Below are 72,089 nucleotides of genomic sequence, written 5' to 3'. Positions count from 1 at the left end.
TCTTAAAATTTTGAAAATTTTCTCATCCATTCACCGTTAGCATTTAGCTCCCGACAATTTTGGTCACTAACATAGATCTTTCAGGTCATTATATAAAATTCACGATGTCGCTCGCGCTACGCGCTCGCAGTAACTAATAATTGAAATAAGTAAATTATCTATTTACATGGGTCTTAAAAATCCAATGTCATTAGAGTTTTCATTATTTGTTTTAGCGAGATACATATCCTGCGTGTCCACAATTTTCATAACTGAAATATTTTCAGCGAATTAGATACCCATTCAGTTCATGATGACAAAAAAGGTGCTTAGAACGTCCAGGTATCATCCCTTCGCGCTCACACTATTTATTTGGTGAGATATCATCTTCATGACCCAATTAATGCAAACAGCTAGTCCTTAACAGGTCGCTTTTCAAGTCAGGAGGGACACCATTATTTTTGAAATAAAATTAGCTCGCACTTCTCGCTCGATTTAAAAAAATTGTGTGTCACCCCCCCCCCCCCACCGAGAATGTTATTTTGCCTCCTTATAGGATAAAAACCCTTGTGCCATTATTGTTCCGGACCCCATCCGATAACACTGCCCCAAGCCCCCCAAAAAGTTCTGAAACTGGGAACAAAAAAGAAATGACAAAAGGAAAGAAAGGAAAGGAAGATGAAAGATATATGATGTTCATTTTCTGCACACCATGCATGTCTAAAACAATCTCAAAGTTGCTCGGGGAACAATCCTAAAGTATCCTGTTCATACTATAATAACCTCTCCGTTCTCCCTATTTTTCTTTATATTCCCCCCTCCTTTTCTTTGCTCTCTCTCCGAGTCCCTTTCCCTTCTCTCTCTTCTATTTTTTTATCTTTTAAAGTTTTTATTGTTTTTTCATAATTTTGTATAAAAAATCAAATATAATTAATACAATATAAAAGAGTAGAATAAATGATATCTTCTATTTCATTTTCTCCCTTTTCTTATTGGTTTCTTTTTCTACTCTTCCCATTGCCGGCACTAAGAGATAGGGAGGAAGTCGGGGCAGTAGTTCCCAATGCTCTAAATGGCCCTTTATTCCCTTTAATTTTGTTAATTTGAGCCCCCTTAATGTGCATGCACCGGGTCAAGCAGGTGTTTATCGTGTTACCCGAATCGAGTTCTACAAGTTAGGATAGGTGATTACCCTGGCTAGGCCGTCGGGATATCCCTGGGGGCCCCTTGAAAAAAATACTTTTTTTAAATTAAAAAATGGTCTAAATAGCCCTTTATTCACTTTAATTTTGTTAATTTGAGCCCCCTTAATGTACATGCGCCGGGTCAAGCAGGTGTTTATCGTGTTACCCGAATCGAGTTCTACAAGTTAGGATAGGTGGTTACCCTGGCTAGGCCGTCGGGATATCCCTGGGGGCCCCTTGAAAAAAATACTTTTTTAAATTAAAAAATGGTCTAAATAGCCCTTTATTCCCTTTAATTTTCTTAATTTGAGCCCCCTTAATGTACATGCGCCGGGTCAAGCAGGTGTTTATCTTGTTACCCGAATCGAGTTCTACAAGTTAGGATAGGTGGTTACCCTGGCTAGGCCGTCGGGATGTCCCTGGGGGCCCCTTGAAAATATACTTTTTTTAATTAAAAAATGGTCTAAATAGCCCTTTATTCCCTTTAATTTTGTTAATTTGAGCCCCTTAATGTACATGCGCCGGGTCAAGCAGGTGTTTATCTTGTTACCCGAATCGAGTTCTACAAGTTAGGATAGGTGGTTACCCTGGCTAGGCCGTCGGGATATCCCTGGGGGCCCCTCGAAAAAAAAATTAAATTAGAAATTTCCAACCCTTTTATTCACTGACTTTTGTCCCCTAAAAAATCCTCGTATTAGGGCAAGCCAGCTATTTTATGGTTGCCCGAGACGTGTTCCACCTTTTAAACCCCCTAGCTAGCTTTCAAAACCCCTAATTTTTTAATATCGAATATTGAATATCTGTCCAACTTCACACGCGTTTGAATATCGAACCTGAATATCCAACCAACTTCACAGTTTGAATATCGAATATCCAACCAACTTCACGCCGGTCATCGTAGATTAGACATCATGGGGCCCGTTTCTCAACACCGTTATAAGTCTAACTTCTTGACTGAATCGGAGATAGTGAGCTACTTGTCCGCTGTTTCACGAAGTCCTCTTTACCAAGTTCAGGCCCAACAAACGTAATCAACCAAAGAGGTTGAAATTAAATCCCAAAACAAGTGGGATAATGTAATACAAAATACCGGTAACGATGAAAACCATAGCACATGCTCGATCGCACTCGTCGCATGCATGCATCATACACGTGCGTGGTGGTAGTACGCCCTCTATTGCCCTCTCATTTCCAGTATGTTTGACGTGCTGTACTTTTATTTCTCAGCTCTACAGAATTTCTGTGCTCTCCAGAATTTCTGCAGTCTCTATTTTCGACGAGGTAGCGCTATTTGCGATGGACTATAATTCAGTCGTTTTGTTTAATTTTGCGGTTGTCTGTATTTCTGAGGTTGCCTCTATTTCTGTTGTTGTTTATGTTTCTGAAGTTTTTGTGTTCTGAGGTTGTCTATATTTCTGTTGTTTATGTTTCTGAAGTTTTCTTAAATTCTGAGATTGTCTATATTTATAAGGTTGTCTACAATTCTCTGGCTGTCTATATTTTTGAAAATGTCTTTATTTCTGTGGTCTCTATTATTCCTATAGTTCTCTTCAATTCTGCGGTTGTCTATATTTCTGAAGTTGTATTTAATTCTATGAATGTCTTTACATTTCTCAGTCTTTCTCTATTCCTGCATGAACCTATATTTCTGTGATTGTGTTCAATTTATATATGGTTATCTACGTATTTTTTTATCATTTATTATTCTTTGCGATTGTCTTGTTTTTGTGTTTGTCCTTATTTCTGCACTAATGTTTGATTCTGTGAATTTCTATTTTTTTGTTATCTTAATTATTTTAAAAATTTCTTTATTTTTAGATATATTTCTGCATTTTAGTTTATTTTCAACGGTACATATATATTTCTCAAATCGGTAATTTTGGCACTTATGGCCGCCCATAACTGTCGAGGTAGCGCTGATCAGTCAGACTCAAAGATGGAATCGCGGAAGTGCAAAAAATAATCCTGATTTTGCTTCCTCTTTTCTGTATTGTAGATTAACAATAACCCCTACTGCACGACAGTCTGATATTCAATTAAAATCATTAATCTTTGAAACGTGTCCACTTCCACGACAATTTGTTTCTAGTGAAATAATTTGCGTGTCCATTGTAAGATGCTAAAAATAAACATACCGGTAATCGACGTTTGTTTTGCACAAAGTGGGCGTGGTCAATCAGCTCGCGGATATACATACGGTCCGCCCCTTCCCTTATAAAAATCGCCAATGGTATTTGAATGGTGCCGAATGGTAGTTGAATGGTGATCTGAATGGTAAATGGTACGCGAATGGTATTTAAGTGGTGTTTCAATGGTAAGTTCTTAATGGTAATTGGTAGTTTATTTAATGGTAAATGGTATACCATATACCGAATGGTGTTTTAGTGGTATGTGACTAATGATATGATTGGTATGATGAATGGTATACCATTTACCCAGTGGTGTCTCAGTGGTATTCAATGGTGTCTCAGTGGTATGTGCTTGTAATGGTATGATTGGTATGATGAATAGTATACCATACATCCAATGGTGTCTCAGTGGTATACAATGGTGTCTCAGTGGTATTCAATGGTGTCTCAGTAGTATGTGCCTGTAATAGTATGATTGGTATGATCAATGGTATACCATACACCAATGGTGTCTCAGTGGTATACAATGGTGTCTCACTGGTATTCAATAGTGTCTCAGTAGTATATGCCTCTAATGGTATGACTGGTATAATGAATGGTATTCAATGGTGTCTCAGTAGTATGTGTCTCTAATGGTATGACTGCATGGTATACCATAATATACCCAATGGTGTCTCTGTGGTATACAATGGTGTCTCAGTGGTATTCAATGGTGTCTCAGTGGTATGTGCTTGTAATGGTATGATTGGTATGATGAATAGTATACCATACATCCAATGGTGTCTCAGTGGTATACAATGGTATCTCAGTGGTATTCAATAGTGTCTCAGTATGCCTCTAATGGTATGACTGGTATAATGAATGGTATACCATGCACCAATGGTGTGTTAGTGGTATACAATGGTGTCTCAGTGGTATTCAATGGTGTCTCGGTAGTATGTGTCTCTATGATGGTATGACTGGTATGATGAATTGTATACCTTATACCCAATGGTGTCTCAGTGGTGTCAAATGGTGTCTGAGTAGTATGTGCCTCTAATGGTATGACTGCATGGTATACCATTATATACCCAATGGTGTCTCAGTGGTATACAATGGTGTCTCAGTGGAATTCAATGGTGTCTCAGTAGTATGTGCCTCTATAATGGTATGATTGGTATCAATATGGTGTCTTAGTAGTATGTGCCTAGTGGTATATATAATCATGTTGGATAATTGTAAAGCTATAGTGGCTTAGTGGTGTTTGCCTAATGAATGCCATTTGTGTTAATGGTGAATGATATGCCCAATTGCATCACCCATTAACATAATTCCGAAGATTTAAAGAAAATATATCAAAGATTAAAAGGTATTTAGAGTTAATTAAATATTTGACCTGTGACTTTTATGCGAGCAGCTTCCCCAAATCAAGTGTAATCGCTCATGATTGTAAACATGGTCTCTTTCATTCTTTTAAATTGTCTTTGTCCTTATTAAGTAAAAGGTCTATATGTGTTTAAATATTATTGATCCAGTGGTTATGATACAATATTATAAATTTGTTATATTTTACAATTGTACATATTACCGTCTAAATTTAAATCTGATGCAATGGGTGCAAAAATAAAATCAATCGGTCAATGAAATCTTTTTTGATAAAAAGGGTTTTAATTTTTAATTAATAAGTTTTATTCTATTTTTATAATCATTTTGCTTGTTTATGGCCGCTTTTTGTAAAAAGAACTATATATTGAGTGTTTCAAGAAGATATTTGCAATCAATCCCAATTTGATCAGATGCAAATTTACAGGTGATGATACATTAAGTTTATCTAGAACATATCAATTTGGATTTTTTTATGGATCAGTTGCAAGTTTGCAATGAAAAGTATGACTCTCATGATTTTGGAGTCTGAAATTGATTTGCGTTCGATTGCTTCGATTGCAAGTTTCTTGCAATGCCCCATATTTTGCTCAAAATGAATTCACTGTTGGTTGTCTTGGTCCCCCAACCTCTATCAAATTCCCATCCGCAAACCCTGATTTGGTCTGTCTGCAACGTCAAAAGCCCCATCTGAACCCATTTGTACGCTATTATAGCTGCTTCCAATCATGAATTATTTCACCCTTTTTTACAAATGATATTTTCAAAATTCTATTTTTAGACCCTAAATATTCTTTCCCACTTGTGGACGGCGTTTATAAAGAGGAGAGCTATTCTATAGGCCGGCATTACTTGATTGAAATGATTTATCCACATGGTCTTGCTCCCTCACCCCTATCAAAATTCCCTGCCGCCATACAGGGTATAGTACAATGTAACAGAAAAGAAATCTACTGAATGAAATCTCAATTTCAATCATTACAAAAGCAAATTAAAACTAAGAGGAGTGAGTAAAAAAATATATATATAAAGGGGAAAAAACAAGAAAAGAAAAAAGGCAAAGAAGAAAAGAAAGATTAACAGAAAAAAAAGACAACGAAAATAAAAAAGAAAATAAGAGAACAGGAAAAAAAAGTGAAGGGATCGAAAACTTTTTTCATAGATTCCAAGATCCAAGGAAAACAGTGGCACTCACGCCATCATGGTTTCCAACCCAGAAGCAATCGAGAGGAAAAAGAAGACACCCCTGATTTGGTTTTAATCCACCCCTCCCCCCCATATGCGTTGGCAAGCAGGGCCGGGCCGCTTAATTGGCTGCTTGCTAGCTAGCTCTATTTCACGCGCGCGCACGTGCGTCTAACCGCCAATTACAATATTTGAAAAAGAAAACTCCATCTACCGGGACCGCCGTTTTGCTTTTGATAAGTCCGTCGATAATTCATCAAAAACTAAAGGAACATGGGTCAGATTCGGACAGCGACTTCAAAGTCATTTGTAGAAGTCTAAACAGTAAGTTCTATAACAATTTTCTTTGATTTATTTCTCAAATTGTCTCAAAATGTTAGATGTCGGTGTACTGCCACGACCACTACACTGCCACCGCCATTGCCCCGTTGGCGCTGGCCGCTGCTCTACGCGGCCGGGACGTGGCTATGACGATAGGGAGTGCTTATGCTTTGTGTTGGCTGAGTTTAGCTCGGGGAACATTGAATAGATTAGTAATTCGCTCATATTGCCTGATGTTTATTGTCAATGTTTTACAATAACCGTCTCTGAATACGTTGAATTCATGAATGAATGATTTGTTAATCTAATGTCAAGACTGTCAAAACGTTAATTGTGAAACACGTAGGGCCTATAGGCTATAGCTGCACAACGTTAATTCACTGAAATTGAAAACTTGCCGCGACAAATAATGTTTTGGAATTAGGCCTATAAATTTGTTGTTGATGGATGTTGGTAAATGAGATAAAATGGAGGTGAAACATGGAAGGGGTCCTAAACTTAAAAAAGTTTAAAAATGATAAAGGCTACGCAGCCCCTATAATTAGTATAAAGTTACACTCTACCACTCATGGCACGTATGGTGAAATGTGCACTTTGTGTGTGGAACTGTGACTGGACAGAGTGACAAACGATTCCTATTCAATTTTTCTACAGAGGCTGCAATAATTATGCAGAGAAAAATGGCGCTAATGCAGTTTTGCACCGGCTGATTACCAGCATACCTCGTCACCAAAATTTGTTCCCAAATGTCATGACAGGTCTCTCAGTCACATTTCGATGTTAATACCACCGCTTTTCAAAATATCTGGAACGGCTGTATTTAGTCTTCGATCTCGATGAGTTGATCTAATCCGTAGACATCACTTCGCGGATTGCTTGGATTCGCTGTAATGTTTATTGGGACTGAAGTTAGCGAACAAATCATGCTTACATGTGGCGAACAAACAGCCAACATGCCACATGCGAATCTTTTGGTCGCATAACTTCGGTCCATATCAACATGACGGCAAATCCAAGCAATCCGCAATATTTTGAAAAGTGGTGGGCATATTGTGTATTGACCTCAAAATGTGTGTAGACAATTTCTGGTGGGGAGTTTTGCTCGAAGTTGGCTGGTGTGAAACTTGTGAAGCATTAATGCGGGAGGGTATTATTAGATTTTTTCATGGGGCTAGGCATATCAATTTTTAAAGTAAATTTTATCCTTTTTTTTAAGTTTGTCCTGTGATCACATTTTATCTGTTTTTATTTATTTACTGATCAAAAGTTGCCTAAAACAATGTCTGGAATTCATCCACTGACATATGATTGTCCATCAACGGATCCATGATTTCTCAAAGGGGGTAGTGGGGCAGATTTTCCCAAGGAAACTTTGAATAACAAGCAAACCAAAAAAGAGATCCTCTTGTATGAGACAATATTTTCAATATAAATATTTGCTGTAACTTTCGAAGGGGGGGGGGGAACCCTTGTGTAAGAAAGCCACATTCTTATCTTGCTCTCAAGGTGGGGGCACAGGGGTCCATTGCAGAAAGAGTTGCGTTTAAACGCAGGTAAAAAAATCAATCGCAAGTCCCAAATGCGCGCTGTTGATTGGTTGAAAATCAAGTTGCGCATGATATTTAGAGTTGCGATTTATTGCAACTCTAAATATACAACGGACCCCAGGTCAAATGTGCCCACTTGGATCCGCTTCTGCGATTGTCAATACCAGGGAAATGGAATTTATGTCATCGATTACCCTCCTTTTGAAAATTGCTGCTCTGGAAATTTGATTTCAGATGACATAGCTATTACTAGTATAAATCATGCACAGTTATAATACAGCCTTGTCTGAACTAAGCTGAACAATATCACATTTCCTTATTGTTTTCTTGAATTCTGGGCTGGTAATCAGAGATCCATGAAAAATATCTCTAAAATTAAAGTTCTAAGATCATTCTTTTTCTATTACTATATTAGTATTCTATTTTTGTTTGTATCTGCACATACATGCAGATTTTACAACACTCAAATTGATTTTATTTCATTTTCAAAGTTTGGACGACGGATACACTGGATGATAAGGTTAATGGTCCAGCCTTATCTGGGAATGACACGACGGGTGTTGAACACAGAAAACGTGCCGTGTACAAGAAAAAAATGGAGTTATGAAAGGTATGTGTGTAAGAATTTTCTTCAGTAGGAAAAATTGCAAAGCTTCATGAGATAAAACAGATTGTATTCCTGCAGTGGCATAGCTGAAAAAAAAATCAGTATGTTGGTTGAGGGGGAGGGGTGGACGCTTTGTCCTCAGGTATTCATTTGTTGTGGTATTTGTCATCATTGGGGCCTCCCATTAGATAATAGGTTATTTTCTTCCCATCTATGGTTAAACATAATTTATTTATCATATTTTACAAAATGTTTTGTTGGTATTTGTTAATTGGCACCATTCAATTGAATGGTAGTGTATACTGCAAATTTCTCGATATTTAAAAAAATATATGAACTTCTAAAGAAAGCTTACACACACGACAAGCATTGATGTTTTGAACCCTTAGCTAATATACTGTCCTTTGCATTGTTTTCATCCAATATTTCTTATTACAGCTTCAAGGAATTAATCCTGCCGGGTACCCATTTACTTCACCTGGGTCTAGTGCAGCACAGTGTGGATAAATTTCGGGCTGAAGGAAAACACACCATGGCTAGGACTCAAATTCATGACCCTCTGTTTGTAAGGTGAGAGTCAGAACCACTAGACCATGACGTACCCAAGCTGATGTCATATCCCCACTTGTTCTTTTGTATTTTATTACAAGAAGTCGTGCTTATTTACACTTTGTCCTCCGAGAACTATAAAAAATGGAGTGAAAATTTATTTCAAAGACATGTCCACCCTAACAAAATGTTGATTTGATTAAAAAGAGAAAAATCAAACATAAAAATCGGATGAAAAATAAGAAAGGTATGACATTTTTAAGTTTCACTCAATTTCACTTAATAGTTATATGCATATCCTGGTCGGTATGCAAATGAGGGAACTGATGATATCACTCATTCACTTTTCTTTTGTTTTTTTGAATATGAAATATAATTTTCTCCCCATTGACCTATGAAATAAAGTTTTATTTCTCACTGAACATGTGGAGTTACCATTGCTTAACATTATTTGGTTCAGTCCAGTTGGTCCTTATTGTCAAATCTGTAAAATTTGAAATATTGTAGAATTCAAACAATGAAAAACAAACCAAAAAGTTAGGGACATCATCGATTCTCTCATATGCATGTGGGTAAATTGTGCATATAACTATTTTGTGAAATATAAGCGAAATTTCAAAATGTCATAACTTTCTTTGCATCCGATTTTGATGAAATATTTTGCATGATGCTTGCCTGATTTTTCTCTGTTGATTCAAAACAACCTTTTCTGTGGTGGACTTGACCTTTAATGTGAAGATATTCATTGCTGGAAATAATGATATGATACTTGGGACATATCATACACACATGTATGAAAATATTAAACAATTATGATTTCATTTTATACAATAAGCCTAGCAAATATTCCTGACGATCATGTGTACATTAGGTTATTTTTTTTACCAAAATATTGTTAAAATTTCAAATTCAATAACTTTGTTATTATTAGATGTTAATGAAATTTTCAGCATGATGCTTTTCTGATTCATTCTCTCCCTACCAAAATCTCCCCTTTTCTCATGCTTTCTTTCTATGGTCCCCTTCATTCTCCTTATAACTATTTTATGTGTAAAATGTAACCAGTCGTCCAACCCATTCGATTGAAGGGCTAGAGGTACTCGAGACTGAAAGCTATGTGATACAATTCAAAGTGTACATCAGACAAACAAAAAGCACTTAAAATTTCATCAAAATTTTTTGAGGATTAACGAAGTTATGACGAATTAAAGTTGTTATTTTTTTGTAAAACTGTTCTCTTCAAGTCCTCATGAATATACAAAATCACAATTTATATATTTTTTGTATTATATGAATTCAAATTTTGTCCAAGCTAGGTTGTAAAAAATTACAATTGACTACTGATTCTGTGTAAGACAATAATCATATTATTTCTCACACATACTTGAGTTATTCATCTGATTCAGCACAGCAAAAATAGACAGAAAAGAAATAAGTGGGTATCTTGTATATATTATTTTCTATATATTTTGCAAAAAGAGGTCTCTATTTTTTTATATTTTTTAGTGTTCCAAATTGAATAATTTTCTTTCCCTATTTTCATTATATTTTCTTTCTATGTGTGATATATTATTTATTTCTTAATGTATCTTTATTGTATTTATGATAAACTTTTGGCATGTTTCTACAGTAAATCATTAAAAACAGTTTATCTTTTCCAGACTCGAATAACCTTATCGCTCTTAAACCAAGCTGTTTCTACAGACCAAATAATCTGATTAACTTGCATTTCGCTTCGCAAATACGGCAGAAATCGGAAAATTCAACCTATAACATCAACATTGCATTTTGGTATGTCAAAAATTGCATCTCGTCAGGAAACTTTTCAAAATTCATGGTAGATCTCACTCATTGTAGCAGGTATACATGTTTCGCGATCAGCTGGCGAGATTAAACAGGCCAGAATATATGTATACTGTGAGATCGCACTTCTGGGTTCAAGCACTTAAGCCAGACATGAATGCTATTTTGCCCCATGTTTACAGAAAAGTTAAACGGATTTACATGGCAATAACCACCTCTCAAAGATGGTTATGAGAAACCGTATTTTGCACGATGCAATTTATCAATTAACTGCATCGCGTTTGTTTCTACAGGAAACTTATCCAGGATTCTGGATACTTAGGCGGGAAATACTTTTTAACAATTCTTTGTAGAAACACGCCATTGATATATCTTTTTAGGTGAAAAGAAAAAAGGGAACAATTTGGGGGACGGGGGTACTATTTTCCCCCCTTTTTGGGATATTTCATTTCTTCTAGGTGTGGTACCCTTTATTCATTTGGCCATGTGAAGGCTATCGCACATTTTGAGTTTAATCTTCAAAATTTGGTGTTCATTAGTTTGTTGTCCAAATTCTGTCTTGCATGTAAATTTGTTTATAGGAAGATTAACATAATACCTATGTGGAGTGTAATCATTGATCTCTTGTCGTGTCGCGCAGTCACATGTATTCATAATATGGTGCTTTTATGCCATACCTGTCAATACTCTTTTGTACTTGAACTTATCAGTAAAAAAATGTTTATTAATATTGTTGAAAGCAATTACACACAGATTTAACATCAAGTATCAGGTTTGTACGCAGAACAGTGGTTTTGCCAAGTACTCAATCCATGTAAAAAGCAATAAGAGAGAACAGGTTTATTCTTGGAAATGTTAGTCTTCATTTGTTGTGTTTTTCAATCAAACTCGATCTGTCTTGATACATGTTTATTTTTTTCATAACAAGATTGACAGAGATATCAACGAGTAGCTAAGACTAAGTCATATATATTAATAACTTATGTGCTTTAATTATAAAGTCTATACTTGTGAATACTCTGTGCCATTTATGCTGTACTTAAACTTCTTATAGTAAAAACAATTTAATGACGTTCTTGAAATAACTGCTTTCATTTATTTTTCTTGTGTATACTTATTCCATTATCAAGCCTACCATTAACCCCAGAGATATGCTGTACACCATTGGTCTACCATTCACTGTACTTTATTGGCTTACTATACATTGCACATCTTTGTTCTGTCTACCATTAGTCTACCATTGAATGTACGCTTGTGGTCTATAGTGTATGACCAATGGTGTTATTTGAATGGTTGACTAATAGTATAGAGTGTATGGCATGACAGTATTGTATGGTAAATGGTAGGTCAATGGTAGGTCAATGGTAAGCCAATGGTGTATGGTGTATGGTAAGCCTACGGTGTACGGTGAATAGTAGTTCAATGGTGTATGGTAGGCCAATGGTGTACTGTAAATGGTAGGTCAATGGTGTATGGTAGAATGGTGTAAAGTGAATGGTCAATCAATGGTGAACGGTGTATGGTGGTTGAATGGGAGTGTCGAATGGTACACGAATGGTGTACGTTGAATGGTACGCGAATGGTGTACGGTGAATGGTGTACAGTGAATAGTACGCGAATGGTGTACGATGAATGGTGCGCGGATGGTGGATGGTACATGAATGGTGTATGGTGTATGGTCAATGGTAGGCGAATGGTGTATGGTGAAAGGCAATTGGTAGGCCAATGGTGTCCAGTGAATGGTGGCTGAATGGTAAATGGTAGGCCAGTGAATGGTGGCTGAATGGTGAATGGTGGTCAATGGTAAACCTGTCTATAGTGGCCATATGGTAGATCAATGGTGAATGGTGTTTGATCAATGGTATATGAATGGTAAATGGTGCTCATGAATATGGTAATAGTAACGTCCCAATTATTTAAATTAGTTTGAATGGTATACCATTGAGGCTTCAATGGTATACCATTGGTGTATGGTGGGTGCTGTGCGAATGGTATTCCAATGGTATATCAATGGTGTATGATAAATGGTAGTCAATGGTATACCATTCAATTTTTTTTATAAGGGTTGTCAACAAGGTCTTCGCGCCCCATGAGTATTCACTAGTAATGCTCTAAAACCCATAAATTATCTTACAGATTTGAATTAAATATGCCTAATCTTAATCAACACCACATATGCACCGATATAATATACACCACTACAAAAAAGAAGATAGGCCTATATATTACAATAAGTTTTAAACGTAAAAATAGCCTTCTTATTTGTCAATTTAAAATAACTGAACGATTAACTAAATAATATAGGATTGTTATTTTAATAAAGAGCCGTTCAAGCACTATACTAATTTGAAAAAAAAATTGGCTCATATCCAGAATTGTTCAGCCCATTCTATCATTCCATGCTTGAGAAGCTATTTTATATAGTAGACAAACATAGGCAGATATTCTATCGGGCATACACAAACTTTTGTGATGTTAAAATTTTAAAGTTTTAATAATGTTTTGATCTGATAAAGAAGGATCTCTTAACGGCAGTTTGTACGTTAGCCATGAAGACGTTACGATCAAATAATGCGAGCGCGAAGAGCGAGCTGAAAATTTTGACATTTTTACCTGAAGAGTGGAAAAGGATCAGTGTATAGCTAAATAATTGAAGTGAGCGTTAAGCACGAGCTGAAAAATTCGAGATTTAAATCTAAAAAATGGGACACTCTTTTCATATATCTTTTTAGATCATGAAAAGGCTGAGTAATTGGAAATCTTCCTACATTAACAATGCGAGCGCAAAGCGCGAGCAGAAATTGTTTAAATCTATTTTTAATAATAAATATACGTTTTGATCTGATCGAAAAAAAAAGAATCTGTTAACGGCTGCTTGTCAGCTATGAAGACGCTACTATCAAATAATGCGAGCGAGAAGCGCGAGCTGAAAATTTGTGACATTTCTACCCGAAGAATGGAAATTCTAAGCACTTTTGTGATCGTCAAAAATAAACAATTGATGCGAGTGCGAAGCACGAGCGGAAAAATTCTGGACACTCTATTCACGTTTTGTAAATCATATGAAAAGAATGAGTAATTTAAAATTTTCCTACATTAATAATGCGAGCGATCAGACAATTTGTGTTATATTGTGATCTGAATCTGGATAATGATAGAGATCAAGCTGTGTATCTGAATAAACGCGTGTTTCAGACTCGACCTCGAATTTGGGTATTCTAAATAAATCTTCTTTATCATGAAAATCAATAAAGTGAGCGCAAAGCGCGAGCTAAAAATATATGATATTCCGATCTGAAAAGGGTCAATTTAATCCAACCCAAATAAAAACTTGTTTTTATAAGAAAAAGAAAAATCAGACAAGTTGATAGGTGAAAGTTTGAACAATATTGGACAAACAAAAAGAAAGATATGAATTTTTAAAAGTTGTAAATATTGGTAATCACTATATCCATGGAGATTTCAAATTGGCCACATATGGGATGTCATAGTGATGTAAGGCAAGGACTACTCTTCCATGTACTCCAATACATATTGTGCCTAAAATGTCATTTTCCCAAAAGTTTTATTTCAAATTATATTTTTCTTTCATGAGGACATAGAACAATATACTACATGGGTTATATTTAGATTACTGCCCCAGGGGAATGGGTACTTAGGAGAAAACCACAAATCCCTGATAATAAAGTACATGGCCTATGGGAAAGTTGTCCTTGCCCCTTGTCATAATTTACTTACCAAGTTGCCAATTTGAAATCTACATAGTATTAGTGATCTCAATTTTAAAGCAGCTATAACTTTCTTATTGCTTGTCGAATTTCTTTCAAACTTTCACCATTCTGTTTAATTTATTTTTCTCCTTCCCAACACAACATTTTATGGCCAAGGCTGGATTCCCCTTTAAACTCTGCATTTAGGTACTCATTTGTGGGAAAATTGTGAGGTGGATATGGATCGCAGTTAAAAGAGCTGATATGTTTCATTATTATTACTTTAAGTTTTGACATAGGACTGGGACAATATAAGGACATTATGTCATCAAATGAAAATGATGACTATCTAGTCTTCCTAAGCATGAGTGTGCGAAATCTATTAATATTATGGCCTTAAAACTGGACATTTAAAGCACTTTTGTGATTATGAATAAGCTGCATGAGTTAATATCTTTCATCAATCAATGCGAGCGGAAATCGCAAGCCCGAAATTTTTGATAAACTGTCATCAAATGGGGATTTTAAGTAGTTTGTTTCAGAATTAATATTGAGATATACCTCACCAATCAAAATGCGATCGTGCAGCGCTAGCTGATACGTTTGACAATCTGACCTGAATAGGGATATTTCGATAACTTTATGAAATACAGAAAAATAATAGGTACCTGACAAATATAATTTTGCGAGCGCGTAGCGCAAGCAGAAAATGTTAATATTCAGACCATAAAACATAAATTTGTACAGAGCACAGAGCACAAAGTTCAGTTTCCCAGCTGAAATATATTTTCTTTATTGACTTCAAAATTTGATATTTGAAGCTCCATATTGAGCAAGATATGTAACCTACAAGGCAATGTGAGCGCGAAGCGCAGCAAATTTTTTTCCCAACATGAAAGATTTTTTTTATTATTGTCCAAGTGTTCCCCTCATCTTATTTTATTCACTTGTCTTCCTCCTCTTACGTTTCCCTTTCTTTTTTCCCTTCTTTTTCTTTCTTTTCTTTATTTCCCCCTTTTTTCTATTTTTTTTTGCTCCGCCAATAGGGGGGGGGACAGGCCCCCCTGGGTCCGCCTATGATATATAAGTATTATGACAGATAGCTCTGGGGAAACTTGATTTAAGCTACGCCTACCAGAGTCCATTTCTTTCACAAAATATTTAAATAAAAGAGTTGCCAAAGCTGTTGTACATCCATAATTTCACACATTTATGTATAAATATATACACACACATACATACATAGATAGATAGATACATTGTAGATAGATAGATAGATGGATAGATAGATAGAGAGATAGATAGATAGATAAATAGAATAATAGATAGATAGATAGAGAGATAGTATCATTAATTCTATCAGGGTTCTTTGCTTAAGATAATTAAAGAGGTAAACAAAATCAGGCCCCTTGAACACGTTATAATATTAATAATAATAATAATAGGCATTTTTATTTCGCAATCTATCTAGAAAATGATCTTTCCCGAAGCGCATTTAATTGTTATTACCCCCAGCTTAAGCTCAGGCAGGCTGCCTTCCAGCGCTAAATGCATTTCAAGGAATTACTCCTGCTGGTATGTAGGCCTTCCCATTCATCTCACCATGAGTGCAGCACAATATGGGTTAATTTCTAGTTTCTAGCTGAAGGAAAACACGCCATGGCGGGGATTCGAACCCAGTCCCTCTGATCATTGGCGGCGGAAGCCAAAAATTTTAGGGGGACCACCAAATTTTTTTGATAGGCAAAAAAATAAAATAGTTATCAATCCAAAATTCAAAGGAGGGCGCAGGAAACAAAATTGACAAGCAACTAAAAATTTAGGGAGATCGTCTCCCCACCTAAAATTTAGGGGGGACATGTCCCCCCCCCCCCGCTTCCGCTGCCTATGCTTCTGATTGAGAAACCAGAATCATAACCACTTTTCGCCACTCGCTTTTCACAATTTCTAATGCCAAATCCATACCGTGTTTTGAACAGACCGTAGTATTATTTTCCAAACCTTTTTTTTTTAAATCCAGGATGCAATAGTCATTTCAATTCTTACAAACATTTAAACTATGTTTGCCTCCCTCCCCCCAAAAAAAAATAATGATAAATAATAATAATGAAATAGAATAAATAGCTAAATAATTTCAATATGCGTTCCCCATTTTTATTTTTATTAATGAATATCATTTTTAGACACTTTTTTCTAGTTTGATTATCTATTTTGATATATATCTTTGCTGCTTGCTTTTGCTTCAAGCAGTTTTGTGCTTTATGGAATACATAGCCGGCACCTGTAGCTTTCTCAACGTACTGTATAAGGATCCTATGACATGCTTTGTGTAAAAATATAATTATCAGTCTTTGCCAGTATTATTTATCTCTTAATTCGATTGACACTTTTTAAATATATTCATCTATATTGTTATTACGTAAACATATTAATTCATTATTGATGAATAAAATGCAGAACTGATCCTGCAAATGTACGCACACTTGCCATCCCTTGCGAAACATCCTGGCGCCTGGATCACCCCTGACATTTCTTCAAGCCTTAATTGCTGCAGTTTTATTCATTTCCATTCACGCCACTCTGCAGATCTTCTCATCGGCCCACGAACAAGAAAACAAAATTTGGAAAAACAAAGATAGGAACGGGGTGGGAATGGAGAAAGCAACAAACCCTTAATTTGTTTTATTATTTTTGTGTCCCATAAATGCAGAAATTGATTTTGATAAACCTTAATATATAATATAATATAGGGTATTTATAATGCGCACATACATCAACCTTAAGTGCTCAAGGCGCTCCTATATTACCCGGCTAAGCTAGGCGTTCATAGCGCACACAGCTTTTTAAGGAATTACTTCCTACCGGTACCCATTTACCTCACGTACCTGGGTTGAGTGCAGCACACTGTGGATCAGTTTCTTGCTGAAGGAAATTACGCCATGGCTGGGATTCGAACCCACGACCCTCTGTTTCAAAGTCCGAAGACTAATCCACTGCATGGGCCACAACGCTCCCCAAGGAAAAGTATGATTCGAAATTTTCAGATTTTTCCCCTTTATATTACATATTTCACATCATTTCCTCCTGACCTTGACATATGTGGTGAGAATTATATTTTCCCGTGACATACATGCTCACTTAGGCATATGCAACTTGAAAGAAAATGGGGAAAAACAAAGCAAAATGGAGAGATGTCCACAAAATCAGTCATTTTGAAGCATGTTTGCCAAATTGAGGATCCCCATGGAAATTACAACAAGACCTTTAAAACGTCCATATAACTTGCTTGTTTGACAGCCGATTTTGATGAAACTTTTTTTTAATGGTTCCTCTCATATATTTTACTCTTTAGATAATTGCTTCTCTTCTTGGGTTTTGGTTTCCTTATGATTTAGAAAATTATATTGGAGCAGCCCCCAACTATGGCGCCTCCTACCGAGGTAGCCCCTATGATTATTCTACACAGAGAGCGAGAAAATTAGAGCCCCTCATGATGGTCGCCCCTACCTGCAGGCCAGCCTGTTTAGCATCGAATCGATCCAAAACAATTGTACTACTGACGTCATCATTCACGGACAAGACGACGCAATTCAACGGAAGTTCGAGTCGAATCTGTGAAACGAACATGGCAGAAAAACTCGAGGAACAACCCAAGAAAAGTATCTTAAAACCAGCAAGACATTTTGAAGACCCTGCAAATAGACCGGAGTAAGTATTTCTATTTACCCTTTTACAGTGAATAAAAGGCAGGATTTGAAGTAGGTCTTCAATTGATTACTTTGTGAATTGTAGTCCCACGTACTTCTTTTCACGTCCTCGATCTATATTTCTGTTCTGACGTTGTCTCGCCTCGCTCGGCGCTAATGCAGTTTCGCACCGGCCGATTCCTGAGCAAATTTCCCCACCAGAAATATTGCGCAAATATCATGGCAAGTCTCTCAGTAACTATGAGGTCAATAAATAAACAATGGGGCATTATCGTGATCCAAGTCCGGTCCCTGGACCTGCCCCCCCCCCCTGCCCTGGTGACTCTGAGGCTGAGCTGATCCAGATCCATGGACAATTTTTCACAACGTAAAAACATGTCCTAAAATTAAAAACTACATGTATACCCAGTTGCTGTGTGTCCGGACCGGTTGTGAGTCCGGACGATCAATTGTAGAAAGTCATTTTTTAAAAATACAAGCAGAGTTTTATCAATTTTTAGTACAAGATGTTAGAAAACATTATTATAGAGAACAAAATAGAAGATGATTGCAACTACATGTATTGACTTTATATTTTTAGTGTAATCCAAAGACAGAAAAGAAGGCTTCAAAAATATGGTGTCTGGACACCGACCCCCCCATCCTACCTGTCAGCTGTCTCAACCATTCTCACAGTCACAGTCGCAAATGAATAGTGACACAGTACATGTATGTCATGTGTCTCTTTTCACTTTATTGGCATCGATCAGATCCAGTAAATAAATCAGAATTGCATTGATCTACATGTAATTCTTTTCAATCTATATATTGCTTTATTTCGTTAACTAGTACTTTTCATATAAATAAATCAGGATTCATCTTTTCATGGGGGATTAAAAACTTCTCCACAGAATTTTGAAATTCATTAAATATGCTAATTTATGCGCATTTTTCAAAATTCACGTGAAATCCTTTTTCTTCTTTAATTGTTGACCAATTTTGATTTTTTTTTCTTCCATCTGGTAGAACTTTATGAGGTTCACCAAACTTCTATACAGAATTTTGAAATTTTCAGTAGAAAATTATTTATGCTAATTTATGCAAAATTTATTCATAAATCACTGAAAATGCCTCTTCTTTATTTGTTGACAGATTTTGATTTTTTTTCTTCCATCTGGTAGAGCTGCATGAGGTTCACCAAACTTGTAGACAAGATTTTGAAATTTTGTCTGGAAAATTATGCCAATTTATGCAAAATTTATTCATAAATCACAAAAATGTTTTTTCTTCTTCATTTGTTGATCAATTTCAATTTTGTTTGCTTTATATGATAGCTCAAGGTGGTGATACAAACTTTCAACACTGAATTTTGAAATTCATTACATATGCTGATTTATTCATTGTCAAAACTCACAAAAATTATTTATTTGTTGATTGATTTTGATTATTTTTGTTCCATCTGAGAGCTACAGTACATGAGATTCACCAAGGTTCTACACAGAGTTAAGAAATTTTGACAAGAAAGTTATTTATGCTTAATTTATATGAAATTTATTCATAGATCACAAAAAATGCTTCTATATCATTTCTTCATCAATTTCAATTCTATATCCTCAATTTATGTCACAAATATAATTCACTACAGTGTCAACTGGGCTGAAATTAATAAAAAATTGTGTTCAATTTCGTTGCGAGATGCCGGATGAGCTCCACATACTTGATGTGCTAGACTGCTAGTTAATAAATAAATCAAAAGGTCCTATACCTCTTCAGTCTCCATTGCTTTATTTTGTTGATTCCTAATTTACTAAATAAATCAGAATTGCATCTACTTCTTTTTCAGTCTCTATTGCTTTATTTCGTAAACTACTAGGCCCACTTTCAATAGTAAATAAATGAGGAAATTTCTCTTTCATGTTTATCTGACAATCAAAATTTTGATTTATTTCGTTTATTACCTTTTTGCTACATTAACTTCTAGCCCTATTCATCTTCAGTCTCCATTTTCGTTGATTCCTTATTTACTAAATAAATCAGAATTGCCTCTACTTCTTTTCAGTCCTTATTGCTTTATTTTGTCGTCTACTTTACTGTATAAATCTCTTTTAATATACACTCGGTGAAAAAATTATTGGACACTTATAAAAGTTAAAATATTCCATATAGATATTTGATTAAAGGCAAATTATTGTATTTCATCATGACCAGTCAATGTTCCTCTTCCAGTATAATGACATTTTCATGTGAACAGTCATGCATGGGTGGTTAAAATAAATGCTTTAAACAATAGCAATGTCAGTAAAAGAAAATTGCAAGAAATGGACTATTCAAATATCCACCCCAACAAAAACTTGATTTGAATAAAAAGAGAAAAATTCAACAAGCATAACACTGAAAAATTCATCAAAATCAGATGTAAAATAAGAAAGTTATATGCACATCTCAGTCAGTACATGCAAATGATGGAACTGATGACATCACTCACTCTCTATTTCTTTTGTATTTTATTATATGAAATATGAAATATTTTAATTTTCTTGTCATTGTCATGTGAAATGAAGTTTCATTCCTCCCTGAACACATAGAAATCCATTATTTAAACATTTTGTGGTTCGGGCAAGGAGGTCTTTATCGTCAAATTTGTAAAAATTGAGATATTGTATAATTCAAACAATACAAAACAAAAGAAATAGTGAGTGAGCGACATCATCGACTCTCTCAATTGGATGAAACTGGCTTGTTCACATAACTGTTTTGTTAAAAATAATCAGAACCTTGAAATGTCATAAGACATAACTTTCTTATTTTACATCCGATTTTGATGAGATTTTTAGCATTGTGCTTGTCTGATTTTTCTCTATTGATTCAAATCAACATTTTTCTGAGGTGGACTTGACCTTTAAAAATTCACTGTCTACTTTTGTTTTCACACATGCTTTTCACACTGCATTTCCTAAACCCCGTACTATCTTTTTTGGTTTCTTAACCCCTGGACTATTGCACAGAGCTAGAATATTGATGATTTTGCCACACAGAGCGTGATAAACATGCAATTTTGACTTCTGTGATAATCAGGGTGACCAGACGTCCCATATTTCCCGGGATTGTCCCGTATTTTGCTCCTTTGTCCCGGCGTCCCGACAAACCCTTCCCGGGATGCCTATTTGTCCCGTATTTCAGAATATTGAACAAAATGTATTTAAAAGTGACGAATATTCATCAAAATAACCAACAGTTGACAAAGCAGAGACAACAATAAAATCGATAATAAACTGTTGCAAGTTCTGCAGTGATTTTCTTGCTCACCAAATACATCGCAAACGAACTGGCCTCCTGCCATTGTGTGGTAGGCTACGAGCTAGGCATGTAGGATCTGCAGCAGATTCTCTCCACCAAACATGCCAAAATAATCACAAAATCGGCGGGAAATTTGTATGACTATATTATGGGTTCTCAGATTACTGATTTGGAGATGTAATCTCGGAGGAACAAATAATTGAGTTTTCATAACTAGATCTAGTTGTTTCAGCTTTCGTTTTGAGTCTTGTTGTGTATGATGCCGCGATGTTTCATCTAATTTGTAAGTAAAAACAAATAATAATAATAATACACAACATTTATAAAACACTTTATACATAATGTTTCAAAGCGCTTTGAAATTTTATTCATTTCTAAAAAAATAATTTTGAATTAAAAATATATTTGAAAAACACCAAATATCATTATGATTTTTTGTAGATGATTGGATTTTTTTGCTTGTAGTTTGACATTTTTTCCTCACCTATCTTTCTTTTCTATCATTCTTTCTTTACCCTTCTATCCTTCCTGCTTGCCTGTTTTTGTTCCATCTATCTTTATTTCCTATTTGTCTTTTCTGATCCTTTCTCTCTCTCTCTCTGTTCATTTTTCCTTCATTCCTCCTTTTTCTTACCCGTCTTTTTTTTAATCAAATTTCCCTTTTTTATATTCTTTCTTTCTCAAAACTTTTTTCTCCCCCTCCCTTCCTCTCCTTTTTCTTTTAATTCTTTCTCTTCTTCCATTATCATTCCCTCCTCACTTCAATTCTTCCTCCCTCTCTTTCCTCCTTTCTCTCATTCTTCATTTTACTTTTCCTTCTAATTCTTTCCCTTATTCTTTCTCTCCCTCCCTTAATTCCTTCCTTCCCTCCTCCCTTACTGATTTCCTTCTTTCTTTGTTTGCTTCTTTCTTTCAAAGAATGAAGGAAACAGTTTTCTTTCCTTCATTCTTTCTTTCCTCCTCCCTTTTCTTACTTTATTTTCTTTCTCTCCTTTATGTTGTCTTTAAAACATTGTATTCTTCTTCCATTCCTTTCTTTTTCTTTCTTTCTTTCTTTCTTTCTTTCTTTCTTTCTTTCTGTATTCAATCAAAGAATGACGGAAACATTTTTCTCTCTTTTATTCTTTCTTTCATCCTTTTATTGTAACTTTCTTTTATTCCTTTTTTTATTTTTTCCTTCATTTTCCCCTGAATTTTTTCTTTCTTCTCAATTCATCTCTTTTCTTTCGTCTTTTCTTTCTCTCCTTCATTCTTTCGTTCACCCTCCCTTCCAATTCTTTAAAATTTTTCACAGGTGTATATAAAACACTGTGTAGCCTTCTTTGTTGATCTATTTTTGTCGATTGTCCCGTATTTCATTTTTTGAAATCTGGTCACCCTGGTGATAATGCTTAGCCCCAGCCCACTTTCATTTCACACTGCATCTCTTAGCACCGCAAATGGTGCTAGCACCACCGTAAGCCAGCTAACCCTGCTTTCTTGCAGGGCCAGATAGTACCGTACTGTTTACCGCGCTAGCCCAATTTGCTAAAACGTAGTGTGTTGGATGTGGCATTAAAACTGTGTTGGATGTGGCATTAAAACTATTTATTTTTTATTTTTTTTACCACCACCATATAGATAATTTTAAACCTTCTAAATTTCTATTTTTACCACCACCATAGAGAAGTCATTGAACTATTTCTTTTCTTCTTTTAGCCCCACCATAGAGATAGCATCAAACCATTTTTGTTTCTTTTTTTTGCCACCATCATAATGATGGCATCACTTTTTAGTTATTTGATTATTTAGTATTTATTACTATTATTATTAATACTATTATTATTCTTTTTTTTTGGGGGGGGGGACATACTAGATATATGCGACATTCCCTCTCAGTTTCTTGTTTTGCCAGCACCATACAGATGGTATCAAAACCTTTTTATTAATTAATTAATTTATTAATTATTTATTTATTTATTTAATTGATTAATTATTTTTTTTATTTATTCATTCATTGTTATAAATTCTTTTTATTAATTTATTTATTCATTTTTATGGGGGGGGGGCACCAACGAGATGGCATCATTCCTTCTCAGACTATTCCTCTGCCAGCACCATACAGATGGCATTAAAACCTTTTTACTTATTCATTTATTTATTTTTTATTTCATTATTAATGGGGCACACCAAAAAGATGGCATCATTCCCTCTCAGTTTCTTCTTTTGCAAGCACCATACAAGTTGCATTTACATTGTTATTTGTGTTTTGTCACCACCATAGGGATGGGATTAAGTGGGATGAGATGAACATCCTGGCAACGTACCATCCGGCTGACAAAGACTATGGCCACATGAAGGTAGATGAACCAGACACTCCCTATAATGAATACATTGAGACGGAAGAAGGTGAAGATGAGCACGACGGGATGAACGAGCACGCTGCAGCAACGCTCAACGCGACCGAACTCAACAAAAAGTGAGCCCTGACTCGAGATTGAAAATGATATGAAGATTAATGATTTTGAATGATGATTGATGAATTTCAATGGTGGTGGTGATGATAAGAATAATGATTATGAGAATGATAAATTGATAAATAAGATAAAGAAAGAGAAAAGGGAAAAGAAGAAAAAGAGGAAAAGAAGAATTTTTTTAATGATTCAATTTTAGCATGGGCCTAAATTTTATTTTTATTTTGCACTACAGCCATGTTGATGATTGAATATCTCAAATCAGTAATAACATCTGGCGAACTTAATGTACAAAGTAGTATTCATTTGCTGAGTTTTGGTAAACTGACTGAATACTTTGATGGTTCGAGCTTTACCCCCAGGCCTACATCACACCTAAATTATGATTACAATGGGAGCTGAATCAGGATTGGTATTAGTGCTTAGTGATATTTCAATTATGTGATATTGACAAAATATTGAAAATTTGGTAATGGTTTTATGATTATTTCAGGTATATAAATATAACACTGTATGACCAAAATATTGTCGATGAAGAAAAGTTAACCACTATATATTGACCCAAAATACTGCTCTGAAAATTATTTAAAACCAACTCAGAGCTTTGTAAGTTGGTATTCAAATACCCTCTATTCATGGTCGAGCTCCGATGAAAGCCTTTTACCTTCATTTGCCCCTTTCCCAACCACATCACAAAAGAGATCAGTACTCCTCTGTATTATTTTACAGATTAGAGGGATCCAAGAAACGATGGTGGGAAGAAGAGAATGCAGAAGAATCAAGTGAAGAAGATGAGGAAGAAGGACTGACAGAAGAAGTGAAAGGTACAGTTCAAATGTATTCATGACAATTCGGTGGATTCACAGTATGTGCCATCTATCAGTTGTGCAGCGAACAGGCCTAGAAGGACGTGAAATTGTATGTGATGTCATGTTCGAATTGTTATTTAATGAAGATTTCAAGAAATTTTTTAGATATATAACTAATCATGCTAGTAGCTGATTGGTTTGTGCCCTTTTCCACGAACAATCATTTAGCACGCGCGATATTTAATTTCTCTATTTGTATTAAAATGTTTATTCCTCGAAGATGTTTAATCTGGTGGGACCTACTAATTATAGGTGGATGGGTGACTAATCTATATTGATACGTCATATAATCATCACCAATGGTTTGATGTCGTATTGATCGCCTTTGCCGACGACGTCCTACTTAGGAAAGCGACTGGCGCGAATAATCTGGACAGATTGAAGAGCACCATCATATTCAACAACAACAACAATTTCTAACTTTAGGGTCAACATTATGCGCAGGCAGCGCACAGTGCTAGTACTTCAAAAATGAAAACCATAAAACCATATGGCAAGAATTCAGCAATAACAGTATAAATATGCAGGCAAATTTCCCTTTACCTCCTGGACCCTATATAACCCGTCGAGCCGTGTCGGCCTGCGCTGAATAACTGCATGCATGCTGATTCAGCCCCCCCTCAACATTTTTCGTGATAAATCCGCCGCTCAAAATTTTTTGACAGCCTCGCTTGCTGACTTTTTACTTTCAAGTCTCGAGCAACTTTTGAGACCAAAATTGTGACCCCCGGGTACGCGGTTCCAAAAATTTCTTGAGTGCATGCAGACCCAAGTCTGCCTCACAACCGGGAGTTCAAACCCCGAAGACGTTAAAAGATGGGGAGTGGCTGCTACCCTGTTTGGCGCTCAACGATTCAAGGGATAGAGCTACGCTGATTTGGGGCTGCACAGTGGCCGCAGGTTCCACGATCAAATAATTGGGCAAAACAACACATTTCTATTTTGAACAATAATTTATGAATTTTCATTTTCAAATTTTATGTATTCATTCTTGTCTATTTCCAGAGAAAAAGAAAGAGTTTCGCAACAAGAGGAAGCATCATTACGATGAGGCGTACAACATCAAATTGGCAAAGGAACTGATAGAACAAGAGCTAAGGGAGGCTGAAGAGGAGGAAGAGGAAGAGAGACGAAAAGCAGAAGGTGTGATGTCACAAGATGGCTGTAATCAACGAACGGATGAAGCATTAGATGATAATGGAATTGCCATGCAAACGGGTGATTGAACCAATCCTTTTGGGCATCTCTGACCTTTGACCTGTGATGTATTAAGGCTTAGGTCACGGACATACATAGACACTTGTAAGTGCCATAGCAGATTGCTGTATCGTGTACATGTATGAATCAGTTGATTGCCATGCAAGTGGGCGATGGAACTTTTTCTCGTGAGCATATGTGACCTTCGACACAGTCTTTACAGTTCATTGGTCACACACAGACGCTTTGAAGTGTTACGTCTCGTTTTTATGATATCATGTATGAATCAGTTGCTAATATTATTGTCATACAAGCTGGTGATTTAGGTTGCGTTTATGCGAACTTAAGCCAGAATCATGATTTGAATCATGATTCACAACACAAATACGAATCACAATACCACAGAATCAGGGTTTAGCTGACTTTCATTCTGATGCTGTTTCTCCTCGGATTCGCTCCGATCCAGTGCGCGGTTTGACCTAGGAAGTATATTTTTGCGCGTCTTCTAACTCTACGATGACTGACATGTTTTTTTTTTTCATGCTATATGAACACAACGCAGCTCAATCGCATACTACATGTAGTAGGTCATTTTTTGTGCAACGTTCGCTCGGCTCTAAAAAAATCAATCTTTTGCTTCTGGAATTCAGTCTAATATACCTCATTTTTTGTACTTCTATAGATTCATATTGTCGGTTTATGAAAAATAGTGTTCGGAAGTGAATTTCTTCACAGATCCCAATTTAATATTATTTGGCACTTTTGAAAACAACCAATTGAGGTTAATTGAGGTTATCGTCTGCCCAGAATGAAAAGCAGCAGACGATGCGATGACCGACACAGAGCTTGAAGATAAATGCACATGACTAGAATGCATGCATATACATGTGAGAAGAGCGAACGCCTTGAGCTTGGCAAGAGTGAAATCGGAAGTATCCTAACACAGTGACGTCATAAAATCATGATTGTGTTTATATGACCTTTTTCGTTCGTGATTCTTCAGAAACGTCTTTCCAAACGCCAGTTTCAGTGTTTCATGTTTGTGATTTGAAAGACGTTTATCTTTATTGACTAAATGCAATCGGGATTCTGTAGAATCATGATTTTAATCATGAATCAAGGGTAAAAAAGTGGCGCATAAACGCACCCCTATTCTACTTTCTTGGACGCCGACCTTTGACCTGCACTTTTAAGGTCAAAGTTCACACTTGACATAGATAGTACATTTAAATGTGTTATGTAGTGGATAACTGTATCATGTACTAATGCTGATAATAATACTGCCCGCTCTGATGCCCCTTGACCTTTGACCATCTCTTTGAAGGTCAAAGGTCATATAGAAAATGGCTTTAATGTGCTGTTGTATATTGAATGTTGACATTATTCAGGAGGAGCAATTTCAGGTCACTCTGATTGGAGGATCTCATCAGTTTGCATTCGTACATACTTGTACAATCATGTTGAATCGGCCTTATGACAATCATTAGAAAAAAAACTTAAAGTTACATTGGAGGTCCCCTGAGCGTGAATTTATAGATTTATGATGCATACATAATTACATATACATTAGCATACCACTTAACATCCACAGAAATGCCAATTAGTGCCACAAATTCATTGCGTAGTGCTGCATTTTTTGTTTAACTACACCATCCACTCTTGAATTGAAGAATATACATGTATTGCACGGTGCAAACGAATAAATCTCTTAATATTGTTAGAAAGAAAACAATGTGCTTTCTTATTTCCTTTCTTTTCCTTTTGAATTCTTTTCCTCCCCGTTCTTCTTAACCTACTCAATCTCATCCTCCAAACTTCTTCTTTCCTCTTTCTTTATTTCTTCTTGATTGAATATTTGCATGAAATGCGAGGCAATACACCTAGAATACATATACATAGATCTGCATTGCAGGGGCCATGGTATGGCTCAAAGTTCAAAGGTTTAATTTTCTGTGCAATTGAATTGTCATGATTTGATAGTGAAATTCTCAAAATCCACTAAGAAGCTTCAACTGAGCAGGGATTTAGTCAAGGCCAGTACTTCCAAGTTACGAGGTTGCCGAGAGGACCTTCCACTGTAGACCTTGTACGCGTTAATCTGACCGAGACCGGCAAAATTTGGCCTCAACTTCATCCCTGCAACGGAAAGTTCACCTACGCAAAGTCTAAAAGTGATTCACACTATAACTGCTTTTGAATGTTTCCTTTACTTAAGATGCCAAAGATATTTACAAACATTACCATATATTGCTTTTAATTGATGAAGTCATTGGATTTCTGATCATTTAAAAGTATTTGCAAAAATTCGCTCCTTGTTTCCAATTGCAATTTTTGCCTTCCATTCTTGCTACTTCCAGCAATTAATCATGAATTTAATTTTGAATTTAATATTCATGTTCTTACATGTAGAGGAACATCCTTGAAATTGTCATTGCTGATTTTCTGAGAGCAGTATGTAAACTGTTTGCAGTACATATATGATCATGCTTGTTTATTTATAGTTGGAGATATCCATATGATTACAGTGCATGATTTTTTTTTTGTGTACATTACTGTCATTTTTACTATGTTTATTATCATTGTTACTATTATTGAATGTTATTTCCATTTTCATTGTTTTTACTTATTGTTTTCATTCTGATCATTATTTATTTCTATCGATATAACCAGTACGTGTAATATCTCAAATGCAATCTGAAAATTAAAGCTCTTAGGCAAGTTGCCACTCTTGCTGAATACTAGTTAGATAGCTTGTTCACCACTCTTCAAGAAATAATAGGGCAGCTTTTTGGAGTGATAAAAATCAAGGCCATCTTCTTATGGAGAAAAAAATAAAAGACGTCTGGCACTGAAAATTTTAGCCGATTTTTTTTCCCTGCCGCCAATAAATCTGCCGGACCAAGTGAATATTAGGTCGGTAGGTCAAGTTTTTGTTTTCATAGTTGAAATTCAATATTGTCTTGTCTAATTGAAATGGAATGAATACTATTGTTATCATTTTTAAAACTAAAAGGACTGGGGAGCGCCATGATGGCTCCCCTAGATGCTCTGCACAATTTTTCCAAAATGCAAAAAAAAGAGTGATGTAAAATATTATGACTTTCTCGTTTGAAGTCTTGCACAACTTCTGAGACCCACTTCGCGACATACTGGTATAGAATCGCAACACAGCGTGACTTTTTACAAGACAATGTCATGCCAAAAATGGCTCATTTTTTATAATTTGTGTACAGAGTCTATAGTATAGGAGATAAAATCAGAATAATGATGATTTCAAATATCTTATGAGTAATAAAGCCTTGTTGTATATCATTGCAAGAGAAAAAAGAGATCATGTTTGATTACTTTGATTTCAAATGATCAATTAAAAATGAAGTAATGAGTGTCACTTCATTACCCATTAAAAGTATAATACCCCCCCCCCCCCCCCCCCCCCCCCCCCCGAAATAAAGGGGGATGAAATCTAAAAGGCCATGACATTCATGTTTTGCATCTGATATTGAATAAATTTTCTGTGTTGCATAAGTTTTTTTCTATGATATTCAACTTAACTTGGGATTTAGGAGGTCTTTAGGATATGTAAGCCTTCATGGCCATGAAATTGTACAATGTTTACAAAATGGTCATAAGATATGAAAGGAGATCCATGTACTTTCCTTTGATCTTGTTTGTAATGTCAGTTTGTGTCTTCACATTTTCTGTCATTTGTTTGTCCACAATCACACACATGTTACAATACCCGACAATAACATACACTTTATTAAGATTGATGTATACTTTGGATTTGTATAAACTATTATGATTGGTTCATGGGAATTATTAGCATTTTTGTTGAGTTTTTATTTATCTATCACTTTTGCTATTATCATACAGTAATAACCAAGTCACTGTATGATCAGTTTGAGGAAAGAATGTAGATTTACAGCAATATACAAAGTAGATAGGGATTTCTCTTACAAGGAGTGTTCATACATGGATTTATCTTTTGCCTGGATGTGAAGGTTTACAGTGTGAACATTACTGATATTTATCCAGAGATCAGCTGTCGTGTGGGGACTGTTCCCACATGAATTCAACGTTCATTCACCTTTGGTTTGAACCCACTTATATGTTTACACGTCATAGGCATGTCCTCATTTCTTCGTATTAGTTTTGTAGCATTTGCAGGATTTTAATTGTGATTGACAAAATCATTACTCGCTGCATTTATTTGGTTTGGTTGACTTTTTCATAAAAATAAGCAACTCCTGATTTTTTTCAATTCTGTAGTTGAAATAGACCATATAATAATGGAATGTTTGCAGATTTGAATGAATAGACTTAATTTAATCTACTTAGATTTCTTTGCTGTCTTCTATTTAAATACATTGTCATATCCAGGAGGCCGTTTCATAAAGCTGCTCGTAAGCTAAGAGCGACTTTGTTAGCGATTGGTGAACCTTTCTTAAGCGCTTAACCATCGCCAATATAACATTTACCACAATAAATGATCACCAGTCTTTCTTAATAGAGCCACTGTTAAATTACAAACAGCTTTATGAATCACCCACCTGTTCTTTGAAATTTTTATATCATTGATAATAATGATAAAAGTGATAACGATAATGATACAAATTTTGATTTTGATAATGATTGTAGTAGTTATAACAATTATCATAGTAAGAATGATAGTAATATTCATAATGTTTAAATCCATCCCATTGCAATCAATGGTTCTAAAAACTTCTAACACTATTGTACATGTAATTGCATTTTATCACAAATTACATCTAATATCAACAACAAAAACATCAACTAAATTTCGAAAAATTAAGGTAGAAAAGAAGGCTGATTTTTTTCACATCTACTTTCTGCAATATATTTTTTCTCATTATTGAACTATTTCAATATAAAAAAAGTAACACAGCCTCTGTGTTTTTTTTTTTTATTAACAGAGCAACAAAATATATCCTGTTTTTAATCCCCAAACATGAAATACAGAAAATATGCACCTATACTATAGGTATAGGCATTGGACTGCCTATAATTAGAATCGTGGGATACATTTTTTCCAGTTCTAACTTTAACTTTGATCATTTTCTTGAAGAAACCATTTATTTTCGTCATAGATTCTTGTGAACTCTAAAATGCATGTGGCATTGTTTTGAATATGACTTATTTGATATTTTCGTTGTTTGAAATCGTAATTTTGCATCAGCATATTTATTTATTATGTAGAAAAGAATAGAAATATAATTTCAGTCTTTTTGTTTTAATAAACTGTTTATTTCGTGATTTAATTATATTGATGAATTTGTTTGTGAAGAGAGAAAAGTAATGTCGAGTAAAATATTTACCTTTGCGTGTGGATTTCAAAAAGGAAATAAAGCTTAAGTATGATAAAAGATATGAACTTTGTTATGTGTGCATGTGTGAAGTCAAGTGCTTATTCAATAATTCTTATTGCAAACTTAAAATTCAAGAGTCTGCTGAATTTGGTTTATGAATATCTCAGTGAAAGAAATTACCTGATCAATTTTGATGACTACTAGATAATATAGGCCTTGTCTAAGACATATATATACATATATTTTTTTTTTATTCCTATTGAACATTCAAAATTAATTTAGCTAGTTTGAATTAAAATCATGAATTTTTGAACGTTCTAAACTGTTAAAAATCCTGTCATTATAATATCTATGGATACCGGTAGTTCAAATTTGCTGCAGTAGCTATGTTGCTTTAGGATAGATCTAGACCAAAAGCTTCAGTCTCTATTTTGTTGGTTGTTCCGCTTTTCTATGTCTTTCTAAAATTTCTTTATATTCTGACCTGATAGCTTGATATTCTAGCATGTTTGGTGCCATTGGTTAAGATCAGTATCTAAAACAACAATAGAAGTGCGAGCTGAAAATTTTGATATTTTGATCTGAAAAACTTGAGTTAAACGGACGTTTTTGATAAAGAACAAGATATCCAACAAAAGATTATTGCAAATCGAAGGTTTAGAACTGAAAACGAAACAAGTTCTATTAGCCTATATAATCATGAAAAGTATGGGTTTTTGCTATGGAAATAATGCGAGCATGAAGCGCAAGCTGAAAAATTTTATATTCCAATCTGAAAATACGGAGATTTTGATCACGATTTTAAATAAAGAACAAGTTTTGTATCTCAATCTCGCTTAATTGTTGATTTCTGTCTTACATACAATCTTATTTTGCACATGCAAAATTATTGGGGGACAAAGCGATATGTTTGCCCCCCCCCCCAATATTTTCATTGGTGAGGCGATCGCCCCTGCCAACCTTCCCCCCCCCCCCCCCCCCGGATCGACGCCTCTGCCATGGTTATGGTTATGGGGGGCCGGGGCTAGCTGTGCTCTAGCTCTATGTTTTGCATTTCTTATTTTATGTGTGAGGATACCATATCACCGACGCTCCACAACTGATTCAAGGATTTTTAAAATTCATTTAACTGGATCAAACGAAATGGAAGAATTTCCAACCTTATATAAGATTTACAGAGGAGAAGTAAGTGATTATTTATGTTTTATTTGTAAAATAAAAGTCATCATCACCGTTTTCTCTTGCAAAGATAGGTTGTAAATCATTGACGATTGACCGTGACCCGCTGCGCTTCCGTTGCCGTAACTGTACGGTACGGTACAGCACTGTCAGCAGACCCTGACGGTTGCGGGGACCGGGACGGGGCATAGCTAACCCAGGCCCAGGGAGCTCATGCCCGCTTCTCGGGACTGTCCGTGTATAGGCCTACCGGTACTATAGCCTAGACCAAAATTAGACGGAAACCCGATTTTCTGATCGTTTTTTGTAGTTATTGTAGTACATAAAACAAATTGTCACATTATAAGAAATAAATTACATTAAATTTACGAAAAAATGAAATTCAGAGATATGTGCATGTGAACATCATTCTTTCCCGTTTTACTTTAGCAAAGGGCCTTTGGCTTTTTTGATAAAATACATCACCTCAAAATGTCTCTTTTACTTTTAGCTTTTTCTTATGGTGACACAATTATCCATGATGATGTATTTTGAAAATCTGTATTTAATGCCCTAGCTATAGAAAGAAGACATGACTTCTGATAAATATGTGATAAAAAATAGGCAGTTTAAGTGAAATATATCATGACATGTATATTATTGGGAGAGTTCACAACCTGTGACATCACACTTCTATTGTATTAGTTCTAAATCTAATGTAGCATTGCAATGTGAGGATCTCCATACATAGCATTAATGATAGCAATATTCAAATGCTCATAACTCTCATTATTTGTCAGATTTTTCTGAAACTTTCATTGATCTGTTTCTTTGATTTTCTATTTCTTGACAAGCTTTTTTGTTCCAAAAGTTTTATTCTCCATTAATAGTAGGCCTACATAAAAAAATATTGCCATTGAGTCCCTGTACATATTGAGTTAAAACTTGGGTCTCTGTAATTGGTGAGTGGAGCCAACGGAGGTAGCAGAACAACCAATACAACAGAGACTGAAGCTTTTGGTCTACTTCAAAACATACTTTTAGATTATTTATGATAACACTTTTTTTAGTCATTCAAAGCGATGACAAATTATGTTTAATAAGAAGAAAATTTCTATGTGCCTTGAATGAAACCAGCACTGGGCAGCAGTGCGAGCCTTTGTTCGTTCGTCAACAAACGGTCCACCAAATTCTATACAATAAAAAGACTTGACACTTTGCCAACTTCGCATAATGCTTTGCATCAATTTAATTGTGTGTAAAATAGTGTTAGTGCCTTGGCTACACTTACCTAGTATAGACTTAAATGAACATGCCTAGATAACATTGAGACTATATCTAAAGCAGACAATGCTGCAGGCTTAGTGACTTAAAATTCCTGTAATATTTTGCTTGCCCATATTGATCACTGAAATATTGCAAAAAATCGCTCCATTGTACGGCGACAATGTACTTAACTTTTCTATGATTATACCTAATTCTAATACCGGTACCTTTTTATATTTCTTTTACTCCTAATACATGTTAATGTATGTAGGTTGCGTCAATTCAACCTTATGGTGCCTTTGTGAAATTAGATGGATTCAAGAAAAATGGTGAGTTCCTTTAATTTCAGTGTTTATTTATATTTTTTAAAGGAATGGTCATGTTTCTTGATTCAAAATGAAATCATTCAAATGTAGATCTCACATTTACAATCAATCTTATAATTATGGATTTACCTTTTTTTAAAATCTGTTTCGGGGGGGGGGGCATGAAAATATATTTTATATTTCTTTTTTTTCCCCCTATCTTTTTTTCAAGTTGATTGTACAATGGGTTGCAATCAAACGCAAGTCAAATGTGCATGTAGGTTTTACAATAAATAGGAGTTATGCTTTTGATTTTCTGATCAGTTTCTTGCAACAGAAGGTGTTAGTTGATGAATTGTTAGCCCTAAAACAAATGAACCATGCTGTAAATTAATGTACATAATGGCCATTAACCATTTCCATTTTTTCTGATCTTCATTAAATTTGCTCATTGCCCTGCAATGATATTTTCCTGACACATTGTTTTGGCAGAGTTATTATTATTCTGTGCAATATGTTCAGTTCTGTGAACATTTTATTTTCTGGTGTTACCAGTACCAGAGTTTATCTTTAAAGCTAAATGATAGTAGTTGCAGTAAAACACTAATTTCGTGAGAAAGTCTGGAAAACCAAGGTTAAGTATGACTGTATCATCGTGGATCTAGATCTGGTACAGTTACATAAACTGAACTTTGTGAAATCATAAAATCTAAGCGGAAATATGATCACACTGAAGATTGCCAACACAGATAGGCACATGTGGGACAGTGTATTATTATTATTGCTGGAATAAAGACCTGAAGGAAGTGACCGAATCCACGCTTATTTTGCTTACATGTATTTCTCAGCAATTACACAATTTCTTCCAGAAACCTTAGGCATATTTCTTATTCATACAAACAGACACTTGGGTGGTCATTACATGTATATTAGATTCTGTGAAAAGTCATTTTGAGATCGTTACCAAAACTGGAATTTATCTTTAACTGTAATCTCTGCTTCCCCTCCCTCCATTCACTCCACACCCCCACCCAAATCAGGTCTAGTTCACAAGAGTCAGATTTCACGGACCAAGCGTGTGGAGGATGTAGCTGAGGTTCTCTCTGTCGGAGATGCCGTCTGGTCAAAGGTTATATCACTTGGGGTAGGTGCATTCAAGGGTGAGGGGGGGGTTCACATTATTAAGAGGAAGTACATACATGTATACCCAGTTGTTGTGTGTCCAGATAGGTTGTATGTTCGGATGATCATTATTCGAAAGTCATTTCTTCTAAGGGAAGTTTCATCAATGTTTAGTACAAAAATGTGAGGAAATATTATAGAGAACAAAATAGAAGATGATTACAATTACTGAATTTATACTTTTCGTGTTATCCAAAGACAAAAAAAGAAGGCTTCAAAAATATTAAGTGTCCGGACACCCGACCCCCCTCCCTCCTATTTATTACAATGTAGGTACTAAGCTTTATTTTTTGCTGTTTGAATACCACATGGATATTTATTGAGATCCTTCACTGTTAAGTGGTGACTTGTTGGTTAGGGGTGGCTGGTTTGTTTTCTCTATTTTCTAATTTTATTTAGGGCAATTAACAGTAAATTGCCAATTCCTTTACTGCCAACTTGTCCACTTACCGTATGTTCTACTTTCGTAGTCTAATGCCATTCCGTCCATCATTTCTTCTACAAACATTTGGTCCAATCATTGCTTCGTCTAATCACCATTTCGTCTTTGACCATTTCCTCTCATAACCGTTTGGTCAAAATTCCATTTCATTTTCATTCATTCTGCACAATTAACACTTGGTCCGATTAGATCAAATGGTATATGGACTAAATGGCTTTTGGACCAATAGACGAAATGGTGAGTGGACGAATTGGCAATTAGACGCTGTGGATAATGAACGAACTGACGAAAGTAGACGAGTTGGCAATTGCCCATTACATGTACATGTAGATGAATCAGAAATAAACCAAAAAATCATAGGTGGCGGCATGGCGCCCCTACCCTTCCAGGGTGAAACTGATCACTGTAGAAAGGTCAAGTCCACCCCAGAAAATTGTTGATTTGAATGGATAGAGAAAAATCAAACAAACAACACTAAAAATTTCATCAAAATTGGATGTAAAATAAGAAAGTTACAACATTTTTAAGTTTTGCTTATTTTTCACAAAACAGTTATATGCACAACTCATTGATGTGCAAATGAGAGAGTCGATGATATCACTCATTTATTTCTTTTGTTTTTTATTGTTTGAATTATACAATATTTCAACTTTTACAGATCTGACAATTGGGACCAACTTGATTTAACCACAAACTTTATAAATTATGTAATTGCACATGTTCAGGGAGGAATATAAGTTTGTTCCCCATGACGATAAGGAGAAAATGAGAATTTTCCATGTTTTATATAATAAAATACAAAAGAAATAGTGAGTGGGTGACGTCATCTGTCTGCTCATTTGCATAATGACCAGGATGTGCATATATTTTGTGAAATTAAGCAAAAATGTAAAATGTCATAACTTTCTTGTTTTACAACCGATTTTGATGAAATTTTCAGTGTTGTGTTTGTTTGATTTTTCTCCTTTTGTTCAAACCAACTTTTTATTGGGGTGGACTTGTCCTTTAATTTGTTATATTGTGTGTGGAAAAAAAAATATATATGTCATAAACACCTGATCATTATATATAGCTGCAAAGGACACATGTATCTTCTCTCAAATAATTTGATAGCAATTTTATGGGGTATTTTTCTTGCTTTTCAGTTATGCATAACTGCAATTAATGAATCCAGATGTCAATGATGTCATAATTCTACAAGGGTTGCATTGAAACACCATTGGCATCTGATCTGGATTCATTCATTGCAGACTTTTGCAGCCATGCTTTAGTTTGGCACAAATTGGCACAAAACAAATTTTACATCACAATAAAAAAAAATCCTGATTATCTAGGCTTTAAGTACCACAAAGATATCAAAGTATTTTAGAAAAGATATTCTTTCAGGCCATATACATAATAATTATGTGTTCATCACTTATTTTTTCCTTAAATTGGGGATTTTTGAGGTGTCAATTTTTTTTTTTTACTCGTATGGTATATTGAGTAATGAAAGGTTTCTCGAGATCATCCTCCCAGCCACTATTTAATTCACTTCACTGGCTTCCTTTGAGACCGAGAATTATGCTCAAATTATTCCTCCATGTCTACAGAACACTGAATAAACAGGCTCCAACAAGAGAACTTAGGTCGGCTGTTGACCCTCTTCAGTAGCTCGTACATGAGCCGGTGATAGAACTTTTGCTGTGTCAACTTCAAAATATCATTGTATAATTTCTTATAATTATTTCATTGTAAGTGATTTAGGCCTTATGAAAAAGCGCCATATTTATAAAGTAATAAGTTGTAAGTCCAAAGACCCATACAAAATCAAGTGATCGCACCTTTACTGTTATTTCATCTAAAGAATGGAACAACACCCCCTGTTTTATTATCATTAAACATCACAAATCAGTTTCAGAATCTCTAAAAACATACCTCTTTTCCAAGTAGTCAATTCATTTGTATAGGCAATGAAAAATATGTATTTTGATATTCAATGTTTCTAAATGCTATGATATATAGTTTTATTACAGAGAGCATACTAAATGCTGTTTATTATTATTATTATGTGGAGCATTGTGGCCCTGTGGATTAGTCTCCGAACTTTGAAACAGAGGGTTGTGGATTCAAATTCCAGCAATTGCCAAGTTTCCTTCAGCAAAAAATTAATCCACGTTGTGCTGCCCTCAACCCGGGTGAGGTGAATGGGTACCTGGCAGGAATTTATTCCTTGAAATGCAGAGCGCGTAAAAGCTGCTTGAGCTACAGCCAGGGTAATGATATCCAAGTCCTTTGGAAGTGCATAGGGACTTTCTTCATAATGTGCTCTGCGCATGGGCGCAAATCCCAGGGGGATACTCAAAATAGTAGGGGGGACACAATATCAAATGTCCCCCTACTATTTTTGGTCATTTATGATGGTAAGAAATTTTTCATTCAAAATGGAAATCTCAAATTTATTTTTGTCGAAATGACCAGAAATTTGGGGTGATAACCTTTTTTTAATTTTTTTATATTTTCCAGCCCCTTGTCCCCCCTACCTTTTGGGAAAGATTTCGCCCCTGGCTATGCACTATACAAGGATTGACTATTATTATTTTTATGATATTTTTTTTCAGGAAGATGAGGAGAAAAAGATCTCACTGTCTATGAAAGTTGTGAACCAGGATAATGGCCAGGATTTGGATCCAAACATGGTCCAAACCAAGTATGTAAACTTTCTCTTCATCTTCCCCTTTTTGAAAGGGAAATTTCTGTATGAATTGATTTCAAGAAAAAAACGTCAGTTAACCCTATCTAGGCCGGGGAGGGGCCTAATCGCGCTATATTTTCGCCATGCAAAATTTTTTGACCGCGCCGCTCGCTGACTTTTTACTTTCAAGGCTTACGCAACTTTTGAGACCAATTTTGCGTCACACGGGTACGTGGTTCCAAAATTAGGCAACATTCTGTAAGTGCATGTCAGACCGAAAATTGCTCAAAAATGTGATTTCGTGTACAAAGTCTGGGGAAATTGTGTTTTCAACCAAAATTCATAAATGTATGATTATTTTTAGTTTTTCTAGTCTAAAAGTATTCACTTTATGCTTTTTATGATCACAGAAGAGTCCCCAACAAATTTCATTGAAAAAAGAATGAAAAACAAAAGGTCAAAAAACAAAGAAATACATAAGAAATTGCAAAAAACAATATAATACATAAGAAAATGATTTGATATCACAATTTTTTTCATGTACACTTGCTAAGGACACCACAAAGAGTTTCTATACCAAAAATTAGTACATTTGGAGCTTTATTTAGGGAGTTAGAGGGAAAAGTGTGATTTTGCATACTAATTATGCATAAATTAGCATAATCACTTCATAGCGATTCACATGAAATAAATTACTATCTTGTAGATTATGTCCCAGGCAACCCGCGTGCCAATTTTCGGCGCGATCGTGCGGTCAACGCCCCCCCCCCCCCCCCCCCCGCCATAGGAACTCCCAAAATACCTCGGCCTAGATAGGGTTAAAGGTCTACTCTCCACCCAAGATAAAACATTGATTTGAATCATTTGAGAAATCAAAGAAGCATTACGCTAAGAATGTGAAAAAAGATGAAAGTTTGAATAAGACCTTTTAAAATTTCACTGATTTTGCACAAAACAGTTGTATGTACAACTCATACGAGAGGCAGAGTATAGATGTCCCTCACTCCTGTTTGATTTTGTATTGTTTCATTATTTACAGATTTGACAATATTAGTTATTAAACCAACTTGACTGAAGCACAATCATAATTCCATATGATCAGGGAGGAATGTTATTTTTTTCACAAGACAATGAGGAGAAAATTGAAGTATTTCATAAAATAGAATACCCCAAAATAGTGAGTGGGTGGTGTCATCACTCCCCTCATTTGTATACCGACCAGGATGTGCATTTAATTGATTTGTGAAATTAAGTGAAACTTTAAGATGTCGTATTAAACTTTAATGTTTTACATCAAAGTTTTGATGAAATTTTTAGTGTTTTGCTTGTTGATTTTTCTCTTTTTATTCAAATCAATTTTTGTTTGGGGTAGATTTGTCCTGTTATCGAATGAAAAAGAGAACATTTCTTGAAATTTGATCTAGAATGTTTATAAAAAAGTCGCTCTAGCGCCACCTGTCTAGTTGTTATCCTTGACTGCTATTTTTTTTCGTGGATTCATCACATGGTGTACCTTCATTTAGTCTAATGCCATCCCGTGCACTCAACATTTCATCTAACAACCATTTGGTCCAAGCATAATTTCTTCTAATCACCAGTTTGTTTCATAACCAGTTCTTCATTGTCCATTTCATTTTCATTCATTTCGCCCAATGAACACTTCGTTCCATTAGACCAAATGGTATAGACTAAATAGCTATTGGACCAACTGGTTATTAGGAGAAATGGTGAGTGCGCGAAATGGCAATTAGACCTCATGTGCATAGTGGGCAAATAGATGGTAGACCAAATGATAATAGACGAGTTGGTAATTGGATGAAATGGCATTAGACCAACTGAAAATAAATCATGTTAATGCCCCTGAGTGTGGACCATTTTCACACTTATATGTGCATTATTTGTTTTATTTCTTCTATAAAACTTTTTTTCTTATACATGTACCAGGCAAGAAGAGCAAAGGAGAAAGAAGGGAGGCTATGTACCAAAACCAAAGATAGAGCTGGGAGCTGTCCTCAATACTACTTGCAAGAAATGTGGAACTGTAGGTAAGTCTGAGTGTCCCTCAGCATTGCTCTGCAGACATGTGAAGGAATGTTCCACAGGGAGAGAATAATGTTAATATAGTAAATCGTCACCTTCCAGCACAAAAGCCGTTAGTGCGCACTGCACGTCGCCCTCCCGCGCAAGGGCCATTTCGTGTAGTGAAAAGTACGCACTAATAGCCTTTGTGCAGGAAGGCGAAGCGCAATCCACGATAGACAAATGACTTCCATTTAAAAAAAAAGGTTTTGTTTACCATACACTAGGAAGAAATTGAGGATATTTTTTTCCTTTCAACAACTCATTTTCTCACCTTAGAAGGAGCTGCAAACTTTGCGTTGTTTTGCATTATCTGTGTGTTATGAAGAGCTAGTCTTATTTAGAGATTTTTAGATAACTATGAAATATAAAGTGAATAAATTTAATTTACCTACAGTTCTATAAGAGAAAGTCAGTGGCCCTAATTCACAATAGTGGTTTCTAAACCACCAGTTGAACCCATGGTTTATGCAGATTTCCTGTACAAATTGCGCTACGGCGTTTATTAAAAAATTCCAATGCTGATGCGTGCTTTTGTCACTGCGAAATTGACACCTTTTGCCATGGTTAAGTACATATCCGGTTTTTCATTTGTGAATCCACTGTTTGAAGAGTGGACTCATGAATTCAAAACAAACAAAACAGTGGACTCAAATAAAATAGCATGGATATATAAATAACCATGGCAACAGGCGTCAATCTTGCGCACTGACAAAAACGTGGATCAGCATTGGATATTATTTGATAGAAGCTGTAAATAACGTAATTTTTTTTTCCAGGAAATCTGCATAAATCTTGGGTTCGACCGATGGTTTTAAAAACCACCTTTGTGAATTCGGGCCAATTAGGATAGGTACTTGCATTCACTACTTGTTTATTCAATTATTGCTGGATGATTGGATAGAGTAGAGAATTGAATCAAGTGGGTCTTTAGTACAGATTCTAACCTGGGAAGATTTAGTTGAGGACTCAATTACTTTCAACAACTATGCAATTGAAGGAATGTTCAATTAAAATTACTTTTCAATAAATTGCATTTTTTTCTTCAAAATTTACAATTACTTTTGTCAGTTACAATTTTAATTACTTTCTAGAAAAGTCATAAATAAAACCAGTTTTTATTCTGTACATAGTACCAAATATTTCAACTTACAGAGATACTGTAAAGATGAAGGTTTAGGTTAAAGAGCACAGTTTCTGCTTGTTACTCTCGTTGATGCTGAAGCAGTTGACATGAAAAAGGTCATGAACTTGAATCATAAATGAATTAAGTTTATTGTAAAGAAATCGAATGTTATTTAAAGTAATTGACAGTAATTGAAATCAATTACATTTTTTTCAATTACAATTTACAATTTCTTTCTTTTCAAAATTTCAATTATAATTGCAATTTCCCCCCCCCCCAAAGGTGTAATTACTTACGTCATTGATCAATTTATCTTGTAATTGAGCCCAACCCTGTGCAAGGCCACTGGTTCATCTTGCCTAATAAAAGCGAGTATAAATAAATGATAAATTTACAGTCATATAAAGAAACCAACCATCTTTCATTATCAGTTACACTTCGTAATTCTGAATCATGTAAATTGCCTTTACCTCGATGTTTTTTAATCCGAAAACGTAAAAGGGCTCGTTAATCCGAACATTTGTGGCATTATTCCGAAGTTTCGTTAATCCGAAAACGAAATAAGGTTCGATGTTCCGAAGGTTCGTTAGTCCGAAAACGAAATAAGATTTGTTGTTCCGAAGGAATGTTAGTCCGAAAACAAAATAAGGTTCATTAATCATTACGTTTTTGGACTAAAGAACTTTCGGAATCACGAACCTCATTTCGTTTTCGGATTAACGAACCTTCAGAATTACGAACCTCGCTTTGTTTTCGGACTAACAAACCGTCGGCATTACGAAACTCATTTCATTTTCGGACTTACGAACCTTTGGAAGTACGAACCATTGGCATAACGAACCTTCGGAATAACGAAGCTTCGGATTTATGAATGTATGCGTCATTATCTACTACAGGCCATCTTACCCAAGATTGTTTCTACACTCCTGGTGAGAAGACTTATGACCTTATACCAGATATCGACATGGGTATGCTAAAACACCATCAAGATATGCCCAACTCCAAGGAAAAGGGCCACAAGCACAAGAAAAAGAAAAAGGTAATTTGATATTCAGAAAGGAATAAAGTGATCATTGTCATTTAACAAAGTAAACTGCAAGTGGTAGAGTAGTCCCTAATGTTTGCCGCACTCTACTTTGATATAAATCAGATTGCCAATTTGATATTTCATTCAAACATCTTTCAGACTTTCACCTGTTTTTCTTATTATAACCAGCATAAGTCCATAATGCCATACGCATCAGAACAATTCAAGAATGAAGGCATTTTTTTTTGGTGGTGGGGGGGGGGTAAAAATGAAATATTTTCGCCCCTAATTGGGCAATTTACTTTTATGAATCGTTGCCATACAGATAGAAGTGTATGACACCCAGTATTCCATAAAAGTGTGGTCTAAGTTTCTAGCTTAGATTATCAGAATATCAGCGTATCATTGAAGAAACTTTTAGTTGAAAAATTTTAGTTTAATCTACTTCTGTGATTTTTATTGTACAGTAAGTGAACATTTCTACAAAATCTTGTATCTATCATTGACTCATATAAGTGCACCATTGAGGTACTGTATGAGGTTGTTTTTTTTTTGTATTATTTTGAAAATTTTTACACTACTCTCCAGAAATTGCAAAAACATTTATTAAAGTAGAAATAAGTTTTGTATACGTGTAAAGTACACTCTAAATCTTGTTTTGTCATCACTCACTGGTCTGACTGGCTTCCTATGGGGGATGGTGCCCTTATAGCTCCTGTGAGTTCTTATCTGACCAGGCTTGCCCCTTAAATTGTTGGTGAATGGAGCAGCAGGTAGGAGGGCACCAGGATCTAGCTAGGAATTCCGGTGGGTGAAGCAAAACTGTTCTTTTTGAAATTATGTACTCGGTTGTATTTGTTAAGATCTCTTTTTATATTTGTTTATATTTGTTATATTTTGGTATATCCAAAGGAACTGTTGCTGGGCTAGCACCATGAGCGTCTCTGGACGGTGTATGCGCTCAATAATATATCACAATTATTATTATTATTTAATTGTTAGAGAGCATGTTTTCTCAGTGATCTCCACTGACAAGGAGCATTCCATGATGCAAATGAGGATTTTAAACTATTTGTTTCAAGCTATTGAAATCCTTGCATCTGATTGGTTCGTCGGAGATTGTTCAGTTAAAATCTCTGAGAAGATGCTCTATGAAGTACTCCGCAGATATTTCCTTGCCAGTTTGACATAAAGAAAAGAGGAAAAATCAAAAGACTACAACAATGGACCAAAGACAAAACAAAATTGCCTTTGTAATCTATTCTTTATTCGACAGAAAAACAGGAGGGGTTCCTCTCCAAGCGATACCAAGTACAAAGCTCCAAGGCATCGTGAAGAAAAGGGGAAGAGAGCGAAAAAGAGGACACGCAAGGAGCTCTCATCCTCGGACCATTCTAGTAATGAAGAGGAGAGCAATGAAGAAGAGCGTAGGAATCACAAGAGGAAGAAAGATAGAAAGAAAGGGGAGAATACGAGGAAGACATCAACGGACAGTACCAGCTCTGATGAGAGTAGTGAGGAAGAACGTAGGAATCGGAAGAGAAAGAAAGATAGAAAGAAAATGAAGAAAAAACAGAGAGACACATCAAGTGAAAGCACTGATGGAGAAAGCGGTAAAGAAGAACGGAATCGGAAAAGGAAGAGAGCTGACAAGAAAAAGAAAAGAGAAACATATAAGTCATCTGACAGTAGTAGCTCTGACAATGAGAGCAGTGAAGATCAACGTAGGAATCAGAAAAGGACGAAAAAAAGAAAGAAAAGCAAAAGGGGTAGAGATTCATCGGAGGGTGACAGTGGTGAAAGTGAGCACTACATGTATGAGAAAGGCAAGAAACGATCAAGGAGTAAGGATGGTAAGAAAGGATATAGTGCTAGTAGAATGAAGGAATCATCAACAGAGAGAAGGGATAGAGAGAAGAGACAAAACCATGGAAGCAGTGATAAAGATAAGATGCGCCATCATCACACGGAGGAAAGGACACATGCACATAAAATTCATGCAAGCGAGAGAAGGAACGACCGACACGAAAGGCCTTTTGAAAGCCAGAAGGAAAGAACACGTTTGAATAGTGTTGATTATTATTCTAGGGGAGGAGAGACAGGTGACGATCGGCGGAAAGATGGAAGGGATAATGAGTCGAGTAGAAACCAGCATAGACAGAAGAGAAGAAGCAGAGAACGTAGTGATAAAAGAACGAATGACAATTCCGCGTGAGGGAAAAGGAAGGGAACGTGTGAGAAAGACAGGGAAGATACAGACTACAAACAATGCAGGAATGAAAGAGCCAGGCAAGGAAATGATAGAAAGAATGTAAAAATGGAAGATCCCATGAAGGAGGGATCAAGAGGATAAGTAAGTGCGTTTGTAGGGATGTCGGGGTAGAGTAGTTTATATGACTCTCTTCTTTCGACCTGAGGGACGTGGGTTCGATTGCTAACCATGGCACCTTGCATTCAGCAAGAAGTTTACCCGCATTGTGCTGCACTCAACCCAGGTGAGGTGAATTGGTATTAAAGGGTGGGAAGTGCTACACTGGGTTAAATAAGGCATTATCATCATTATTATTACTCAAATTGTACAAGTCTGCTATAAAGGAATAGATATATATGATTTTTTTAGGCATCGTCTTGGGGGTATATAACTATACCATATAAAAACATATTGGCTGTCCCTTGGAGGGCTTCGCCCAACTTTTTTCCCAATAAGTTTATCATGAGAACAGGTTGCATTAGTGTTAGGGTGTATCCAAAAAGATGTCAAAACCGTAAATAGTACCTCTCACGCTTTGTGTTGACTGTCCTTGGGGGTGTTTCACAAAGATTTAAGTATGACTCAAGAGTTGCACTTAAATGAGTAATTGCGTACAGTATAAAGCGCTTGACCATGCCAAGAGAAAGCGCACTACTGCCACTTTAAGTCAAACTTAAATCTTTGCGAAACACCTCCAGCTTTCGTTTCTATAAACTTGTTATAATTAGTAAACAATAACAGTTTAAAGCTAAGGTTACGATACTGCAACAAATTTAGTTTAAAATGTGATTTCCCTTTTTTTATTACAGGAAATAATTGTACATTAAGAAATATAAATAAATGATAACGATCTTACTTATCCTGCAGTGTTGATTATAGTTCACAGTTACAATAGTCCAGTATATAAACCAGACAAGATCCAAGTTGGTTGGCAAAGATTCCGTAAATTAAAGTTCACAATGATGACGATGATGAAACTGATGTTGAAGCACAATGAATAATTAGAGTCATTGTATCGAGTTGAAATGTCCGTGAAGATGATATTGTTGATGATTAACAGTCAATTTCAGCAATCCATGGGTTGCAAAGCATTCATTAAACAGGTTGATGATTTCGAGAACTGAGAATTCCTCAGAGTAACTGCAAACCGTTCATTGATGGCAGGTAAATAATTCCAAACAAGATAAATATTCCATGTGGAAATAAAGTCTGCTCTGACATAAAGTCTGGCGTGAAACTCTTAGCTCTGATCTGATATAATATGATGATGTCCTTGCTTACATACAAATTATTCACTATTATGGAAGGTTCTAGTATTCACTATTCTAGAGGCTTGTAGTATTGTCTACAAAAAGAATATTCTCCTTCTTTCAGGAGCAGTCAAAGTCTAAAACATTCTTGAATGACCTCAGTGAAATGAATATGTTAACAACATAGCTAATCCTATTGTTCTTTTCCACTGCCTGAGGAATCTATTGTGTAGCAGTCTATTGTTTGGCAGTCTGTCCAAAAATAATAAAAATCGTTGGCCTTTAAATAGGCCAGAGGCTTGCATAACAAAAGGTTTTACAAAGACTTCCTGGAATGTTCTTTATCATTCTAAGCTATATATATCCTTAAAGAGAAGATAACTAAATAAATGAAAGTAACTGCTCTTACAATTCTACTTTATAACAGTAAAATTAACATTAATAGAATTCAATTCAATAATATATCTGTAAAGTGATTAGAGACTTTGTTCCGATGTATTAAGCGCTGTATAAAACCAGATTATTATTATTATAATCTGATTGGCTGATAGCACGCTGGTTTAAAGAAATTGAGCATTTATTATAACAAGTCCTTATAAAACAGTACCCAGGCCAGGCCTAACTCGTAGTGGTTGTCTCAATTGACACCTTGTTGTGACATGTCAATTTTATACATTATTTTGTTATTAATGTAAAACTGAAATTAATAAAATCTGAAAGCTACTTCCTCACTTAGGTTCCCAATGCCTACATCTTATCATTTGTATTCACTTTGCCTTCAAGCAGTTGGTCTACTTTCCAGATAGTCCAGTTCCCCATTTGGTCTACTCAATTTGGTCTAATTTGCATTTTGCCTGATCGACGTTTGGTCTAATGCACTTTTCTGTTTTAGTTGAATGTCTAGGGGGGTGTTTCACAAAGATTTAAGTATGACTTAAGTCGCTTTTAAATGCCGGCGCGTACATGATATGCAACGTGCGATCTTATTGACAGACATGCATTAGTGCGCGTCCTCATGACACAATTTGACCAATGCAGTCGAGCCTTTCACACCGTACACAACTCGTAATTTAATTGCGGCTCTAAGTCACACTTAAATCTTTGTGAAGCACCCCCAGGTCACATCATACATGACCCTGGTTATTATTTTTAGTTTTTTTCAAGTGAAAATTTTGTCTGCATACTGTTCATCTAATTGTATAGATCAGACCAAGTGAATATAAGTGGGTAAAGCCCAAATTAGACCAAAAGGTACCTATGCTGGGAAATCAGCCCCCCCTTTAATTTTTTTTTGCAATAAATCCACCATGCAAAATTTCGCTTGCTCACTTTCTACTTTCAAGTCTCGCGCAACTTTTGAGACCAAAATGTGTACAAATTCAATGCAAATAGTATTTTTAGCCAAAATTCATAAATGTATCATTATTTTTCCTTTTACCGATTATAATTAATTAATTTCAACTTGTTTATGATTTAAAACGTCCCTGACAGTTTCCATTGAAAAATAAAAAAACATAGGAAATACATAAGAAATTTAGAAAACAATAAAATAGGCCTACATAAAAAATAGATATGATGTTGAAATCATTTTAAAGAAAGTTTGATCAAATTTCTATAAAGAGATTGTGAACCAAAAATTAGCATTTCTGTAAACCAGAAGAGATTGATGAGTTGAAACGGCTTGAGTAGACGGACAGTCAACCTGCCCGAAACGTCAAGTCTCTCTACTGCCTCTGCTCATGATCTCTACAGCACCTCCCCATCCATCCTACTACTCAGGCTGTTTCAACTCATCAATCTCTTCTGGTTTACAGTCCTTTTCAGGACTACATTCAAGAAAGATTTCTCTCAAATTTTCACTTTCTCGCCCATCCATTTCTTCTATCCACTGTTTCTATAATAATCCACATGGTGTTCCGTAAACCACATCAGTGAACGTAATGTTAGGTTAGAACGTCAAAAAACATTAAACATTATTCCCATTATGTTAAACATTAAATAAATGTTGATATGAAGCATATAATGTTTTGATCGCATGACATGAAAACATGTAAAAGACATTTTTCAAAAATATTAATACATCTTATCAAAATGTCCAATCTTGATGTTAAAATGACGTGAAAGACAGAATGATATTTTTATGTTTTTATGATGTCATGTAATTATGCAAAATTAACATTTCTAAAACATTATGTTATGGCAATAAAATCTAATAAATATTATAAAAGTCATGAAAATTATGTTTTCAAAATATTTCAACAAAACATTTTAAAAAATGTTTTTCTGATGTGCACTAAAAATGTTTAAAAAAAGTATTAGAAACATAATAATTTTGAGATTTTTGTTAAATTATTTTAACATTTTAAGAGAAACACTAACGTTTTACTATCGTCATAATGTTATATCTTGGATGTGAAAATATCATTCTAAAAATGCGGTTAAAATATTCTGACAATAACATCAAATGTTCTTGAAAGGTAATGAAACTATGTTGATATAATATTTTAACTAAACGATTTGAAAAATGTTTCTGAAATGTATTTTAACATATTTCCCAATGTTTTTATGATGTGATTTTTACATTTTTTTCAGAAACTTGGCATTTTAAAACGTTAAACTATTATGACAGTAAAAATAAACGTTCTTAAAATGATATGAAACTATGGATTTACAATAGTTAAAAAAAACAATTTTGGGAAAATGTTTTTCAAACGTTTTCCCAAAATTTTTCAAAAATATTCTTATTTTTGCGTTTTTGTGATGAAATGTTAACATATTTTGCGAAACAAAATAGCATTTTACTAACATCTTTATGTTTTATAGTGGATGTGAAAATTCAAAAACTGCTGTTAAAATATTCAAACATCAAACATTCTTGAAAGGTAATGAAACTATGTTTATATAATATTTTAACTAAATGTTTTTGAAAAATGTTTTCCTAATATTTCTCAAAAAACGTTAGGCCTACTGAAATATATTTTAGACATATTTCCCAATGTTTTTATTATATAATTTTTATATTTTTTTGAGAAAACTTAATAATATTTTACTGACATTTTTTATGAAAAATTACTATTTTAAAAGTACTGTTAGAATATTATGACAAGGAAATCAATCTTTATAGAAACGTTATGATAATATGTTTTTATAATAGTTCAACAAACCATTTTTGAAAAATTGCCAAAAATATGTCAAAATATATTCGAAACATCATTATTTTAGTGTCTTTATAATACAATTTTAACTTTTGTTAACTTAACTATCATCTTTATTAAATTATACGTGGGATCTAAGAATATTTTTTGAAAGGTTTTTATGATATTTTAGCAATAACATAAAACATTCTTGAAATGTTATGAAACACTAAAAAGGAGGGAAAATATTGTTTAATACATTTTTATGATATAACATTATTAAAAAACACATTTTACTAACATCACTCTTATTCTTATAATGTTATACATTATTTAACAAACATTACATTTTATGGCAGTAGCATAAAACATTCTCGGAATGTCATGATATTGTTTCTCAAATATTTTAACGAAACATTTTTAGAAATCATGTTTATAATGTTACCAAAAATGTTTTTGAAATTTTTTCTTGAAACAACTATTTAGTAACATACTTATAATGTTGTACATTGGGTGTGACAATAACATCAAACCTTCTCGAAAAATTATGAAAATATGTTATTAAAACAAACATAACTAATCATTTTCGAAAAATTGTTTTGTAATGTTTTCCCAAAGTGCTAAATTTTATGTACAATAAACATGCTTAATTTTGATTATTTTTATGATATCATACATACATATTTTCAGGAAAAAATCATTTTATTAATATTACGATAAATACATTAGACCTAAGAAAATACCATGTTAATAAAGAATTGGTAAAACGTAATGATAGCATTAAAAGTTGTAGAACAAGTTATGAAAATATGTTCTCAAAATGGTTATGCTAATTATTGATTATTTCCCCCACAACGTTAATACAAATTATTTCTAAACACATTCTTCAATATGTATTGATAATATAATAATGATTTTTCAGAAACAAAACATTTTAAAAATGTTATCAGAATATTACATGAAAAACAAACGTTCTAGAAAGGTCACAAGGAAGTAATAAAGATGATATTGAACACCATTTCAATTTTTTAAACGTTTTTCAAAACCCTATATGCAACTAAGAGTTCATGTTAAACAAAACCATTATCACTTTTTCATGATAATTCTTTTTTTAAAGAAATCAACTAAACATCTTAATAACACATTTTCAATGTTAAAAATTTGCTTTCATAATGTTATCAAAATGTAATGACGTCAACATCAAACGTTCTATGCAAACTCGACTCCATTCTCTAGCGCCAGCAATATTCGCTCAGAGTTATCAATAGTTACCAATAGACATTGATAACTAACTCTGTATTCGCTGATTGCCTGCCCTCTACGTTTCTTATTTGTACATGACTCGAGTCTAGACTGCGAAAAAAAACTAAAGTTTGACGAAGAGTTCCTGTGTGCGGTATTTACTATCCTACTGGAAGTGACTGATACTAGCGGTCTGCAGTTAAGCCGTATGGTGAATATCAGCTTTCTAACGTCTTAATTCAATTTTAAAATTGTTCCTTTTTTAGTTTGCACATTTGTTAAGTTTATACAGTTAAGGGTTTAGGAACATGATGAACACAGTCCCAGTAAGTCAAAATAATGTTAGGAATCGAATGCACTAAACATCGACGTATATGGTCAGTTCTCCCATGTCTGCGCGGTCTCCCAAGTCTGCGCACCCGCGTATCTGCGATATTCTAGTAAAAGAAGATACGCAACGAACACAAACTTTACACATGTAATACATAGACAGGTATTCATTAAAAGATCCGACTCAAAATGGTGGAAAAGTAATGAATTCAGGGCATTTCATGTGACAGCCTCAAAATGCAGCCTTTCTCATCAAAATCCCCGAATCGTGTGCAAAGTGAATGAGTGCGCAGACATGGGGTACCATTTTTTTTTCAATTTGAAAATGACTGCCCGAGGTTTTTTCCAAGAAAATCATATATTTCTTTCACATTTTTATGAGATATTTGGTACACTAACTCATTATGATGTAAGGAACATTATCAACTGAAAGATTTTGTGAAATAAGAAGAAATTCATCTTAACTCAAATTGTTAGGTGCGCAGACTTGGGGCCCACCATCATACTTAAACCACTCAGAACAAGGTCATAGGCTACATAGGCGGACCGGGGGGGGGGGGGGGGGCGGTCACCCCCCCCCCACACACACACACACTTTTGGCGGAGCAAAAAAGGAGGAAAAAGAGAGGACAAAAACGTGAAAAAAGAAGAGGAAGACGAGCAGTGTTTCCACTCTTCCCGAAATTCGGGAAATTTCAGGAAATATTTACTTTTTCCAGGAAAGGTTTGGGAAATGAAAATATTCAAGGAAATTTCGGGAAATCCGAAAATTACAATTAAGCAACAATTAAACGTAGAAGCTATCAATATTCATGATATTAAGGTGATATTTTAATAATATTTTATAGCCAAAATTTTGTAGCACAAAATTTTCCGCTCGCGCTCCGCACTCGCATTTGTAATTTTGTTCCTTTTTTTTTAAACAGGGCATGAACAGAAAAATGCTAAAATCCTTGATTAGGGCCACCTAGGCCGAATTTATTCTCGCTGTATTATTGCCCGATTTTCGTTTAAAATCAAACGTGAAAATTCCAGGAAATATCTATGAATTTCAGGAAATTTGGGATTCAGATTCGGGAAATTTATTTTTGAGCTGTGGAAACACTTAAGACGAGTACATAAAATAAGATGAGGGGAAAGCCACACTGAAAAGTGTAAGCATAAAACAGGCTGATTTTAGGGGAATTATGGCACATTTTTTACCAGGAAATTCAGGCTGCTAGAAAAATGTTATCTGAATTGATTTTTAACTTGTGTTTGGCATGTATGGAAAGAGAAAATTCAGAGGCTTCTTTTGACAGTAAGGACAAGTTTATACTAAGAATCAGTGATAGATTGCAAATCCTTGTGTGTTGAGATTGCCATTTCCCCATGCATTTTCCAGTAGTGAATTCACCAGTAGTGAATATATGCTGGCGCAAATATTCACTACTGAATGACACGCGCCGTATGAGCTAAAAGAAACAACAACATTTTCTATGGGGAAAATGAAATTTCTGTTTTGTACAATTTTTCATTGTGATCTGGTTTCCAAATCTTTGTAAATATCATACCATCAGAAAGAAAATCCTATTGGTCTCTTAATAGACAAGTTTTTGGCATTCATAATAAATTATAACGGCTCTCAGAAGCTAGAAATTTGGAATTTTGTGTGTCCATTTCTTAACTACACAGTCTGTGGCAGAGAAAAGCTGAAAATTGATCTAATTTCATTCTTTTTTGCAGCCAATAATCGGATTTTTAAAAAATGTTACATTTCTGTCAGTTTGAAGGTCACTTATCTTCAAATTCTCTCTCTTTCTCTCTCTCCCTCCAGAGTACATAAGACCTAGATCATAGAAGGGAAATGACAGGCATGGAATTGGACCCAATTTTCACAAAGGCATTGGCCCTCTTGCGGTCTAGGAGCAAGGACTCAACCGACCAATTGAAACAGATGTTAGATGATGTACTTGGCAAGACCTCAGGAAAGGTTTGCAATCAAATTGATGTACAATGGCAGCACTGGCCAATCAAATTTAATATTGTATACGCCTTTGTTCAATACACTCACCGGGAACCAATCAGCGTTGTTCTTTCTCCTTTGATTTATATAGTGCTTCCCACAAAAGCGGACACCAGGATTCCCAGGGGGTTTTTTTTAGCATACCCAAACGGTTTTCGGTCTGTCATGAATCATAAAACTCAAGTTTTTCTTTATTTTGATACCAAATATGATATGAATAGTCTAGATTCATGAGTAAGAAGTATTTGAAAGTATACCGGTAATGTCAAAATCGTATATGAAAGTTGCACAGATAAATTGGTCAAGATCTGTTCAAGATGCTATGACCTTGCACAAGAAAGGGATAATAGCCAATTTTTATAAGCGCTTTTCCCAGAATGGCAGGGCAAAGTCGCCAGGAGACCTTTGTAAATTTTTCACTTCCCCAATGTGAGAAAAATAATAATGATGATTCATTTTTTGTATTGCACATTTCAGACCTGTAAGGACTCTAAATGTGCTTTACAGAAATAAAATTGTGCATTATAAATTAGAACAGTGGAAATTACTTCATATTACACTTAAAACAACTACATCAAAAAATTATATATGGCTAAATTACAATGAATATTCTAATTGAATGCTTGATTAAAGAGATCTTAAGTTGGGTTTTGAAAATTCAAGAATTATTTTGTGATCGGAGAGTGCGAGGGAGTGAATTCCAAAGAATAAGCCAGTTCGTAGTTCCTTTCTGCGCATGATCAAACGATTCTACGCATGATCAGAAGAAGGTCATTTGTACTAAAGTGACAAGGTGTTTTAAAATCTATTGAGATAAGCACCAACTTTGATGTCTTGATTATTCATATATTCTTTTGAATTGTCGTTTTCATTTACTTCCACAAAAAACAACAATGCTTCCACGAACGACTGGTATTTCAGTACATTGTGCAACATGCTAAGATATGCATTTAAAGAAGGAATGCAACAAATACCTTCATTAAGTGTTCATTGGTGTGCTATTCTAGTCACCAGGTCTATTCAATTTCTTCATCCTGCTATGTAAGGCAAGCTTATGTAATATCTTGCTTTGAAATCTGCCTATCATGATGAAAGAAATGAAAGGTCATTTGACCAAAATTGCCCATGAAGTAACTACGAACTGGTCTATTGGGCAACTGGGTGTAGGACCTTTTGCAATGCAACTAAAGCTCTTTGCCTAGGCACTTGAAGGAGTTGTTGGCTCGGTGATGTCCGGGGGGGGGGGGGGGTCTTGTTGGGAAATGAGTTCAGATATAATATTGAGGAGCAAGACCGTGGACAGCATAAAATGTATATTAAAGGACAAGTCCACTCCAACAAAAACTTGATTTGAATAAAAAGAAAAAATCTAACAAGCATAACGCTGAAAATTTCATCAAAATCGGATGTAAAATAAGAAAGTTATGACATTTTAAATTTTTGATTCATTTCACAAAACAGTTATATGCACATCTCGGTCGGTATGCAAATGAGGGAACTGATGATATCACTATTTCTTTTGTATTTTATTATATGAAATATGAAATATTTTGATTTTCTTGTTATTGTTATGTGAAATAAAGTTTCATTCCTCCCCGAACCTGTGGAATTCCATTGTCTTAACATTTTGTCGGTCAGGCAAGGAGGTCCTAATTGTCAAATTCGTAAAAATTGAAATATTGTATAATTCAAACAATAAAAACAAAAGAAATAGTGAGTGAGTGACATCATCGACTCCTCATTTGGATGTAACTGGCTCGTTCATATAACTATTTTGTGAAAAATAAGCAAAACTTTGAAATGTAATAACTTTCTTATTTTACATCCGATTTTGATGAAATTTTCAGCATTGTGCTTGTCTGATTTTTCTCTATTGATTCAAATAAACTTTTTGCTGAGGTGGACTTGACCTTTAAGGACAAAAGCCCCAAGAACTGGCAATTACTTTCTCGGACCGTGCACGAGTCTTTAATCTGTTGACTACTAAATTGTGTGATTTCTATAGGCTTTGTACAGGGATCACTCGGTGCTAGTAGGCAATGGGTTAACATATTGACTACTGAGTTATCTTAAGGGCCTGATCAAACTTATAGTTTGAGGAAGTGCATGCTGAGTAGACACTGTAACACTCTTGTAATTTTGTTTCTTCTCTGAGCAGCTGAGCAGTAAGCCTGCTTCTCCATCAGTGACTGCATCAAGGAGTGAGATTCCTACCAAGAAAACAACTGTGAAGAGACCCGCTGAAAAGGTGATGATGATGATGAAGATACTGATAATAATTTGCTTTTGCATAGCGCAATATCAATCTACGCCTGCTCAAAGCACTTAACAATTATTATTACCTGGTCATTGGATTTATAGCTTTTTTAGCAACCTGTTAGGCGTGCACTCTCTAAGCCAACCACAATGATGGTTCTCTACTGGTACCCAATGAGCACCTGGGTGAGAGTTGCAAAGTATGTGTGGATTGACAACTTGCCAAAGGATGCTAGGCCATGGTTGGATTTAAACACACAACCCTCTCTTTACAAGGTGACAGTCAGAACCACTACACCACGACGCTTTCACAATGGTGGTGATGATGGTGTTGATGGTGATGATGGTGTTGGTGGTGGTGATGATGAGTATGATGATAATTATGATGATGCTGATGGTGATGATGGTGGTGGAGATGATGTTGTTGATGATGATGGCGGTGGTGATGATGAATTAGCGCACGCCAAGAGTTCTTTTAGTAAACAAGTGGGACAGATCCATATCCCATAGTGATTTTTTGTGTGTGAATGATATTGTACATAAAGCCAATTGAGAGCTCTGTTTAAAACTCATCAGCCTCAAAGAATACTCATGAAAGTGACTGACTGAATACAAATATCCATTACTGATGTTATTCGTGTCTGATTTTGCCAACAGTCAAGTTTTGGAGCGGCTCTTTCTAGCGGCGACACTGGCGTCGTTGCGAAGAAAGCAAAGATAGAGGCAGAGGTCCGGCAGTCCAAGATTCAACCACGGAAACCGGTGATCGATGATGACGACGATGACGACCACGACCATTCTGTGGAGGAGGATGACGACGATGATGACACGGACGATGATCAGACAGAGGAGAAAGAAGAGAACACAAGTCAGAGCAGTGAGGAAGAAGGTATGGATGTAGTGGGCAGTTATGTGATGTTTACCAACTTGTTTTTATTTAGATTTGTGGTAGTGATTTAAACAAAATAAGTAAATGAAGATATTGAAATTAAATGAAATTTGAAATAAATAGATAAATATAATTAAAGTTTAATATAAATGAATTTAGAAAAAGTAATAAATACATTCGTGGACATACTGGACAATATGATATTGGGCCCTATTTCATGAAACTTTAAATTAGGATTATATACTATCAGCCAATCAAATGCAACAATTACCGTAGTTGGCTTTCAATATTCATTCTTCCAACCATCCATTCATCCATCCATCCATCCATTCATCCTTTCATTCATTCATCCATCCATTCATTAATTTGTTAATTTGTTCATTCATTCATCCATCCATCAATTCATTCGTTTATTCATTCATTTATTCATTCATTTGTTCATCCATCCATCAATTCATTCATTTGTTCACTCATACACTCATTCATCCATCCGTTTAATCATTCTTTCATTTATTCATTGATTTGTATATTCATTCTTTCATTTGTTCATTCATTCACTTATTCATTTAGTCATTCATTAATTTATTCATTCATTCATTTGTCCACTCATTTGTCCGTTCATTTGTTCATTCATCCATCCATCAATTCATTCATTTGTTTATTCATTCAGTTATTCGTTCATTCATCCATCCATCCATTCACTCATTCATTCATCCATCAATCCATTCATTCATTTGTTCTTGATGAGGAGCTTGTAATTAATTTCTTTCAGACGATGAGAGGGGATCGAGGAAGGCGGAAGAGAAGCTGGGAGCCTCTGTCGGCGATGATGACGAAATGTGGCTGGGTTTAGCCTGTGTGGTGTGTAAGGATCTCGATATATCAGCTGGTAACACACTGATTGAATGTCAAGAATGCCATAATCTTTATCATCAGGTAAGTAAGACTACCAGTGGTGTTGGTGGTGATGATGATGGTTAGGAAGATGATTGCGGTGGTGACCGATGATGATGGTGGAGATGATGACCATGCTGTGTGGCTTGGTTTAGCCTGTGTACTTTGTAATCGTTGTTATCAGGTACATGTTAGTACATGTATGACTATCGGTGGTGGTGGTGATGATGATGATGGCGATGATGATGGTGATGACGATGATGGTGGTGGTGATGATGATGGTGATGATGATGATGGTGATAATGGTGATGATGATGATAATGGCGATGAGGATGGTGATGATGATAGTGATGGTGATGATGATGATGATGGTGATGATGGTAATGATGATGGTGATAATGATGGTGATAATGGTGGTGATAATGGTGATGATGATGATGATGGCGATGTTGATAAAGGTGGTGATAATGATGATGATGATGATGGCGATGTTGATAAAGGTGGTGATAATGATGATGATGATGATGGCGATGTTGATAAAGGTGGTGATAATGATGATGGGCTATTCCACGGTTACTCACGTTACATTTGGAGACACCTTGACTCATACTTGGAGCTGTAACTCCATTATTATTGATAGTCAACTAAACATCTCCTTATCACAACAAAGTACAGTCTGACTATCCTTCGTATAAAAACAAAACTTGGGAAATTCTATTATGCTCCTGGCAAATCTTTGGAATGTGTCGGTTACTCACGTTACATGATTTGGACATGCATAAAATTAAAAGTCAACATAAGTGAAAAGTCTCCTCATACAAGGCTTTTATGAAAGTTGATTATATCCATTTCAAAGAAGTGTATTAGGGAGACAAACTTTGTATATAATTAAAAAAATAAAGAACACATGGTTTTTACTTGGGGTGCAGATAATATGGTTACTCACGTTACGGTTACTCACGTTACATTTTGTCTATGTATGGTTAGCAACACACATGTCATTACAAATTCAATAATGTGTGTAAAATTCATTGCTAGGAACATCTAAAAGAGATTTTATACCAAAAATTGGAACAATAGGAGCTTTATTAGGGAGTAGGAGGGAAAAGTATGATTTCGCTTACTAATTATGCATTAATTAGCATAATTGCTTAATACCAATTTGCATGAAATAAATTACTGTATAGTATTGTAGATTATGTCCAAGACAACCTGCACGCAAATTTTCGGCGTGATCGTGCGGCCAATGGCCGAGATCTCAAGGGGGGCCTGGGAGCCCCCCCCCCTCTCCCCCACCCCCCGGGCCATATCAACTCCCAAAATACCCCGGCCTAGATAGGGTTACAGGTAAGGGCATTCAATGTGTTGTTCAAATACTCTTTAAAGTTTGGTTAATCAAAACCAAGTCTTACTAATGCACTCTCGCATTGTGAATACTTCTACTAATATTCAATTTTTTTTGTGATTGTATGACCACTGATATTTTGATGAACAAAGAGTCCCATCAAAGAGATGTATGTACCCTCATTTTGCTTTTAATTAATCAAAAATAACTTCACAACTCACCATGAGAATTAAAACTTGACATCCCACAGAAAATGTTACCGAACTGAATAATTTTTACTGGTTACTCACATTACATGATGGTTACTCACGTTACAAAGTTACTCACGTTACAGTTTTTCTTCATCAATTTTATTAAAAAATTGTACTTTTTAATGATTTTGATCGTCATCACTGTGTCAAAGATTGTTTGAAGGAAGAGAATTTAAAATCCCACCAATTAACTGTGAAGAATTTTTCTCTCAGAAAACAAAGTGAGTTTTTTCGGTTACTCACGTTACATCACCTGAGCAGGTTGCAATGTTTATTTTTGAATGAGTACTACAAATTTACTTGAAAAGCGGTTGTGTATTTTAAGTAATTTGACTCTTCTAAACCTCAGAAATATATAAAGTGGTATGTTGTTGCAACAATAAAATGGTAATAAGGCATATTCAATTTTTCACTATTTTTTCACTATTTTGGTACTTAATGGAAGACACAACTTTTAGTCTGGTCAGTTAGCGGAATTATGTGGACACGGTGGACAAAAGCGTGATTTTTTCTCCAGACCTTTGTTTATGTATAAGAATTAAGAATGGGGTATGCTCCAAAAAATCTGGCTGCAGGAACAGTTAAAAAATGGGTGAAAATGTCAGAATTTATGAGTTAAGATTTGTCTGGTATATAGACTAGCACTAGTGCAAAACTCAATAGCAGTGCATTATTTTGCATTGGATTAGTTCTTAAATTCAGACCCTTTTTGAACAGATCTTCTGTTTGTCCTCGCATCTCAATGCACCAAATATCTGAATGAAGATGCTAACCAAGCCGAAGGGTGACGGTGGAGGGGGTTGAATGTTGGTGTGTGTGTGTACATATTTTGGTCTTGGGGTAAAGGTGTGCAAGACACATTTTTTGCATGTGTTGGAAATTGTGTTGCCATGGTAACAGTGTATTATTGCAAAAATAAGTTAAAAATCTTGCAGTTAGAACCACTTCCTCTGTTTTTAACCGATTCTCATGAAATTTAGCACACACATTGGTCTTGAGGTGAAGATGTCTAAGACACACTTTTGTGTGTCTTTCAGAAATCTTGTTGCCATGGTAACAACATATTATATGGTGAAAATTGGGGAAAAAACTTACAATTCAAACTGCTTCATCAGTTTTCAATCAATTCTAATGGACTTTGGCACACACATTGGTATTGAAGTAAAGATGTACTCGGCACTTTTTGTGTGTGTTTCAGAAACTGTGTTGTCATGGTAACAAAATATCATATGGCAAAATTTAGGTAAAAAACTTGCAATTTGAACTACTTCATCAGTTTTGAACCAATTCTCGTGAAATTTGGCTCACACATTGGCCTTGGGGTAAAGATGTGCAAGAACCTTTTTTTGCATTTGTCAGAGAGTACATTACCATAGTAGCCACATATGATAGCCAGAAATGTAGGAAAACTTATTGTGGATCAAACTTCTTCCCCTGTTTTTAGTCAGTGCTCATAAAAATTGGAAGAAATATTCATCTTAGGGTAAAGATTCAGTATTAAATTCTAAATGTCTTCTCTGCATTAAAATGTTGGGGTATTAATTACCTTCATTAATATTTCTGGGTTTGGGGGGAAGGGGCAGGATTAGTCCTTTAAATCTGACATCAAAGAAGGTTAAAGGCAGTGGCCATTAGAAACATAAAAATGATAAACACTGTTAAAAAAATGCACCCCCTTAAGGGCATATAGGCTGGAGGTACACTGGGTGAATATGAAACCTTCTGCTGAAGCAGACGAGTTCCAACACTGGCAAGCAAAACAAAATGTGTACCCGGCCTTCTACTTTCAACAGCTGATTTTCCAAACCTTAGTTCCACCTCCCCAAGATGTGCACCCCTCCCCATACCACTTTTAGTTCTACTTCCCAATGCTCAAACCAGTCTACACCTTTGTCCCTCAGGGGTCAATGCATTTTTAAAGCTAGACATTACTCTTTTTTGGGGGGTGGGGTCTTTAGAAAATGACCTCATTAAAATTACAGTTAAAGGATAATGACTAGGAACTTAACCCCCCCCCCCCCCCCCCCCCCCGAAAAAATAGGGGGCTGACAATACTTTTTAGCAGAAAATGCCCCCCCCCCTTCAAAGGTAAGAAGAGTCCTTTGCACTTCAGACCATTCATTTCAAGCTTAATGCATTCTGATATGATAAAAAAATGTTTACAGTACCCAATTAACCATTGTTTATTTATATTCTCCTACTCAGTCTTTAATTCATATTCATATTCCATTCCTACTCTTTCTTTTTAACTTTCACATCACTCTTGATTTTGAGCTTCACCATGCCATCTCCTTCTGTTTCCTGTCTCTCTCCAAGTATATTTTTTCTGACATATTTTAAAGTGTACCTTTAATCATGCAACTAATTATTATAGAAATATAAATATATACAAAAATATCTGCAATTGTTTTAGAAATTCACTTGCAAATCCATGACTCAGTAACATACCATATCAAAAATACACCTATGTGCACAATAGATTTTAGCCTTATATTTTCTTTCATTTATTTTTTTCAGTATATTTCTGTGACAGCCCCTGCTTCATGCTTCAAATAAAACATTGATTAATTGGACACCGGAAACTTTTTTTTTAAAACAGAATGTTTGAGGCTTTAAATTAATATGCTGAAGTGTAAAGGATTTCCCCCCTTTTTTTGTGGGGGGGGGGGTTAAGTTCCTAGTCGTTATAATTTCATTTTAATCTTTATGTGGCAATTTTCTAAAGCCCCCCCCCCCAAATAAAAAATGTAAGGGGTGTTTTTTTAAGAGTGTTTAAGTCCCTCATGGTCATGGCCTTTAACCTTCTATATTTTTATGTTGTTAGTTTTTAAGGACCTTCTCCGCCCCCCCAAAAAAAGCCTATGAATATTATTGAAGGTGATTAATACCCTGCGCTATTATATGACGTTATAAAGGGGAATCAAAAAACCAAATAAACACTTGTTTTTAGAGGAAAATGAAAAATCAGACAAGTTTATAGGTCAAAGTTTGGACAATATCAGACAAACTATAACAAAGTTGTGAACATATTAAAGTTATAAACATTAATTGGTAATCACTATACCCATGAAGACTTCAAATTGACCGCATATGTGATGTCACAGTGATTTAAGAAGGCAAGGACCACTCTTCCATGTACTGGAATAATTAATTAGCTAAAATTTCTTTTTTCAAGTTTTACTTCAAATTATATCTTTCTTTCATGAGGACATAAATATACTATCGTGGGTTTATATTACGGCCCCAATGGAATAGGGATTTAGGAGAAAACCAAAAATCCTGATAACTACTAGTCTTATGGGAAAGTTGTCCTTGCGGCCCCACCCCTTGTCATAATTTACTTACCCAGTTGCCAATTTGAATTCTACATACTAGTAGCCTTAGGGATCTTAATTTTAAAGCAGCCATAACTATATTTTGCTTGTCCGATTTCTTTAAAACTTTCATCATTCTTATTTTTCTCCTTTTCCATGCACACAACATTATGACCAAGGCTTGATTCCCTTTTAATACTGAATATGAATCTTTACCCAAAATGAATATTTGTGTCAACTTTTATGAGCACAGGCTGCAAACTGAGAAGTAGACTGATCCACAATGAGTTTTCCCCATATTTCTGGCTAAATGTGGTTACCAAGGCAATGCACTCTCTGCCAAAAGGTTTTTGCACATTTTTACCTCAAGGCCAATGTGTGAGCCATAATTATTTCATGAGAATTGGTTCAAAACAACAACAAAACTGATGAAGTAGTTCAAATTGCAAGGTTTTTTTCCTAAATTTTGCCATATAATATGTTGTTCCCATGGCAACACAATTTTGGAAACACACCCAAAAAGTGCTTTGTACATCTTTACTTCAATACCAATGTGTGTGCCAAATTTCATGAAAATTGATTGAAAACTGATGAAACAGTTTGGATTGTAATTTTTTTCCCCCAAATTTTCACCAGATAATATGTTGTTACCATGGCAACAAGATTTCTGAAAGACACACAAAAGTGTGTCTTAGACATCTTCACCTCAAGACCAATGTGTGTGCCAAATTTCATGAGAATCGGTTAAAAACAGAGAAAGTGGTTCTAACTGCAAAATTTTTACCTTATTTTTGCAATAATACACTGTTACCATGGCAACACAATTTCCAACACATGCAAAAAATGTGTCTTGCACACCTTTACCCCAAGCCCAAAATATGTACTCACACACCAACATTCAACCCCCTCCACCGTCACCCTTCGGCTTGGTTAGCATCTTCATTCAGATATTTGGTGCATTGAGATGCGAGGACAAACAGAAGATCTGTTCAAAAAGGGTCTGAATTCAAGAACTAATCCAATGCAAAATAATGCATTGCTATTGAGTTTTGCACTATCGCTAGTCTATATATCATACAAATCTGAACTCATAAATTCTGACATTTTCACCGATTTTTTCACTGTTCCTGCAGCCAGATTTTTTGGAGCATACCTCATTCTTAATTCTTATACATAAACAAAGGTCTGGAGAAAAAATCATGCTTTTGTCCACCGTGTCCACAAGTAGGGCATTTTTGTCGCTAACAGACCAGACTATTTTGACCATTTTTTTCCAAAGTATACAAATGAAAATAAACTTTTTATTTCTTGTTCCTGAAACTATCATGTATGAAGGACTTAAAGTATAAAAAAATTCAAGAAAATATTGAATTTGAATTTTTAAGCTCATGTCCACCAACCTGTGGAATTGCCCTGATGATGGTGATGATGATGGTTAGGAAGATGATTGCGGTGGTGACCGATGATGGTGGAGATGATGACTATGCTGTGTGGCTTGGTTTAGCCTGTGTACTTTGTAATCTTTGTTATCAGGTACATGTTTCAGTGGTGTTGATGATGGTGATGATGATGGCGATGTTGATAAAGGTGGTGATAATGATGATGATGGTGATGATGATGGTTAGGAAGATGATTGCGGTGGTGACCGATGATGACCATGCTGTGTGGCTTGGATTAGCCTGTGTACTTTGTAATCTTTGTTATCAGGTACATGTTTCGGTGGTGGTGATGATGGTGATGATGATGGCGATGTTGATAAAGGTGGTGATAATGATGATGATGGTTAGGAAGATGATTGCGGTGGTGACCGATGATGATGATGATGGAGATGATGACCATGCTGTGTGGCTTGGTTTAGCCTGTGTACTTTGTAATCTTTGTTATCAGGTACATGTTAGTACATGTATGACTATCGATGATGATGATGGCGATGATGATGATGGTGATGACGATGATGATGGTGATGACGATGATGGTGATGACGATGATGGTGATGATGATGATGGTGATGATGATGATGATGGTGATAATGGTGATGATGATGATGGTGATGATGATAATGGCGATGATGATGATGATGGTGATGATGATAGTGATGTTGATGATGATGGTGATAATGATGGTGATAATGGTGGTGATAATGGTGATGATGATGATGGCGATGTTGATAAAGGTGGTGATAATAATGATGATGGTGATGATGATGCCGATGGTGACAGTGATGATGATGAAGCAGACAATGATCGCAATTGCGAAGATTATATAATGGTGCAGGTCTACATTCATGTTACTTTACATTTTCATATTATCTGCCACATTTTGAATAAAGGGTGTTTTCATTTCCTGTCTTATGTTTTGTCATCAGTTATTCATGGTTTTCAAGTTTTTTATTATTATTGATTTTTTTTATATCATTTAAGAAATGCCATACCCCACCTGTCACTGATGCAGATCCTAATGATCCTAGACTGGTCTGGTATTGCGCAAAGTGTAAACGCAACATGAAGAAACTGGTAAGCACACAGCGTTTTTACTTTTTTACTTCTGAAAACTTATTAGAATATGAAGACACTGGTTAGAACGCAGTCTCCTTTTTTAACTCCTAAAATGTAAGAATATTCTAAAAATGGAGGTTTGAATGCAATACAAAGAAACTACTTAGAACACAGCCACTTGTTGTACCTCCTAAAGTGTAATATCCTTTGAATAAGGCTGATGAAAGAGTGCTCTTAATAATCAACCCTAATTTAAGTGGGCTATTTCAGACCAGGATATATGGGGGAGGGTCAATTTCTGATTGTGCAATTCCTTTTTAACACAAGACTGTAAATTGAAATTTTCATAAAAAACTTCATTGATTGATTTGAATTGACTTTATACACAGATTCATTTTTGGGAGCAATTTTGATTCTGACGTGCACTTAACAAAATGTTGCATAACTTCAGAACCACGTACCCATTAATCGCAAATTATATCTCAACATATGCGCAAGGCTTGAAAGTGAAAAGTCAGTGAAAGGCGCGGTCAAAAAATTTGGCGCAACGGTGTAGTGACAGAGATTGGAGGAGGGTCAATTTGACCCCCTCTCCCAAGTTTAATAAGGGTTATTTGTGACAATAGATAAGAATAAGGAAAGAATTGGTAGCTAGTATGTTGAGTAAATATCTTTGTTTACATTGCCTTGTGACAGGTCGCTAAGAAACCAGCGAACCTCCCTGAGACAGTCATTACCAGTGGTTTGTCTTCATCATCATCCTCCTCGTCATCGTCGTCGACATCGGGGAAAGAGCAAGATAAGAACCAGGATCAAACGAGTCCAATGAATCTATTCAGAAGAGCTGACCCTAAGGTTAGTTATAAAGATATTTAAAGGACACCAAAGCCAAAGAAGAGAAGCAATCTTATTGGAAAGAGTAAAAATGTTATGACATTTTAAAGTTTCGCTTAATTTCACAAAACAGTTATATGCACATCCTGGTCGGTGTGCAAATGAAGGAACTGATGATGTCATGCACTCACTACTTAATTTGTATTTTATTATATGAAATATGAAATATTCTACTTTGCTCATTGTCTGTGAAGTAAAGTTTTCTCCTCTCTTATCATGTGGAATTACCATTGTTATAACATTTCATGGTTCAGTCAAGTTGGTCCTTATTGTCAAATCTGTAGAAAATGAGATATAGTATTATTCAAACAAACAAAAATAGTGAGTGAGGGACATCATCGATTCATTTGCATATCACAGAGTTGTGCATATAACTATTTGAGCAAAATAAGCGAAACTTAAAAATGTCATAACTAACTTTTTTTACGTACAATTTTCAGCATTAAGCTAGTTTGATTTTTCTCTATTGATTCAAATTAACATTTTTCTCAGGTGGACTTGATCTATAATAAGCGTGGATTTCTAGCCAAATCTCTGCTCTATTTCCAAACAATAATAATACACTGTCCCAAATATGCCTATCTGTGGTGGTGATTTTTGGTCACAGGTAAAAAAAATGACTCGGTGTTAGTAATTCCCTTCCATCACAACAATCATGTAGTGTGAATATTGATTTGAAAGTTATGTTCACTTGATCTTTAATAATTGAAATTTCAGGAATACTTTGATTTAAGCATGCTGTAAATTTTTTATTTCTTGGAATTGATGTTCAGCTCCGGCAATAGCAAAGGCAGCAATTTCAACTGCGCAGTTGAAAGCCCTTTAATTTATTTTGCTTATATTGTATTCTAAAAGTTGTTTTTCTTTATATTATGCATGTAGCCCTCCCCTACCTCAACATCCAGTGGCCAGCAACCATTTGGCGGTCTAGCGAGCTTCGCCGCTCATCTCACCAATCGACAAAATTCCTCATCGTCCAAATCCTCTGCCTCTGGATCCAGTCGCATCATAACAAGCACCGGAGCTAAAATAGCGCCCTCATCAATTACCAGTCGAAGCTCAAGCACCTCAGGTACAGTGACCACCATGAGCGGGAAGCTCGTGAAGCCGCAATCTGTGCAGCGGTCGACGTCCGTCTTGCAGTCGGGTAAGTGGCCGAGCGCACCCTCGGGGATGTCTGCGACTGCGAAGACGACATCGAGCAGTTCGGCGTCGGGGAAGGCACTGCCGCAAACTAGCACGGCATCAGCCATGAAGAGACTGCATATGATGAAAAAGAAAGCTTCGAAACGATAGCGTTCTGGAACTAACCCTAAGTCCATTCTCTGGGATGTCTGCGAAAGAAAAGATAATGGTGAACAGTTTAGTAGCAGGGAAGGATCTGCTGCTACAATTGCAGCATCGGCCATGAAGAGAGTATATACAATAAAAACTCAAAAGCGATGAAATGTTCTGGAGCCTCGTGCAACCTCATTGATGTTTTCGACGACAAAAGCAACATCAAGTAATTCAGCGTTGCAGACGGCACTCCTATGAGTATGGCTTTGTCCATGCAACGACTACACTCAAATGCTAGAGATTTTTCCAATGTATTTGTTTCAAATTATGTACGATTTGAAGACTTAATAACTTTTTGAGGGGTGAAAGATTCTTGTAGACCTGTATTTGTGATTGTATGATATATTTCTTCTGAGAAAGACCTTTGATGATAGACTTGAATTCGTTATTGTATAGATTATTTTTTCTGAGAAAAATTTGATAGAAACATCGGAAGAATGTAACATTGGAAGATCATTAATTGTAGACCGGTGTTTGTTATTGTATGGATTTATTTCATCTGAGAAAATGAAATAAACATTGGAAGAAAATGAATATAAAATCCAGAGATGCCAAGTTCAAAGACCAGCTATGCGTGAGATTTTCTGTGAATCTGAGTGAGATCACAGACATTGTGTACAATGTATATGGGGATAGGCTGTGATAGTTGCGTGAGACAGAGATTTGAGGGATGAACAAGAGTCCAAAATGCTTGAGTCTCACGCATAATGCGTGAGACTTGGTATTATGCGTAAGACCCAGTAGCTCTGAAAACTGGATGTGTTATATTTTTAAAATAAAGATATAACTTTGACTGTGGTGAAGAACAAAATTAGAGAAAGATAAAGTGCGGTTTACCTCCCACACAACCCCTTGGCCCCTGTCATAGAGAATTACAATTGACCCGATTAACCACGACTAGAAAGCCAGCAACGTCAACATCTAAAATGGTCATATATTTTCTAGATATATTCATACCTTCATCGTTCTCTTGGCGATTCAGTGTGATTCGTTTTGTTTACTGTAAAGGAGATTGCGCAATTTCTGTTAAAAAATTTATGGTATGGATGGATTTCCATACAGTTGAGATCGATCAATCGTAATTTTTTGTAAGACGCGGCCCTGGTTCTTTTAGCTTTTTGAGCAGTTAATATGAAAATTTCTCAAACTTAGATGAAACATGTGTGTTTGTGCTCAACTTGTTTTTGTCCTCAATAACCCTGAAACCCACATTAATATAGGCTGAAAAACATATATCATTTAGATATAAATGTCTCCAAGATGCATAAAATTTAGTTTATGCCCAGTTTTCTCAAATTCAGTAAGTCCAGTGGCTGTGCTGACTGTCTTTTGAACTGTTTTATGTAACTCCTATACACAGAGTATTATTAGCTTCACGGTACATTCAGGGTCCACTGCACACACTGTACAAAGACATGCTGGGTTCATCCATAGAGTTGAGTTGCAGTACAGGGCCCCGTCCTACAAAGAGTTACAGTTGATCCAATCAATCGTGACCCTATGGAAATCCATCAGTGTTTTAATTTTTCTACAGGAAATCTGCAAAATTTCCTTTGTAAACAAAGGAGATCACACCAAATTGTCAAGAAATCAATGAATTTATGGATATACATTCATATCTAGATATTTTATAAATAAACATGCATTTTTTTTGTTGATTTTGCTGGCTTTCCATAGTTGTGATTGATCCATGATTGGATCAATCACAACTCTTTGTGAGACGGGGCCCGGATCGCTCCTTAAACATGGTCATTGAAACTAACTCTCTTTCACTTTCACACTTTGGTATACATCTCCAAAGTTTTGAACTACGTTTTGTATGATACTCTGAAACTTTTGGACTGGTATAGACCTCAGGCCCATTGCAGAAAGAGTTGCATTTAAACGCAAGCCAAAAAGTTAATCACAAGTCCCAAATGTGTGCTGTTGATTGGTTGAAAATCAAGATGCGCATGATTTTTAGAGTTGCGATTGATTGCAACTCTTTCTGCAATGGGCCCCTGGAGTCTGGTTTGAGCTGAGATTATGGGAAGCCAAACATCAACATTTTACATAGCATGCTTCTCATGTTTACTGTGCTTTTCATAATTCTTTATTTGTGAAGACATCCGTCTGATATATCTTCCCCCGACAATAAAGATTGGAGAGTCAAATTAGCTGATACATTTATCCTCTATTTAATAAATATATGTGTCGCAATTGGCTATCCATAGTTAATCCACAACTTTTGAGCAGATTTTATGGCTGGCTTTTCATAAATCTTTGTGAAGACATCTGACTGATATCTTTCCCAGACAATAAAGAAAGATTGGAGAGTCAAATTAGCTGATACATTTATCCTCTATTTAATAAATATATGTATCGCAATTGGCTATCCACAGTTAATCAACTTTTAAGCAGTGTTTATTACTGTGGCTTTTCATAATTCTTTGTGAAGACATCTGTCTGATGTATCTTCCCCAGACAATAAAGAATGATTGGAGAGTCAAATTAGCTGATACAATTATCCTCTATTTATTACAGATCTGTGTTGCAATTGGCTATCCATAGTTAATCGACAACTTTTGAGCAGTGTTTATTACTGTGGCTTTTCATAATTCTTTTTTTGTGAAGATATCTGTCTGATAAAGACAATAAAGAATGATTGGAGAGTCAAATTAGCTGATACATTTATCCTGTATCTGTGTCACAATTGGCTATCCATAGTTAATCCACAACTTTTGACGAGAGTTTGATTTAAACCCAACTTCAGAATAAGGGCCACAGTAATGAAAGTGAGTGCCTTGGATGCTCTTTTTTCGCCTACCTTGCAGCACTTGACATTCCCTTTTTGATTACCAAAGTGATGTCACAAACATTTTTTTTTGCATTTCAGCATTTTGTATACCTTATTTATGTAGAGCATGATCAACTACATCTGCAATCCACATTGGGAATGCCCCCATGGGGGGCCCAAGCTGTGACCTCATGAATACGTAATAAAATTGGCCCCATTATTATTTTACCTGGTTTATATTACATTTAGAAGGAAAATAATACATTTACTACAATTGGGCTAAAAATCAAATCTTGGGCCTGATGGGTCGATTCGGGGGTCGATTCCCACCAAATATGGGTTGTGGGGTACCAGTATTTTATTTCATCATGCTTACAGAAATATGGAATAAAAATGCTGTAGTTGGAAAATTGATGTCACACTTTGGTACTCTATCAGTGACAGTGGGTACTAGTATATTGTATGGTCCCCGTGAGCGCTTCCATGGTTATTGACTTCCCCCACCATGTTGGTTCCACGATGCTTCATGAAATGACCCCTGGGTTTTTTAATGAACTCTCGTTCAAACCATATTGATGGTTCTGGGCCCTGTTGCAGAAATAACCATTATGGTAACTTTGCCATGCTATGGTAGTACTTTGCATGGAATCCATCATTCTGATTGGCTGTTGATCTAATCAGCTTTATTATGGTACCTGACCCCATAAACTAGGGTTAGACACCACAACCGGGCTAGAGAAGTTACTTGCCATAAGAGTAACTTATAAACAATGGGGCCCCCGATTTTATGAGGTGAAAGTTAAATTTGTACAATTTTTTTTTGATGTCATTCTAATTTGTGTTTTGTTAGATAACTTGGTTCATATTTCATTTCCTCTTCCGCCTGTCTCGTCCCTTGCCACCCCCTCTTCTCTCCTATTCTCTTCTTCCCCTCCCTCCCTCTCCGATTGTCTTCCCCTCCCTCTCTCTCCTTTCCCCTCACAGTCTCTCCCGGCCCTCCTCTCTCCCCATCAACCGTAGAGTACCGAAGTGTGACGTCACTGTTGTGACAACGAACCGGCTGGTTCTAAACAGAGTCGCAGCTGACGATTGTCAATACACATTTGTATTTGCAAAAAATACCATCATTCTGAGGATGCAAGTGATGAAATTCCATAAGCGGCCATTTTCTCCTAAGAGAAACATGCTCTGGGTTCATTTGTTTAGAAAAAGGCCACCATGACACCATGGCAACTGACGTCATCGCTTCGGTACTCTATTCTCTTTCTTTCACTTTAAAACCTCTTTAAGATGAGTTGAAATACAAAGACAAGCTTTACAACTTCTTGCATTCTATTGCAGATTTAAATAAAAAGCTTACAACATTCAACACAAAACAAATATAAACATGCATCGACTATAGGTGTATAGGTGCCTGCATAAAGAGGTCTAGAAGTGATTTACACTGGATAAGTTTGATATTGAGGCAATCTTAGCACCAGCTATCAGCCATAACTTGATACAAGTCTGGCATTAAGTATACACCGTTGTGTACATTGTTAAATCACTTGTCAACACTGATTTGACACTATGATGTGCATAAATGTATCCTTGTACACAAGCTGCTTATCTGGCATTTTACATTCTTTTACGAGTCTACAAAAATAAAAATGCTGATATATTGGATACTTCCACATCATGCACCATACTGTAGTAATGTATATTGGCTTGGTCTACATGCAGTTGGTCTTCGATTAAATACCACATGGGCTTAACCCTTATAGAGCTGTGGGGAGCGTTTCATGTAAGGACTTGTATGTTTTATCCAACAAGTCCTGTTTTATCTGACAGTTACTATGGTGACAGTGCTTCTCAGCCAATAAGACTCAAGGAAATATGTCAGATCTAACCACTTGTCGGACAAAAATGTTGATGAAACGGTCCCCTGGCCGCTTATTTGACACCCCCCCCTCCCCATTTCAGGGGAGCATCCAATGAAAAGATTTGTCAGACGTTTTATACTAGAAGTCCCATTTTATCCACCAGTTACCATAGGAACAGTTCTTCTTAGCAAATCAAAATCAAGAGAAGTTGTCAGATCTGGGTCCCATCTTACAAAGAGTTACGATTGATTCAATCGATCTCAACCACATGGAAATCCATCATTGTCATAATTTTTCCTATCAAAATCTCGCACAAAGTTCTTTTGCTGATGGCGGACTGACGTGGCAGACGTGGCTCGTCGGGGCTCCAGAAATTTATGTTTGCTCTTAGACTTTGTTTCGATTTCTCTGTTAAATTGCCTTATCATTATATCACTATGTAAAGTGACAATTATTCTACAAGCAGTCTTCAGTCGTTTTCTCATGTGATAATCAGCTGTAAAGAAGATTTTCATCACTCCTCGTCCCGGTCCTCGTCATGTCTAGGAAGTCGAAGCTACGTGATTCGGGTAGCGGCAAGTCAGCGACCGAGCCACCGCCAGCGCTGGCTGAGCCGCACTCCGATGGCCTCTCGGTGCCTACCAGTGCAGATGCACGTGCAGCGGGCTCTGATTTCGAACAGTTTGTGCGTCGGGGCATAACGGACATAAAATCTAAGCTGGAGAGTTTTGAGTCTGCCCTCGAATTTCAAGCTGCCCAAACGACTGATTTAGAGCACCGTGTAGAGCCGCTTGAGCTGAAGGTCAGTACTCTAGAGAAGAAAATCGAGGATCTTCACATCCTAATGCGTAAATCCGAGGTAGCTGAAAACAAGCTAGAAAGGTTCTCTAGAAGGAATAACATACGTATTGTTGGCCTGAAAGAGGAAAGTGATGAAAACCCTAATGGAAAGGTATCAACCATGTTGTCGCAGCACTTCGGGATGCAGAATCCACGGATTGAGCGTGCCCACCGGGATGGGAATCCTAGCAAAGGAAAACCCAGACCTATGCTCGTCAAGTTCCTATCCTACCAGGACAAACGGCATATCATGTCCCTA

At 35.7% G+C, this 72,089-nt stretch overlaps 3 protein-coding genes and 1 long non-coding RNA gene across 6 annotated transcripts; 3 read left to right on the top strand and 1 right to left on the bottom strand.

Annotated features, from left to right (window-relative positions):
* Positions 1-17,932: 17,932 nt before the first annotated feature.
* On the top strand, positions 17,933-26,657 carry LOC121417238 (protein phosphatase inhibitor 2-like). Its single transcript, XM_041610869.1, has 4 exons — positions 17,933-18,084; positions 23,623-23,817; positions 24,542-24,636; positions 25,687-26,657. Exons 1-4 carry the CDS (start codon positions 18,002-18,004, stop codon positions 25,905-25,907), a joined length of 594 nt encoding a protein of 197 aa, XP_041466803.1. The 5' UTR covers positions 17,933-18,001; the 3' UTR covers positions 25,908-26,657.
* Positions 26,658-32,270: 5,613 nt separating this feature from the next.
* On the top strand, positions 32,271-46,693 carry LOC121417237 (pre-mRNA-splicing factor CWC22 homolog). Of its 2 annotated transcripts, none has more exons than XM_041610868.1 (7): positions 32,271-32,390; positions 33,901-33,958; positions 34,975-35,078; positions 38,159-38,247; positions 40,177-40,277; positions 42,334-42,468; positions 43,739-46,693. In XM_041610868.1, the coding sequence occupies exons 1-7, from the start codon at positions 32,349-32,351 to the stop codon at positions 44,677-44,679; spliced, it is 1,470 nt and encodes a 489-aa protein (XP_041466802.1). In that variant the 5' UTR covers positions 32,271-32,348; the 3' UTR covers positions 44,680-46,693. The 2 variants fall into 2 exon arrangements, with proteins under 2 accessions (XP_041466802.1, XP_041466801.1); XM_041610867.1 differs by having other exon boundaries at positions 42,334-42,476; positions 43,741-46,693.
* Positions 46,694-50,438: 3,745 nt separating this feature from the next.
* LOC121417236 (integrator complex subunit 12-like) lies at positions 50,439-66,909 on the top strand. Of its 2 annotated transcripts, none has more exons than XM_041610866.1 (8): positions 50,439-50,552; positions 52,488-52,643; positions 54,835-54,924; positions 55,590-55,821; positions 56,594-56,757; positions 64,046-64,138; positions 64,817-64,975; positions 65,897-66,909. In XM_041610866.1, the coding sequence occupies exons 2-8, from the start codon at positions 52,518-52,520 to the stop codon at positions 66,308-66,310; spliced, it is 1,278 nt and encodes a 425-aa protein (XP_041466800.1). In that variant the 5' UTR covers positions 50,439-50,552; positions 52,488-52,517; the 3' UTR covers positions 66,311-66,909. The 2 variants fall into 2 exon arrangements, with proteins under 2 accessions (XP_041466800.1, XP_041466799.1); XM_041610865.1 differs by having other exon boundaries at positions 54,832-54,924.
* A 3,544-nt stretch (positions 66,910-70,453) lies between these two features.
* On the bottom strand, positions 70,454-71,188 carry LOC121417235. Its single transcript, XR_005970327.1, has 2 exons — positions 70,870-71,188; positions 70,454-70,834 (listed from the first exon to the last, which is right to left on the bottom strand). It is a non-coding gene; the product is annotated as an uncharacterized LOC121417235 (long non-coding RNA).
* Between the last annotated feature and the right edge of the window lie 901 nt (positions 71,189-72,089).

Source organism: Lytechinus variegatus, chromosome 6 (assembly GCF_018143015.1).
Source record: "Lytechinus variegatus isolate NC3 chromosome 6, Lvar_3.0, whole genome shotgun sequence".
Taxonomy (NCBI): Eukaryota; Metazoa; Echinodermata; class Echinoidea; order Temnopleuroida; family Toxopneustidae; genus Lytechinus; species Lytechinus variegatus.
The sequence above is the reverse complement of the archived record's forward strand: the minus strand, read 5'-3'. Positions and strand labels throughout refer to the sequence as shown.

Coding starts and splice junctions, on each gene's coding strand:
- LOC121417238 (XM_041610869.1), top strand. CDS start 18,002: ATGGCAGAAAAACTCGAGGAACAACCCAAGAAAAGTATCTTAAAACCA. Junction 18,085..23,622: donor GACCCTGCAAATAGACCGGA/GTAAGTATTTCT, acceptor TCACCACCATAG/GGATGGGATTAAGTGGGATG. Junction 24,637..25,686: donor ACTGACAGAAGAAGTGAAAG/GTACAGTTCAAA, acceptor GTCTATTTCCAG/AGAAAAAGAAAGAGTTTCGC.
- LOC121417237 (XM_041610867.1), top strand. CDS start 32,349: ATGGAAGAATTTCCAACCTTATATAAGATTTACAGAGGAGAA. Junction 32,391..33,900: donor ATAAGATTTACAGAGGAGAA/GTAAGTGATTAT, acceptor TAATGTATGTAG/GTTGCGTCAATTCAACCTTA. Junction 38,248..40,176: donor CCAAACATGGTCCAAACCAA/GTATGTAAACTT, acceptor TACATGTACCAG/GCAAGAAGAGCAAAGGAGAA.
- LOC121417236 (XM_041610865.1), top strand. CDS start 52,518: ATGACAGGCATGGAATTGGACCCAATTTTCACAAAGGCATTGGCCCTC. Junction 52,644..54,831: donor TTGGCAAGACCTCAGGAAAG/GTTTGCAATCAA, acceptor TTCTTCTCTGAG/CAGCTGAGCAGTAAGCCTGC. Junction 64,976..65,896: donor TCAGAAGAGCTGACCCTAAG/GTTAGTTATAAA, acceptor TTATGCATGTAG/CCCTCCCCTACCTCAACATC.